The 72,089-nt window shown below is 39.0% G+C and overlaps 2 protein-coding genes across 2 annotated transcripts; one reads left to right on the forward strand and one right to left on the reverse strand.

The window, feature by feature from the left end:
• The first annotated feature begins 16,020 nt into the window (after positions 1-16,020).
• On the forward strand, positions 16,021-58,087 carry LOC106928731 (synaptic vesicle glycoprotein 2C-like). Its single transcript, XM_015005184.2, has 13 exons — positions 16,021-16,316; positions 26,598-27,421; positions 34,579-34,759; positions 38,410-38,561; positions 45,745-45,878; positions 46,162-46,251; positions 46,332-46,442; positions 46,556-46,644; positions 47,157-47,321; positions 52,396-52,529; positions 54,455-54,658; positions 54,795-54,954; positions 56,045-58,087. The coding sequence occupies exons 2-13, from the start codon at positions 26,830-26,832 to the stop codon at positions 56,226-56,228; spliced, it is 2,196 nt and encodes a 731-aa protein (XP_014860670.1). The 5' UTR covers positions 16,021-16,316; positions 26,598-26,829; the 3' UTR covers positions 56,229-58,087.
• Positions 58,088-63,162: 5,075 nt separating this feature from the next.
• On the reverse strand, positions 63,163-67,886 carry LOC106928734 (proteinase-activated receptor 3). The gene is made up of 2 exons (XM_015005188.2): positions 67,239-67,886; positions 63,163-66,196 (listed from the first exon to the last, which is right to left on the reverse strand). The coding sequence occupies exons 1-2, from the start codon at positions 67,303-67,305 to the stop codon at positions 65,154-65,156; spliced, it is 1,110 nt and encodes a 369-aa protein (XP_014860674.2). The 5' UTR covers positions 67,306-67,886; the 3' UTR covers positions 63,163-65,153.
• Between the last annotated feature and the right edge of the window lie 4,203 nt (positions 67,887-72,089).

Raw genomic sequence — 72,089 nt, forward strand, 5'->3', positions numbered from 1 at the left:
ACATATAAAAAGCCTGAGGATGAGCACTGAAGTGTTCTGCTGATGTACAGTAATTATGAAAAACAAGACACATCTCTTTTGATGTCGATAGCAGGAGGACTAATGCTAATGTGTTTTTGTGGAAAGCTCAAGATGGCCTTTCTGTGCAGCAAAATGTAATGAATGGTGGAATCTCATTAACCCTTCTGGTACGATTTAATGCAGAAACTACTGAGACTCATTTCAATTTTTAGCTTGTTTTTAATCTGAAAATCATTACTTCTATATTTTATAAAACTATGACTTCCTCCTAATTTTTAATCTTTGATTATTAAACTCAAATGCAATGAAATACAACACATGTTAAGGTAAAACAAAAACAAAAAAACAACACCTTTTTGTCAGTTTTTCTGGATTTATTTTATAATCCAATCTTACTGTGTTTAATCTTAAAACATGGACTCAATAAATACTTTCTATGAAATTCCCCAATTATGTAGCAGAACTTAAAGGTTACTTTTTATTACTTTTTTGTAACTTTTTTTGTAACTTTTTTGTGACTTTAAAGGCACTTAAAATATACCTTTTCCGACCAACTAGAACTTGGTACAATGGACGCCGTCATTCGCACGGGAATACAGCAGCCTGCGAAACGCTAAAGTATGTAAATACTTGAGACCCTTTCTAACTGTTAGATATTTTTTGGTATTATCATTTTGTTATTACTTTAGTACATATTCAGTCTAATGTTAATCGGTATTATTGTGATTTTTAGTTTTAAGTGTTCTCTTCCCTATGTGTGTATAAACTGACCTGGAGGTTACAACTGTCTGTTTATCTTCATGTGAGACAGTTAACTCTGTGTTTCCCAGACCTTAAATTCTTCTTGTGTTAGTTTGACCTAGAGCTGAACTGGGCTCAGACCGTAGATCAGATATCACACCTGGCTGGTTTGTTTAGGTTAGAATTTTTACGGCCTTTGTTGTTCTTCCTGACTGCCCCTTTTGGCTGTTCTGCTTTGACAATAAAACAGGGGCTCACGCGGAAGCAGATCAGAATTCTCTGTGAACGGCCTGGAGAGGCCGTGGCGGAGAGTTCTCCTTTTGCAAAAGCTTTGTCTATAAAATTCATATACGTTGTCTGTGGTCTTTTATATAGGTTCGAGAAAAATACCTATCACTAACACTTATAGCTGCCTATTTTAATAGTTTTAAAACCAATTGTACCTTAACTTGTATTAATACACACCGTGGAATCATTTTAGCACTATCTCAGTAACGAATAACAACAGTCTTTCTTATTTCCATGGTTGAGGGAAGAGCTAGCCTGGTAAAAACCAGCTTCTCGTTCTACACTTCACTTCATACAGAGGGTCCAGACCCTCTGATATTGAAAACCGATTGTTTTCTGGAGGCGTGCTAAAGTTTTATCCAATCGCTAACGTTTGGTTGTGAAGTATGTAACGTACCAGATTGACTCTATAAATCTTACTGGAAATTGCCTGTGCTGTAAACAACCGTCCTCCACTGCGAGGAGAGAAGTGTTGAGCTCAATGAGGAAGATGTTAATGTTAAATCAATATCTGAAGCGTGGCCAACGTATATATACATATATATATAAAATCCACGACTATTTGGTTGGAGATCCACAGAAAATCAGCGAATAGGTGAGTCTGTGAACTGTGAATCGATCGGCAGGGGTCCACCGTGTATTCAATGGCATTTTCTGGAAAGACACCGCTGAACTCTGAAAAGTAAAGCGATAAATTTCAATGTGACTCGAACTGTCACTTCCATAAAGCGTATCTCTGACAACAAATACAATGCTGGTATCACACCTTTGTGTTTGTGTACTTCTGGTTTTCGCTCTGTCACTGTCCAGTTAAAGTCAGATAAAGCTGAACGTCATTCACACTCTCCAGGGAATGAGTCACTGACACCGATTCTCTCCTGCTCCTCTAAGCTGCTGCTGCATCACTGTGACTGCGACGGTGTTAAAGAATGTCACGAATATTGTTATAATAGGATTATCCCCTGTTTCTAAAAGGGATCTTCTCTGTAAAACTTGTCATGCTGATTGAATTTAATGTATGCACAAATTCACACTCCCGCATCTCTTAACACGTTCACACACCACCACCATGTTCCCTTTAACAGGGCAGCACCAGACAGGAAACTCTGTAGCAGATTGACAAATGCCTTCCATTTTCACTGACCGTCTTCAGTTTGTTTTCCAATGAGCAATGCTTGTAGAGTTTCTTCTTTAACTCTCTTTCATGTTTCTTTTATAACACCTCGGGATTGTCTTGGACAATAAATCAAAGGTGAATTTTTCCGATGGGAAGTCAATATTTCATAGTTCTGCTGTCTCTCTGTGCTGAATAATTCACCCATAGGTGTGCAGATCTGTTGAGTAAGTTTAGCTGAATATCGCCTAACTGTGAAATTGGTTTTATTCAGTTGTTGGCAGGTGATTCTATTAAAATGACATTTCACCATCACAGTGGTTAAACCTATTGAATTTTAAAATTCACAGACTTAGGTGTGATAAATGTGAGAAGAAGTAAATCTTTGGAGAGAAGGAAGTCAAGCTTGATGCAAAGCATTTTACAAATGTCTCCAATTAAAATAATTAACAATACTTTTTAAGTACTGTTGAAAAATTTTCCTGTTAAATCATTTTTATACTTTATAATCATACGAAAGCTCAAAATAATGCTCTATTGGTAAGCTAGCTTACTTATTGATAAGCTAGCTTACAAGTAATTTTGCTAACTTATTGGTAGGCTAGCTTGCCAAGTTTATTGGTATGCTATCTTACTCATAAACTAGTTTACTAATAAGCCTATTGGTTAACAAGCTTATTGGTAAACTAGCTTATCAATGATTTTACTAACTTAACAATTTATTGTTTTGCTAGCTTACCAATAAGATAGTTTATTAGTAAACCTATTTTTAAACTAGTTAACTAGCTTATTGGTAAGCTACACAGCAAATTCGGAAGTGTCAGATTTCCAGTGCAAGTGTTGTATGTTAAAAATACAGTGTTAATTCAACAACATGAGTGTTAGTGAGTGTTAGTTTCCCTAACACTCACTAAAGAGTTCTAAAGAGTTAAACACAAAGCAATCCAGCCCAGTGTTGATTTCTAAATTAACTCCAACAGTCTAACTCAACACTGGTGTTGATTTAGAAATCAACATCAGACAGTTCCTCCCACAATTGTAACATATTTGTGACATCACATCAGGGAAGGAGCAACAGATAGGATAGGGTAGGGGTTGCAGCAGGCATATTCTGCCTACCTCATGGGAGGCAGAATATGCCTTCAGGGATCCAAATTTTCTTTATAACATCTGATGAGAACTGTAAAGGAGAGCCCTCTCCTGTTGAAAACTGTGTACGATACCCCAGTAGGTTATATAGTAGGGTGCCCCATTGTTGACTCATGGTCAGTCCACCTCTGAGCTAGAGCATTTCTACGGACTACGTTAACATGTTTTGAATTTGTGTTGTTTCACCAGTAGCCTGATGTTTCTGTTCTTTTGGTTTGTTGTACTTCATATCAGATAGACTTCAAAATGACTTAGTCGCTCTCTGTGGTGATGAAACTTGTTAGCTTCACTGTTGTGGGCATGTCCATGTTGTAAAGTTAAATTATCATGAGCTTTATTATTTGGGTCTGGTCATTAGCCCCGCCCCCGGGCCGACGCCGTCTTGTTCCACTACTGCATCACATGTTTGCCTGAGGAGCGGAGGCAGCAGTACGGTGTCTTGTGTGGAGCTTATTATAACAAGGTAAGTTTCATGTTAAATTGATCATGTTTTTGACTATTTTTTATGGAGGCATTATTTTTCCGTTTACACAAGAGTATCGATTCATATACATAGTTCGCTTAACGTATGTTTATTTGTTTGGATATCACGGTATATACGACTGTTTATTGTCTTAACTAAACATAAAAACTGTCAGGAAAATCTGGAGGCCATTTGAGTTAACATTATTTAGCTGCGGGGTTGTTTTCTTTAAGTTTTTCGCTGTAGACTGCAAAATGGGTCTACAGCCAATGGTCCGGCTGTGCTGGACCATTGGCTTGATCTAAGCCACAGGTGTCAAATTCCAGTCCTGGAGGACCACTGTCCTGCAACATTTACATGTGCCGCTGCTGCACCACACCTGAATACAATAATTAGGTGATTAGCAGGACTCTGGAGAACATATCTACACAGTGAGGAGGCAATTGAGCCATTTGACTCTGGTGTTTTGTACCTGTGGCACATCTAAAACTGCCAAAATGTTTTTTTTTTTGTTAGTGTGCCATGTTGGTGACTGAAAACTGTTATGACTCCAACACATTTCTTCAGACAGGTTGGCACGACTTTATTGCTGTCCAAAAGTGTTTCTATTAGCTGACTAATTTCTTTAGTAATAATTTCTGACTTTTTTATGCTTTATCTTGTAAACCAGGTGGGCAGAGTAATTTGAATGAATATGACGGTGACACACACACAAGTGAGTCTGATTAGTTTTGTTCACACTTCTTTTTAAAATATTTATTTAATATCCTAATGTTTCTGCTATATTTTCTGTTTTTCCTTCCAGACTGGAAGTCTTCCTCCTTCATGTTGGCGAAAACAAGAGCAGCACCAAAGACACTTCACCATCAGTGATCACAAGACCATCCATGGCCGCTTCCAATGAACTTTCAAAGCACACTTCACCTTCAGTGCAAAGTACCATGAATGTATGACCTTTGTTGTATATTGCTGTCAGTGCTGTTTGATGTTTTGAAATAAAAGTAAATTATATTCTGCGAATGGTGCTGGTGTTTTTGTAGCATCTAATGTGGCATCTAATGTCTTAAAATTAATTTGGAGATTATTGATGGCCAGTAGTTTCTGGGGGGAAAAAAGTTTTAATTGCTCTAGTGGCTTTTATTTGGTAGTAAATTGACCAAAAAAAGTGGGTAATGAGAGAAGGGGAAGACCGGGAAGCGAACCCACGACAGCCGCATTGAAAACTAGAGCCTCCATATGTGGGTTGTGCTTAACCCCTGCACCACCACAGCACACTCTGCCAGTACTATTTTAAAACTCAGATTTGTATTTTAATATATACTTTACACTACTCTGTTACATTAACACATTCATAGTGTTAACTTTTGACAATATACACTAGTTGTTGGGTAGATTAACACACTGAAGTATATTTGATTTCAACTACTGTGTGTTGATTCAACTCTATCACAAATAACACTTTCAAAAGTGTAACTTCTACACCATCCAGAGTGGACCAATATAGACACTTTAAAAGTGTTGAATTTAACTCTGTAGGAGTTGATGGAACACTTCCAAATTTGCTGTGTACCTTACCAATTCCTGCTAGCTTACCAATAAGTTGTTTACTAGTAAGCCTATTAGTTAACTAGCTTATTGGTAAGTTAACTTACTGGTAAGACATTATTTTGAGCATTCATATAATTGCAAAGTATAAACATGATTTAGTAGGAACATTTTTCAACAGTCATTAAAAAGACTCCTTCAGTATTTTAATTTGTGACATTTGTACAAGTTTAACATACGTTTCTCCAAAGGTTTACTTATTCTCACAAGCTTATTGATAAGCTAGTATAGCTGATGCTTTGTAAGTGTTAGCAATATGTCCAACTTGACTACTTCCAATGAATAATTAACGGCTCTTTTGGGTGAGTTTTTCGTCCAAACTAGAGGTAGCTGAAGATAATGCCTGATCTTACATGTTTTAAAGCAATTCAGCTCAGAGTTAAAGCTTGACACATAATTCAGCTCTCCAGAAAAGCAAAAGGTAAAAATCAACAGATAGGCCCACTGCATCTTTTTAAGATGCTGAATGCACAGTGAACAGCTCCAGGCACCAATTCACAGCATCATTTTGTACCTACATAGCACAAAATAAATAAATAAATAAAATAAAGCCTGATTCTCAGAGTTTTTTAATGTGCTAATTTTGTGTCTCCTGTCTTCCAGATACACTAACTTAAGAGTTTCCTCGAGCCTTTCATAGAGTCTCTCTTAGGTTTCTCAGCAGCACATTCAACACCCAGTAGACTCCAATGCCTTCCTCTATGGATCTGCTGGTTTTACTGGTACTTTCTGCAGCACAGTAAAAGGAGAAGCACAACACATCTCAACACTAGCCTATCTCAGTCTGTTATAGTCTCCACTAATTCTCTAGCCATTGCTTTGACTCAGTCCACCTGGAAAGCAAGTATATAAAGTACAAAATACCTATCAATATTTAAAGGGGCAGGCAGTTTTATGTAAAATCAACTTTTTTGAGCTTTATAATGTTATTCCATCATCAGAACCAAAGCAACAGTCAAAGGGTTGATTTGATTGTTTAATGCATGTTTGAGAAATCCTTTTAATCTCCTGTGGCAGCCATTCAACTGTAAAACACCTGGGTGGACCTAGCCCCGCCTTCCAGGACAAAGTCCCTCCCCCTTTCTGCTCCTTCAGACTATCCAGCAGAAAAGGGCAAACACTGTACTTCCCAATTACTCTTTTTATTTTTTTTTATTAAATATGTTTCTTGAATTGCCATTATTTAGTAGAAATTGATTTGCACTTTGATATTAAAGGGAGTATATATATACATATATATATATATATATATATATATATATATATATATATATATATATATAAATTCCCTTCTCACCCTTCGCGGGTGGTCTCTTTCATCCTCTGAGCTCGGGTCCTCTACCAGAGGCCTGGGAGCATGAGGGTTCTGCGCAGTATCTTGGCTGTGCCTAGAACTGCACATTTCTGGACTGAGATGTCTGATGTTGTTCCTGGGATCTGTTTGAGCCACTGCTCCAGTTTGGGGGTGACTGCCCCGAGGGCCCCGATGACCACAGGCACCACTGTGGTCTTCACCTTCCAGGCCTTCTCCAGTTCCTCTCTGAGGCCCTGGTATTTCTCCAGTTTCTCATGCTCCTTTTTCCTGATGTTGTAGTCACTTGGTATTGCTACATCCACCACAACGGCTTTCCTATGTTCTTTATCCACCACCACAATGTCCGGTGGGTTCGCCATTACCATCTTGCCTGTCTGGATCTGGAAGTCCCACAGGATCTTAGCTCGGTCATTCTCCACCACCTTTGGGGGTGTTCCCCACTTCGATCTCGGGGCTTCCAGTCCATATTCTGCACAGATGTTCCTGTACACTATGCCCGCCACTTGGTTATGTTGTTCCATGTACGCTTTCCCTGCCAGCATCTTGCATATATACAGGTGCTGGTCATAAAATTAGAATATTGTGATAAAGTTCATTATTTTCCATAATGTCATGATAAAAATTAAATTGTCATATATTTTAGATTCATTGCACACCAACTGAAATATTTCAGGTCTTTTATTGTTTTAATTTTGATGATTTTGGCAAACAGCTCATGAAAACCCAAAATCCCTGTCTCAAAAAATTAGAATATTATGAAAAGGTTCTCTGAACGAGCAATAAAAATAATCATCTGAATCAACAAAGTAACTCTAAACACCTGAAAAAGATTCCTGAGGCCTTTAAAAACTCCCAACCTGGTTCATTACTCAAAACCGCAATCATGGGTCAGATTGCTGACCTGACTGCTGTCCAGAAGGCCATCACTGACATCCTCAAGCAAGAGGGTGAGAAACAGAAAGAAATTTCTGAACGAATCGGCTGTTTGCAGAGTGTTATATCAAGGCACCTCAGTGGGAAGTCAGTAGGAAGGAAAAAGTGTGGCAGAAAACGCTGCACAACGAGAAGAGGTGACCGGACCCTGAGGAAGATTGTGGAGAAGGGCCGATTCCAGACCAAATTAAATTTTCATCTCCATAAAACTTTTCAGCAGATGGAAGCATGAAGTGCTCCAAAATCTTCTGATAGCTGCTGCATTGATCCTGCCCTTGATAAAACCCAGTGGACCAACACCAGCAGCTGACATGGCACCCAGACCATCACTGACTGTGGGTACTTGACACTGGACTTCTGGCATTTTGGCATTTCCTTCTCCCCAGTCTTCCTCCAGAGTCTGGCACTTTGATTTCCGAATGACATGCAAAGTTTGCTTTCATCCGAAAAAAGTACTTTGGACCACTGAACAACAGTGGTCCAAAGTGCTGCTTCTCTGTAGCCCAGGTCAGGCGCTTCTGCCGCTGTTTCTGGTTCAAAAGTGGCTTGACCTTTGACCTGGGGAATGCGGCACCTGTAGCCCATTTCCTGCACACGCCTGTGCACAGTGGCTCTGGATGTTTCTACTCCAGACTCAGTCCACTGCTTCCCCCAAGGTCTGGAATCGGCCCTTCTCCACAATCTTCCTCAGGGTCCGGTCACCTCTTCTCGTTGTGCAGCGTTTTCTGCCACACTTTTTCCTTCCTACTGACTTCCCACTGAGGTGCCTTGATATAACACTCTGCAAACAGCCGATTCGTTCAGAAATTTCTTTCTGTTTCTCACCCTCTTGCTTGAGGATGTCAGTGATGGCCTTCTGGACAGCAGTCAGGTCAGCAATCTGACCCATGATTGCGGTTTTGAGTAATGAACCAGGTTGGGAGTTTTTAAAGGCCTCAGGAATCTTTTTCAGGTGTTTAGAGTTACTTTGTTGATTCAGATGATTATTTTTATTGCTCGTTCAGAGAACCTTTTCATAATATTCTAATTTTTTGAGACAGGGATTTTGGGTTTTCATGAGCTGTTTGCCAAAATCATCAAAATTAAAACAATAAAAGACCTGAAATATTTCAGTTGGTGTGCAATGAATCTAAAATATATGACAATTTAATTTTTATCATGACATTATGGAAAATAATGAACTTTATCACAATATTCTAATTTTATGACCAGCACCTGTATATATATAGAGAGAGAGACATTTTTTGTTTTGTCCAAAAAAAAGCCGAATTATGTTGATCATGATTGATTTGTAAAAGCAACAAAAAGGATAAAACATGCAAGGGGCTGATTGCCTTTTAAAGGCACTGCATCTTAATAGTAATTCTGCTAACATTAGTGTAATTAATGAGATATTTTACACTCGTCCAGAAACTAGGGGAGTCATTACTGGGACCTGCAGCGTAGCGTAAAACACTCATTTAAAAACAGAAAATATGGGCAAAAGACGATGTAAAGAAGGCATTACTCATAGCGGCATAGTTTTGAATCGCCATGGAGAAGCTCAGGTGTGGTTAAACTTTCTCTCTCCTTTACTTGTTTCCCTGCCTTCTACTTTTTCTGCCGTCTCTTCCTCCAACCTCTGGCTGACAAAGCGGGAAAAAGCAATTAGCATCACTGTCACTATCCATCTATTATCCACCGTCCTAATAGAAGATGACAAATTATAGCATGCAATATGGGATGCTATGCCCACCTCCTGCATGTGTGTGTGTGCGTGTGTGTGCGTGTGTGTGTGAGGGAGGGAGGATGGAGTAGAGTTGCTTCCGACTATGACTTGGATACTGTTCCCTAAAAAAGCAGGCCTGTGCAATTTATGCGACTGTTGTTGAAGATATCAGAGGGAATTACAAGGCGTGGAGGGCAACATCACCTGACATACAGAACATCAGCATTCTTCAAACTTGACATGAAGCTGAATGAGAATAAATGTCATAAATGATGTGCGGAGTGATGCTGCCATGACATGTCTGTGAGGCTACAGTATATCCAGTTGAATCCACCTCAAAAACGTCACCTGATCACCAATTGACAAGAATCTGGAGGTTTTAGTAGGATTTAGTTAGTAAATCTGTGTTTTTTCTGTGACCATGGCAGCATTTTAATAAATAATGTTAACCTGCTGATGTTAAAGAAAGTGTCTAATTAAAAACTGAACCCAATCGTGTTGATTTTTCTGAAACTTGACTCAAACAGCAAAAGTGTTGAGTGACAGAATATGATATGTATTGAATATACAAACAAAAATAAAAGTGTAGATTTTTAGCTCTGTGTGGATTTTGGGGATCTGAAGAACCCTATATTGATATATTTCAATAGAAATGCATTTCTATTGAAATATATTCAACACAAATACCAGGTAGCTGTACAAAATAAAATGCTAGGAAAGTAGCATTATAAAATAAAATGAGCCATGACTTCAAAATAAGGCAGTGACTAGTAGGACTTTTTATTATTCATTTACTGTTTTTAAGATAAAGGATGAGCTTGCTAATTTTCAGTGTCAGTGTTGCCAATATTGAGAACAATAATAACAAAAAAGTGCAACATTGATATCCCATGAGGCTGGATATTTCTAGCAGGGGTAATCATAAAAACTGTGAAACACATAATATGAACAAATCTCATGTAAACTTTTTTTTTTTTTGCATTGTAAATGATGCATTGGCTCAATATGTTCCTGCAGGAAACATGAGTCTGCAGAAATTGTGTTCCTCCAAAGTTTAACTTTTCTCTATTTTATCTTGAGTCAGACTTCTTTGTATCCTTGCACAAACATTTTACATCTGGATAGTTCAGTACCTACAGGATAAACTGAGTCAGTGTTCATTTTTCATTTCTCAGGAAGCTCCTTTACCTTATAGGCACATCATGGCTGTTTGCATTGGCCACAGCGTTCTCACCAGAGGGACCATGAACCTGAGAAACCTGCCCTCTCTTCTTCTTTTCACTACATTCTCCTTATTATTAAGGTATGAAGCATCTTCATAGAGTTGAATCTTCCTCCAACCATTTCTCAGAACTTATTTCATTATTTTTTTTCCATTTACGCCAGTACAGTTTCACATGTGTGCACACTTTTGATAAACACCTCTCACTAACCGTTCTGATTTATGTTTGTCCTGAGATCTAAACGAATAGCTGGAGAAAGGTTATTACTGCAATGCAACACCAGGAAGCAGAATAATCAATCAATCTTCTGGAATCAGACTAATTGGTATTTGGATATACTATCCAAATACCATATGGAAAATAAAATGACTGGAAACTGTTGTGGTTAGTTACATTTTTCAGTGCACGTGTTTTTGTAGTCGTGATTTTTTTTTTGTTTTGGCATGACCTAGTTTATTAATTGTTCATCCTTCTACCTTGTTTCCTGTAGGGTAGCCTTTGTCTGTTGCGCTGCCATGTGCAATAATCTGTAAGTACCTGTTATTTATATCCATTATATTTTAAGAGCCTAACCCTAAAATTGGATTCTTTCAATGCCAGAAAAAAAGAAAAGAAAATCTAACATACTTTCTTCTGTTTTGCATTCGTACCAATATGACTTGAGTCTTTGGCGTTTGCGGAAGATTGAGATCACATGGCAATGGGAAATGTTCTCCAGTACCTTACCAAACAAAATAACAAGGTCCAAGGGTGTCGCTTTTCACAGGTCAGTAAAAAGTTTGAATTAAGAAATATAGCGAGGGAGATGGAAGTAGGTTAGCTATGCTAGCTTGACTATGAAAATCACATGTAGATGTGCTGTGGAATTCGGTTTGGTTAGGTTCAGTTAAAAAAAATTAGGTGACCCACACACCAACTCTCTGACAGATCATCTATAGAGCAGGTGTTTAAATTAGCTAATCGACCAGCGCTGTGTTCAGACAGTCACTGGTTAATAATCACAAAGTAAACATCAAGTCTGAAAACATAAAACTATTACAGACTGAATGTTCTGTTGTCTGTGTAGGAAATATTTGCGTGTTTTTTGTTTTTAGTATTGAACTCTGATACACCCGCAGAGCTGTTGTTGGTCAGTTGCTATGGCAACAGGTCTATATGTAGCATAGCCAACAGAGAGCGAGAAAAAAAGAATACATGTGGTTTTAAATTGTTCTTCAATGTTTTTCTGCATTATTTTCCCTCTGCTGTGGCGCACTGCACTAAATTAATGACACCTACATCTCCAGGTTTCATTTTGTTAATGGAGTTGTTCTATAGATGGATGGCAAGTGAAATAAAAGTCTTCTTGCCCTCCAGTGTTGTGTGCAGGCGTGAAATTTCTGGATGTAAACAACAACATGCAACGTGTCTATAGCGCGTCTGCACATTTGTTGACTGTATTCATGCCAGATTTGACAAGTAGATAAAGAGAAAAAAGTTCATATTAGTGAATTAAAAATCTCTGAAGTGGTGACTGACAAAACTCATGATACAAACTTTTGCTTCTTAAGTTCTCCTCAAATGCTAACACCCATTGATGCCTCTTCTCTTCCTCTTGTGCTAAGAAATATAATTAACCTTGCAGTACGCAGATAGGCTCATCCGGAGGACATTTATCTTGCTCCTTAACGACACCCAGGTTATCTCAATGCCTGCCCGCATTATCACACTCTTTTCTGAAAGGCTGGTTATGCTGTAGGAGCCGAGAACGTGGCTACGCAATAGTGTCAAACTGAGGCTAAACAGCTTTGTTTTTATGACTGTCTCTGAGATTTATGTAACTGGAATTTTACAGTGTTCTTTTGTACTTGGGGACATCTATCCATTATGTGGCTTTTATTTAAAGACACCCACACATCCCTGTCTTGGAGTATAAAAAAGCAGCAACTACTGTTCCGATATCAATTTGTTAGAAGAGTAACATTTTTCTTAGAAGCAAATCATAGCAATTGTCTGCATACAATGTTGCGAATGAGTTCATGTTAGTATTTGACCCTCATCCGGCAGAACGTTCATGGAGTCAGGCACTGATGTTGGACAAGAAGGCTGATAATACACACCCATTCAGCAATTTATTGATGAAATCCCCATTTTGTTTCAGGAACTTCATCACTTAGTGAAGAAAATTATAGAAGTACACATAGACGGATGTTTGAAAGACTTTATTTCCTTAAATGATTATCTGTCAGATTTTCCTCTGACGGATAATAAAAACATGACATTTGAAAATAGAATATTACATCACGCCAAAAAATAATTAATACAGAAATGCAGCCTTAATGAAAAGTATGCTTAATATCTAATTAAAGGTTGTCAATTTTCTAAAGGATAATTAATTGAATATGGCAGCAATAATAACACAAATAATAACATTACTTGATCTTAGTCAATGTTGTGCCCTATGCACAGAAATAAAGATGCCAGATTCTTGAAACTGAAAGTGAGACTGCAGGTATGACCTACTTTCTGATTAATCTGACTAAAAATTATCAGACTACTAAGTTCACACTCAGAACATTGAAATCTATTCCCCAAGGGTTGAGCAGATACTTGGATACACACTTTACACATCCCATCCTGATGCTTTGTAGCACAGCTTTGCTCCCAATAGACAGGCACTATTCAAACTGTTGATGAAAAAGAATGACCAAGAAAAGACACAAATTCTTTGAAGGCAAGACAGAAAATTATCTGTTTCATTTTGTCTCATCGGGAAATGCATAACGAGTGTTTTTCCATGCAGTAGCATTTATTGTAAAGTGGGAAACTGTGTCAGTAACCTAACTTCTGAACGTTTCATTTAAAATGCAACATACACCAAGAGTTTTTTTTCTCTCTTTCTTTCTTAAAAACAAAAAAGATGTCAGTGAGTAGGAGTTCAGCATTATGCCCAGGTACGCTGCACACACAGAGGTACCAGGGTAAATATAGCGTCTCTCTGATTTCAAAACAATGGCAAAGAAATAATTATTAAACAAACAAGCAACAATGTACTTTTCAAACTTGCATTAGTGTGGGAGGTATGAGCTGGAGGATGGCCGTGCTGCATAATTAGAAGAAAAAACAAAGCACCCCACAAGTAGACCTCTCCAACAACCCCTCTTTGTTTTAATGCACTGAATTATGTGCTCTCTGGAGCACAGAAATAGAAATCAATTAAACTCTACATACCTCATCCAACTAAACAACTCAGAACCAGCGGGTTTTTGTTTTTTTTATTCCAGAATAACTCATCTAATTAGAAGTTTTTGCAGAAGACTGCGTAGTCGTACAACAATTAAGAAAGAAAAGTTTCAGCATTTTTCACAGTCTTTCCCCACCAAGCAGCAGCTCTAGCTTACTCATCCCAACAACATGCTAACAAAAGCTGATTCGATTTTCCTACTTATGTTTGGATTTAGGAAGCTGTTACAGAGGGAAACATCTGCAACCAAAGCAACATTAGGCCAGAACACTGCTGCCGCTGGCAATGGCCAAACAGCTACAACAGGACGAAGCGGCTCAGTATCGTACTGGATGCACCATGGACAGACGTTGACTCGTGACAAACTGAAAGCGAAATAAGCCAACATCGTCCGGTGATTGGACTGCTGTGTTTCAAACACTTATATTTTTGTGTTTGAAGGAAACAGTGGGTTCTGCTTCAGGAAACAGTGGGTGGCATAGAAGATTAAGAGGAACTCACCAGAATAGGTTAAAATCCCAGTTCATAGCTTTTCTCTATGAAGCAGTCATTCATATCCATATCCGTGGAAGTATTTTTTTTAAAAATTTTTTTGTCATGTTTTGACCACAAAACGCTATGTATTTATTAACGGGGTGGTATTATGTAAAATCATCATTTTGGAGATTAACGTCACTTTATAATGTTATTCCCTCATCAAAAACATACCTGGAGTGTCGCTGTGATTATTTTATATTTGGGAAATCCTTTAATCTCTGAGCTGCGATTTCCAATCTCCCACCTCACAGAGCAGCCATTAGCAAACGCCTCCTGGATCCTGCTGAGTTTATTATACAAACTATTCCTCAGTGAAACGCTGGTAAAAGTGTTGCTAAAGGGTTAATAGAGGAGCAATGCAGTCATGACTTCCTGAAGGTGGAGTTTCGGAAAGTGCAAGAGTTTCTTAAAGAGACAGAGGTCCAATTTCAAGGCGCTAAATTACAAGCGAATTTCTTTTAGGTAATATTTTATATTTATAGCATTTTAATAATAATTGAAGGTAACAGTTAATTATTTGTGTTACAAAATGGTACAGTGTGTGAGGAAAATACATAATACTGCCCCTTTAAATTAGGGCCAGGTTATGAAAAATTAAGTTTTGAACAACTCACCAAGCACTGGTCAAACCATCATCTTTAAATGTTACAAATTGGTACAACTGAACCTACCAATGGCTGTTCAGCTAATTATGCTGACCTGTCACACAGATACCCCCCTGAAGTCCAAAGAAGAAATAAAGAAAAAATAAAGCAGATTCTTTTTTTATCAGCTTGGTCCATAGATTTTCAGGTGAAGTTACAGGAAACTTCTTGCCAAGATCCGCACTCCAGTCCCGCAGGTTTCTCTCCTCCGCCAGCTTGTAATCCAAATCATCTCACGGCTTTTGTCAGCGGGTATCAAAGTGCATTAAAGGGATGCAGACCTCCTGATACTGATCTCAGTCTGTCCACTACAAACTACAGCTCCCTTCCTCCCTCTCTCCTCTCCTCTTCCCTTCTCTCCCTCCCATCGCACTCACGCTTCCCCCGCAGCCTCTCTCTGTTTTCTTGGACTGCAGCAGAAAAATCCGCTGCATCGCACAAGAACAGAAAGCAGAGATCTGGCTGCGATGTCTGCTCCCTCTGTATCGGTGTAAGTGAGGAGGAAATCCGGGAACGGAGCTGTTGGACTCATCGGGCTCGCTGCGATGCTTTCTGGTTCCCCTGGAAATTGTAAGTAAAAACGCTTCATCTTTTTAAAATCATTATTATTAATAATATCCGCATCTATGAACTCATCTCGTCCGCTGCATAGTTTTTATTTCCCTCAAAACTGTATTTTTTTTGTTACATATTTCTTATCCATAAACATATCCATCTGCATGTAGCCTCTCATAATTTGAAGCTAACTTGGAATTTGAACGCGGCTGTAAAATTAGGAGGTATAGTGGTTTGGGATGATTGACGGGAAAGTTGGTTAGAACTTTTCTCGCTCGTGCTTTCGTGTTTCCCCCCCACACACAGTGTTTATTATTATGTGCCACGCATTTCATCTGTCGGTTATCGAACCCGTCAAAGTTTTGACGAATATGCGGCTGAAGGAGGGGGTTCATGTTCGGTGTTGAATTAGGGGTAAAAAAATAAATAAATAAGTAACGCAGAACCGATCCACGCACGAGCTTCTCCGTCCTGTACATTAATCACTGCAGGAAATCAGTTCCGTATGGTCGTAGTGTGGCGTCCTCGGCGGATTGATTCCCAGGAAAGCAGGACAGCAAACCCCGAAATCTAATTATGGGACGCGCGCGACTCCCGCCGCGGTGATTGATGCTGCTTCGTGTAAGTGATGTGTTCCGCTCGCGCCCCGTGGCGCCGCTCTGCGAAGCCCGCAGTGGAAACGCTGGAAGTGGAACAAAAGAGGTTGGGTTGGAGTGGGGGGGAGGAAAGTGACAGATGAGTTCAGCATTAAGCCTCCACCAAACTTCTCTGTCAGCTGACCAGGTGTGTGTTTCCAGGTAGGTTTTTGTTGTTGTTGTTGTCGTTGTTGTTGTTAACCATTTGAACAGGTGTTTGTCCAGTAATAAATTTTATGTTTGCTCAGGGAGAGCAGTATGAGTGTCCAGTCCACCCTCTTTGTTGTGGCAGTTTAATATCGGAGGAAAACAAAAGGGTGCAGTGGCAAAGAGAAAAAAGCGTCGAGAACGTTTGAACCTTTCCGTGTTTTGTCGCATTATAACGTCAAACTTCGTTGTGTCTTTCTGCGATTTTATGTGACAGGTCGCCAAAAGGTTGTGCATAACTGTGAAGTTTACGAGTAAAACCTGAAAATTGTGCAATTTTAGTCAATACTCCAACATCAGATGAAGAACGTTTCTAGGATTAAAAGACTAATGTCTAAAGAAACTCATCCATACGTTTATCTTTGGTTACTGCAACAGAGGCTGGGTTTTCATTACAAATATTTACAAAAACCAGGAAGATAGAGTATTGAGTATTTCATCCCAGTTATAAAGCTTCTGGCTTCCTGTAGCTCAGAGAAGAGACTTTAAAATACTTCTACTAGTTAATAAATCACCAAACGACTTAGCACAGTAATACATTAAAGACTTGCTGTTGTATCAGTCTTCCAGACCTCTCAAGTCTTCTGGTTCTGGTCTTTTGTACAACCAGAACCAAACATGGAGAAGCAGCTTTCAGCATCTATGCACCACAAATCTGGAACAAACTTCCAGAAAACTGAAATTGCCAAAATACTGAATTCCCTTAAATCAAGGCTAAAACCCCAGTGTATGATAAGCCTGGCGGGCCACCAGGCTTTAGTTGACCCCCCACCAGGCTAAACGTTATTTATTTATTTAAATCCATCAGTAACAGTGACAGCAAAGACGGGTTTAGCTAGGTTTATGTATAATAAAACATTCTATCTCTTTAAAAAAGCATTTGATTATACATACAAAACCAACAGGAAGACTAGTTTTATTTAGTGCACTGCAATATTTTCTTTATTCTTGTTGTTTTATTTCTCACATTTCCTGTTGGTTTTTAGCCTTTTTTTTTTCAACACAAAAAACACAGTGGAGTGACTTTGTTAGCAAAACTGGGCTTAGCTAGTTTTCTGGAGGAAACCTTGTATATTGCTTCCTTCTTAATTGGTTAATGTACTTCGTTTCTATGAGGTAAGGCACTTTTAATTGCCTTGTTGCTGAAATGTTCTATACAAATAAATTTGATGTAGCCAGTTCTTTATAGAACCATTACAGGAACTCCAGGATATTTGAAATATACTGCTTTCTCACTCAGACAGGATGAATTTTTCAATAATTTTTTAAGCACTCCCACAGATTACCAACTGAATTTAGGTCTACACTTTGACTGGGTCATTCTAAAAATAAATAAATAAATAAATAATATCTTAACGATGCCGTTTGTTCTCAATCTTCTCTAATAAACCTCTGAGGCCAGAAACAAAACAGTTTTACGCTGACAGTAAATTATACACAAGTGGACTCTCTTTACTAATTGCATGACTTCTAGAGAAAATTGGTTGCACTGGATTTTAATCAGGCGCACCGTAGTATCTGGGTGAATACAAAAATGCAACCGACTCTTCTCATTATTTTGTAAACCATTTTAAACACTGCGTGTCACTTCCACTTCAGAATTATGCGTTGCTTCATGTTGGTCTGAAATCTCTACTGTTGTTCCGTTTTTGCCTTTTGAATGAATGGATGAGCAATTTAAGCAAATGGTTGTGTGTTACTTTTATTTGCATTCATCCTCATTTACCTCAAAGTAAAAATATCACAGTTCATTTGAAATAAGACAAAACTAACTTGCATGTTACTTTTCAGCAAGATATAGGATTTTGTTTTAAGGCAATAATTATCAAATATTAGTAGGGAGGTTTTTTTGTTTTACATCGGAAAACCATTTTGTTTTCTATGTTTTCTAACTTGTTTTGAGAAGGTTATTTTTTGCAGTGTATAAGACACAGGAAGAGATTTTGGTTATAAAATAAGTTTTCTAATTTGTTATCTCTAGGAGACAAAAGAAAATCTTGATTTTCTAAATCATGATTAAATTAAACTATTATTTTAACAGAAGTACAAGCAAAACCTGTGAAGTTTGAGTCAAGAAAAATAAAAATAGAAGTGAAACATTCACACAGAAACCCCAGAGCAGCTGGACATTCTCCTGTAGTGTGTAAACCCTCACAGCCACTATGACATACATGCAATCAAGCAGCTCACTATGTGTTGGGGCGCGCGCGAGTGTGTGTGTGAGCATAGACAGGGGCGATCCCACACTAAGCATTGGGTTGTTTAGCAGCTCTCTGCGTCAGAGCAGCTGTTAATATATGAAATGTTGCGCTGCTGCCCTTCATTTGTACTCAGTGGATCTCCAGACCTGGAAGGCATGAAGCCCGTGGTTAACGTAGTGTGCATTCATCGCTTTTAATCTAAACTGCTGCGCCGCTGGCACTCTGCTTCTCTTAAGGATGTTTGAGTATCAGATGCTCTGGGAGATTTCAAAACCTGAAAATGTTCAACTCACGTTTTGATTTCGTCTAAAGAATCAACCTGCGTTCACATCAGACGTCCTGAGGTGTACGTTAATCAGTAGTTTTCTTTCAAATCCAGAGAGAACAACTCATTTTCCAAAGAGCGTAGCAAAATGAGGATGTTGTATGAGATAATTTAGTTGTAATGTTGGTTCCACATGCTTTGTGTCTTTATTTTGTTGATATGTTTTGCTTTTTCATGTGCAGAAGTTTTTTTGAAATCCCACACTATGATTTTTTTTTTTTACCTTCATCATCCCTAATTTTATTATTTTCTTCTCTAATGAATGGGCAGCTGTACCTCTCTGCCCATGTGTTATGTTGTTTGTTTTTGTCCTTTTGTGTTGTTTGGATAGGCTACACTGAAAAAAATTTCATTGTGGCAGTTTTTTCATCCACTGTATTTTACAGCTCATGAATAAAATTGACAAAATTGTTTGAGATTAGTCAAATAAAAAAAAAAATGCAAACACCCATTACCTGTCCACCAAGCTGGATTCTACATGTAGATCTTTCACTCTGCTTTTCGTACGCTCATTTTCAAAATCAGCTTCACCTGCTAATGTCAAGAAAGTGAGAATTATGGCTCTTATCTCTTTCATTCTTTTGAATCTAATGTAAAGATTTGCTCTTACAGACTGTAGTAAACTCACTCTGCATTAAAAAAAAAGTCTTACTGTTGTGTTACTTTAGAGCAAGTTGTGTAGCATCTGCAGAGCTGGTTGTGTAGCTTTATTCACATGATGTGCATGAGTAGATGTTCACCGCAGCCATCTGGAGGACCCGACCTGAGAAAGCCTGCAGGTCTCTGTACATGCAACTGCACTTACATATTTTCATATAATGTAGCACGACCATGTGGAGGATTTCATCTGGGTTAAAATGACATATATAAAATCACAAGTTTCTTTTGATTGAGATAATTTGAAAAAAAGGAATAATGTAATACAGATTAAAAGATTAATCGGTTGTCCAATTAACTGGTTGATCTTTGCTCAATAATTGGCATCAGAAACACAGAAATATACTAATATCATCAAAATGGTGCAACTTCTGAGAGTGCATTGCTGTTATGATGAAATAAATTGTGCTGAGAGACTACTGTACCAAGCATGGCGGTGGCAGTGTCATGGTGTGGACCCGTTCAATAAATGAGAACATCATTTATTTCTGTTCATTAGGATGATTTTCCACTTACAGTTAATGGAAAATTTAAAATAAGAATATTACATCAGTAAAAAAAAAAAAAAAACCTTTTTAAAAACATAAATGTGTCGGTATAAAACAGAAGTTTTATACCGGCTTTATGGTTGTGAGTTTCTAAAGATACTTAGACTCTGAAAAAAGAGACTCATTGGTTTGTAATTTATTGATTATGACTATAAATGAACATGGCTGGAGTGAAGAGGCAGAACAACTTCCTTTAAAATGTTCAACTTTACCTTCAACCAACACAATTAGGTGTTATTTTGGGCCCACTGACTTTAAAGCAACAGTATGTGACTTTTATAAAAAAAATTATATTTTTCACATATTTGTTAAAATTATTACTATGTTGTGACAGTAAACAATTAATCTGTGAAAAAACTGAACTACTTCCCAGAAATACACCGCTTGGTCAGAAACAACCAATCAGAGCTAGGAGGAGGGTCTTATCACTGTCAATCACTCTTGTTTTCTGCTATGCTACAGATAGTTCTGCACACTGGAGCCTGCCAAGAATGCTAAGAACAGTTAATGTGACGGCTAAAAAGTAGGTTTCCACTAGCCATTAGCACATTGAGCACTGTGTACACAAGGTTGATTGACAGCACCAAGACCCTCCTCCTGGCTCTGATTGGTTGTTTTTGACCTGGAGTGTTGCATTTCTTAAGATGGCAATAGGAGGAGGAGAAGTTTGATTTTTTATTTTTTATTTTTTATTTTTTACAGATTATCTGTAAAAAGTTTGTCATGAACATAGTCACAGTTTGAACAAATTGGTAAAATATATATATATATATTTTAGCAAAAGTTACATACTGCAGGTTTAAGTGCTGAATAATTGGCAATTAAGCTTTTTAAGCACAACATTGATTTCTACACATGACTATGAAACATATATACTCATGGGGCAAAGGAAAAAGAAGAAAAAAGTGGATTCATAAATCTAACACTGGCTTCTCGATAATCTAGATTTCAGAATAACGAACCCAAATCGATGCACCAGGCGACTCAGTGAGTGTATATGTTGCTGCATCTGCTGCATTTCTCTGTGTTATGGAAGTGATTTATGAACGTACATCCAGATAGTGTCAGCAGGCCACGACTGCTGGAAAATCGTTTCTCCGCAGCATATAGACTGCTGATTCAAGAGAGTTCTGCTGATTGCTAAAATCCCATCAGAAGGGGGTTATTATAAGGTTAGCATTCGCTCATAATAACCCCAATCACAACAACACGACGGGTTGTAAAGGGAATTGCCATCACAATGAAGTGAAGTGGCCATAAACAATATTAGCTTGACTTTTTATGGGAAAAGACCAAGGAGTTGGGATGGAGTGGGGTTGCTTCTCACGGGAAAGTGCTGCTTAAGTTGGCATAAAAAAAAAAAAGAATAAATAAATATAAAAAAGATTGGAGACTTGGTCTGCACTTGCAGCTGTATCTCAAAATGCAGTGAAAGACTTGAAAATGTCATCATTAGCAGGCATTTCCATAAGAAGAAGAAGAATGTCTAGCCAATCGTGAATAGTGAAATGTCAAGAGAAGAGGTGAATCTTTCATATTCTGAGCCTCTATCAAGACTCACACTTTGAAACTCTCGGCACAGTTGGATAAGAATGTCAAAAGACGAGCAAAGGGGAGGAAAAAAAAACTGAAAAAAAGAGAGACTGCGAGACTGACAGTCGCAGAGAAGGGATAGGATGGGGGGAATTATACACAGACCTGTCTGCCTGTTATGCACCATTATGCATTTTCGCTTCATCATTAAAAGTTTTCTTAGAACTGCAGAGCAGCAAGTTGATTTCCTATTTTCTTCGTGGCCATATGCTGCAGAAACTCGTAAAGCATATCGTGATGCACGTCTCGGAGACAATCCTTTGATTAGAGACCTGAAGCGTTCAGGTGAAAGAACTGCGCTGGTCAATATGAGTTTACATAAGATTGCAGACAGGAGAATATGTATGTGACTTGAATAATAAAAAAATTCAATCATCCTTCTTATAGAATGCTTATTCTACTTTACCTTTTTTTAAAAGAAAAGTTAAGTAGAATAAACAGAACTGAGAGAAAATGACCAAATTTAATCATATAATCAGCATTTAAATAAAACTTTAGTTGATAGACTGTTCACCTCCATTTGCAGATGCAATTCTTAAATCTCACATGATAAAACTATGGAAATGCCTCTGATTTTTGTCACCTGTTTGCAGGTTGGTGTGTGTTAAACCTGAGTCTATCCTTCAAATGCATGCCGCTGTGCACAAAACAAAGCTTATTTTCGCAAGATTTGCTTGTCATCTCGAGAAAAATGCGTAAAACGTCCACTGTGGGCTTCCGTAGTTTTCTGGCTCTTGCTCTTACATACTGGTTGTGATTCAGCAGCGTAAAATGTGATTACGTGTAACTTTGTTCCTGGTCTCAAGATTTTGATTCGGCCTGCATGTAATACAGTGTTTGAATGTGCAGAAATTAGAGGAAACAGTTATTGTTATTGCTAGCACAAGTTAGCACAACAGTTAGCAAACCCCATTGGATTCCTGAATGGTGTAGAACTCCATGTAGTCGGGTGTGAAATTTTCCAGATACGGTACAAGTTCAGACTTCTGGGTAAATGTGGCTTTATACTGAAGATGAATCATTGGTTTCCAACAGCAACAGAGTTGATGTTGAACTGGAGTTTAGGGCCGGTCCCATGACAAATAAAAAGAAAAGCACATTTACCCAGCAGCTGATGAGAAAGGACTGTAACTCAGATAGAAGAGCAGTGAGTATTTACTACACACTTATTCAGGAAATTAGAATATTATTTTAAAAAATTCATTAATTTTAGCAACTCGCCTCACTAAGAAACATAAAAATAAATTACAAGCAGACTCATTTTGCTGTTTTAAAGTGTTTATTTCTGTTAATTGTGATGATTTTTTATCACAATTAAAGCTAATGAAAACATGACATGAAAGGTAACAACAAAAACCAATAGAAAGATCTTTATCAATATAGAGATGTGGGCTTGTTGAGATGTTTGCTTAATACCTGCTGAAAGGTTGTCATTTCCAATAAAAGTCTTTTTTTATATATATATATATATATAATTGTAATGGATGTTGCCGTAGAGTGAAAACAACGACTTGGCCAGAAAAAAAGTGTAAACTCTAAACAGTCTTTCCCACAAACAGAAAACACACTTCAAGTTCTCATCCTTGGACAGTATTACTGATACAAATGAAAAAGTATCAAACAACGTAGACCTAATTACTCCTGCACACCAATAAAACCTCGCTAAACGTCTCCCGTCTCACTTTCCATTCAAATTCATTTGCTTGCCTTGATATACGCGTATAAAAAGTACATTTAAAACCGCTGTTGTCTAAAATGTGCTGAGCACTGAGGATTCTCTCTTTGGCTTCACGCACAGATGCATTCACAGCCTCAAGCGGTTTGTGTCCCATCATCTGGCAACACACAAAGTTAGTTAGGACACTTTTCATTTGGCTGCTGCATTGCGCCAAGCCATCTCGGGGCAGCTTTATGCCGAGCCACTGGTGCTTGGATGTTCAATGACAGATCCCAGGCGATGTCTTATCTAATCCTGCCGAGCAACAAAGGTGACCAGAAACGCCATTTATCAACCTGCCAAGCCCCAACTGGAAGCTAAACCCACGCTTAGCTCCTGTTAAAGACTTAAGATTCTTCTGGAAACATTGAATTGATCCTGAAGGATTCAGCATTTGGTAAAATACTAATCCATTTTTTTTTTTGCACTGGACCTATTCCTAAGAAGGGGAATTACCTGATTGGTTTACCTGCCTTCCACCAGTAACAAAGTAATGCTGATGTTCCAGATTGCATTACGAGGGCCTAAAGCTTGATTATTTTCTTCCAGCAGCAGTGGGATCTAGGAGACGCACTGATGTGTTGACTTGGCAGGTTTTCTAAGAGGCCATGCCACTGTCATGGTACAGAAGTCCCAGAGGAAAACCACTCTTACAGGCTGACATGCATTTCCAGCTGTGACGTAACCCAGAACAGAATTTAACAGATTGGCATGCTTCTAATAATTTCAAAATTATATTACTTATGGCTTAAAATAGGTTCTCATATATGCCAACTTGGCAACCTGCAAAACAGAACATACACATTTTGTTCTGGTCTTCACTTTAGATCATGTTAAGAATTTTCTTAATTGTAATTGGTCTGATGAGAAATCAGTCATAAATCATAGTTCAAGTCTGTCTTAGTTTTTGTGATACCTTTGCATTTTTCTACAAAAGTTACAAAAATGTTGGTATTAAAAGATAAAGGTTTCTTTACTGTTGTTCCCCAGGCAAATGTTTTCTTGAACAGATGTAGAAAAGATTCTATCCAAACAACTTAAAGGGTTTCCTCCAGTACACTATGAGTCTGGCGGGCTGCCAGGCTGAAGCTTGAACTACAGGCGGCGACGTCACTCTTTCAAATTTACTTTCTTATGCAACTTGCTCAGTGAGGTGACAATCATCCTCCTGCCAGCCAAGCAACCAGCGAAATTCGTGCATGTGAAGTTTTGGGCATGTAGACTTATACAGCAAGGTGACGCAAGAAAATTGAAAAATGTTCAACTTGTATTGGTGCCGTCACAATAGTTTATTTGGTTTCACCCTGGGTGGCTAAAACCGTAACCTGTCATGTGTCAAGCACATTAAAGTTGATGCATTAAACTAAGCAAGAGCAATCACAGCGTCTGGGATGGCTAATAATTACCTTGTCATATTTTAAAATTTCCTGCCAACTTTTAACAATTTTTTAAAACACAAAAACATATTGTGCCTCTGGTCGGCTCCCCATGCACTCCTCCCACTACGATTAGCAACTTTTTAGGGGGAAGCCCTGAAACTTGAAAAATAAAAAAGTAAGAAAGGCGTTAGTCTCTCCCCGCCTCTTTGGATGTTCTCATCCCATCCAAACATAGGCTCTTAATTTAGAGAGTGAGTTTGATGCGGATCTTTGTCTGATATGCATCATCGTGTGAGGAATGCCAACTTTGGACAATTTTTGGATCTGGTTGGATAGAGATGAATTTCTCTGCTGATGCTCGTCCCACACTTAAAGGCGTCTAATCCCAAAGTGATAGTTCATTACAGTCTGTGATTAGACCCTCTCCCGTCACGCCATCAGCAAACTAATAATGTGTGAACGGAGCTCATCAGCGAGCCGAGCACAAAGTGCAGCTTATGAGTAATTTTCTGAGTGCTGCAGTCCTGGAGACGTTCCAGACGTACTTGCAACACACGAGGTGTAATTAGATCCAATTCAGTTCTTGGACCGCGAGTTTTACCGATGTGAAAGAAACTCATCATTAATCACAGAGGTGCATAGCTTATCGGTTGTCAGTCACATTTTTGTTTGAAATTGCTTCTCGTTTTGATTTGATTCTAATTGTAATAGGACATTGTTACAACTTGTGTGATTTTTTTTGACTCTGTCATTCAAAACTTGCCTGGATTCACATTATTTATCCACCATGCATTTGTATACGGAATTATAAAAATGTCAATGTAAGACCTTTACAATGCTGCCAATGAATGTGATGTTAGACATTTTTGAGCCTTGTTCATCTTGAAATGCATTTTTATTAGTCTTATTTGAATTTTTTCTCAGTAAATTAGTAATATACCATCCATCCATTCATCCCCACTTGATAATATAAGGTGCTCACAGAACAACAGAAAGATACACATGACAGACAACCATATCTTCTCACACTCAGACATAAGGGCAAATTAGAAAGACAAATTAAGCTAAAAATATGCAGATCTTAGAGTGAAGAAAGAACCTAGAGTACAGAGAGAAACAACCTTGGATCCACCTAAGCTCAATTGTTTTATGATTTGTAACCCTGTACCTACTGCCAAGCATGGTGAAGGCAGCTTCATATAAGGATCTGTTTTTGCTAGTTCATTGCACAAAACAGGTGAAATAATAAACACGGAGGAGGATCTCCAAATTCTTCAACTTTGGATCAGCACTCCTAATATTAAATAACAAGATCTGGGTATTTCATACCATTACCATACAGTTACCATATAAATAACCATATCATACCATTACTATACCATTATCATAATTCCTAACTCTACCCATTAAAAATGCATGGACTTTGCTTAAAAGTTCATAAAAGGAAGTTAAATTTACCAATTTAAATGAGCTCCTCTGCTCTTAAGAGCAGAAGTGGGAAATATTCATTTCCGATCCATAAAGTTGTTCTCACACGACCTAAAAAAATATATTGTCAATGTATTTTTTAAATTTTCACCAAAAAGTCAATGACTCCACACATTGTGTTCTCAGTGACTCATTTCCTTTGCTTTTTTTCGTGTCTCAGCACAACATGAATTGCTGTTAGACGTCTCTTTCTATAGATTTTAAGGTTTGGCTTTCTGAGTGTAAAAATGCCCCTGCAGCTATTATAAGAAAGAAAGGCTGCAGTTACTGATTAGATAAACATTTTAGTGAAGCTAAAATGTTTGTTTCTTTCTTTCTCTCCCCACAGATTCCCTCTGCTGAGTTCTGAGTGGACAGAATTCGGATAGGGTCTCCGTCTGAACTCTGTCTGGCAACGCCCATCCAATGGAAGTAGATATGATTGTTTAACCATTAGTTACCTGGCTGCTGGTTACTTTCTCAAAGCTTATACAGCATCTCACCCTACCTTGAGATAAATCATCAGTAATAAGTAAAGAGACACTTTAAATTTAGTTAGTGCCAACTCTCCTTGTGCCAAGATGGATGAAGCACCTAACAACAGAACTTCCTTGGTCAAAGGTGCCAAGGACATCGCAAAGGAAGCCAAGAGGCATGCTTCCAAAAATTTCAACAAAGCTGTTGATCGTGCCTCTGACGAATACTCTGCCCAACGCAGCTACAACCGCTTCCACAACGAGGATGAGGACAACTACAACGCGTACAATCAGCCGGATGGCCAATACGGCGACAACGCAGCCAACGACGAGGACGGGGCGTCCAGCGACGCAACTGAGGGCCACGACGACGAAGATGAGATCTACGAAGGCGAGTACCAAGGCGTGCCGGCCTCCAACAATGAAAAGCCACGGGATGGGCAGGTGGCTCTGGGCCTAAAGAGCCTCAAGAGCCAGAAGGAGTTGGAAAACGAGAGGCAGGCCGACGAGGAGGAGCTGGCTCAGCAGTATGAGCTGATCATGCAGGAGTGTGGCCACGGGAGGTTCCAGTGGCAGCTTTTCTTCGTGCTCGGACTGGCGCTCATGTCTGACGGCGTGGAAGTGTTTGTGGTGGGGTTCGTCCTGCCCAGCGCTGAGACGGACATGTGCGTCCCCAACTCTGGCGCGGGATGGCTCGGTAAGTGGTCTCTTCACATGATACCGTATGAATGTGTGAAACCACCGCAAGCCATTCTTCTTTATGTTACTCAGTGGGTTTTTAAACGTCCAGTGTTTTGTAAAATTGACTTTTGCATATTATGCATACCTGGAGTGAAATCCTTTAATCTCCCATGGCAACCATTCAGTTGTGCAAAACACTTGGGTAAAATCCACACAACTCCAGAAGGATGTCACATTCAACATATTCTAGAGATAACATAAGTGCAATAACAAGGCATTTTATTAACATTTTGTGCTTTTCTGCCCCACAGACACTTATTTCTAAATGATTTTCCTCTGAAACTTTTCTGAAACCCACCAAATGTTGTGAAAAGTAGCCCAAATTTTAACAATCTTTTTCTTTTGTTCAACCAAGCATTTTCAAAAGTCAGTGTTGCTGATATGGAAACACTGACTTTAGCCCTCTAAGAAAAACACGTAAAACGCTAGACTGAAGTTTGTCAAAAACAAAGAAAACAAAGATCATGACTTCAGGAATAAAATCTTGTTTTATACAGATGACATCAAAAATTTACACTTTGAGTCCATAATTTGAATAATGTAGAAGCAGTCATGGAGTTGTCATGGCACCAGGTATTTGAATGCACGAGTAGGAGGTGTCATCACTCTGAATGTGTGCCGCTTGTCTTCCTATTTTCTCACTGATATCAAAAATAACTTCAAGCACAATATTTTTTTTCCTTCAGTTTACACTAATATTGGATTCTTTACACAGACAACAAGACAAACAGTACCGTTTCTGCCGGCGCAGTGTTACGATTTTGAGATTGTTCTGACCGGAGACGGAGGCGAACGCTTCCCTTTGAAGAGCGGGACGGTTTGCTGTTCACCCGGACTGATCCCGTGTTGTGACTCATCTCTCAGTGGGAGCCAGGAGGGAAAGAATAGAAAGAATGAGTCATTTTACCAGCTGGCTTACACACAGCATAAATAATGGATGTGTGTACACGCTCACTTGTGAAGGATAAACCGTACACAATGGACTCAATTGGCGCTTTTATCACCGATCCTGTGAGAAGGTCAGCGACTCGAGAAGCGCTTGATAAGAGCGTCTTCTGTCTGAAAGGAGGAAACAGCAGAACTGATAGATTACAGGGAAAGCTGGAGTTTATCTGCAGGAATGTTAGCTTAGAGTCAATGTTTAGCTGGTGTCTAATGTTAGCCTGCAGTTCATCACAGGAAGCACTTTTAAACAATAAGTTGTTCTTGTCCTTTCACAGATCCTGAGGAATTGATGCCAAATTAGTCAATCTTTGTTTCATCAGATCAAAGGATCTTTGCTGATTGTGCTGTAAACTTGACAGTCTTTATTTTTCACTATAAAGACGATAGCGTCTAGTCTAATAGTTCAGATCTAATTATTTCCTCCAACAGTTTTTCCATTTCATTCAAACTTCATTTACATCATTTTAACTGAGCTTTACTGCTCCAAACGCTGCCAAAACGCCACTGTGTTCCTCTTTAGAGGTCTGTGTTTAGACAACTGCTAGCACACTTTTTATGTGTAAATAAATCAAAGAGAAAAAAATTATCTAAAACATTTTTTGACCCGTATAAACATTCATCTTGAATTATTGTAAGGGATTATTAGCATTCATTTATAATAATTTTAAGATATGAATAAAATGCCTCTTCCTCATGTTATAATCTAAGCTGAGATACCATCAAATAGCAGATTGTCGTCTTCTTCTTCTCTTGTGTTTCCCCTCCATCACCCTCACAGTATAATCCATTTAATGCTCTCTCAGAGCTTCTCCGTCTCTCATAGCCATGCTGGTGATCTGACGATACGGGCTTGGGTTAATCTCTGCAGCATTGTGCTTTACTGCAGTTTAGCCATGGTAGACTGGCTCACGTACCTCCCTGGAGAAAAAGGGGAGGGAGAGCGAGAGCGCTGCTTTCACTCCCCTCCTCCCCCCCCTTTGATTTGGTGCTCCACGACATATGGCTCGGATGTGGGTGTTTTCCTGCATTGCTATAGTCTGAACAAAGAGCCAACTTTGTTTGTTTGTTTGTTTGTTTTTTTACAGAACTACATGTAATACGGTATTGATTTAAGTGTGCTCTTAACCATAATAGAATATAATAATTTATCTCTGCCTGCCCCCAACAAAAAAATTAATCAGTGGTGCACCAATATGAACATTCGGACCAGTCTCAACAACTGATATTTATTGACATCTATAAAATATGTTGCATGTTTATGTCCGCTGGAATTATTTCCCCCACTTTTATTATCTACTCTCAATAATTAGTACATTTGTTTAGCATGAGTCCCGCTTCACACCTTTTGATTTTAGTTGGCCATGCTACGCTAGCTTGAGACGCAAAGCAGCTCGACAAATTTGACTGGCAGCCAATCAGAAAGATAAAACAATAATGTTCGATAAAGCCATAATTTTTCAATAGTGACTGAAAAAGAGATTTGATTTTTTTAAAAAATGTGTTGGATTAACTCTTTATATTTTTGCATTTTTTCTTCAGGTTTTCTGAGGTCGCTCCTCCAGCGCCCTCCGGTGGCGCCCCCTGCTTAGGAAATTAATCTGTAGCCATAATCGCTCACTTTTTAAGTAAACCTGGATAAAAGTTACACAACAATCTGAAATCATATTCAATGTATTGCATATGTGTGGATCAGTACTGCTGTACATGCTATCAATAGTCAAACAGTGCATTGACAGAACTTAGAGGGAGAGAAAACAGTAACTAAACCCCAATGAGGGGAAAAACAAATCAGCAGGTGTTAAAGTAATTAATATCTGAGGACCGTGATTTGCACCTGAGGGGTTTCTCCTCTCTCTCTCACCGCCACTCCTCATCTGTCTCACCGCCTGCATCAGCCCACCCATCAGTCACACGTGGTCCTCTGGGGTTCCCCTCAGCGCTCGCTTAATGTCTCGAGCGTTCCAGCTGAGAAAGTAAGCGCTCGACTCGCCTGTGACGCAGGCCGTCTGTTTTTCTGTCTGTCTCTCCTCTCATCCATGTCAGGATGCTGCGTGGCTGCGAGGAGAGAAAAACAGAGCAGAAACTGAGGCGCCGGGAGAGACTCGCGCTTACACATAAGAGCTAATTAAAGTGGAAAAAAGCAGCGCAGGGAGACCACTGAAGTCAGCTTAAGAACCGGAAACAAAAACAGAGCTGTTTAGTGTTAATAAAGTTAACAAATGCACCCCTCCTCTTGCTTTATGAAAAATATTAATGCCATCTTTACTCTTTTTACTTGAATAGTAATGCTTTCATGAAGTCCTAGCTATGTGGAAATAAACGGCATCTTTTCGTCTTATTTCTGCTGTTCTTACTCTCACTGGCCTCAGTTAGATTTTTAAAGGGGCAGTATTATGTGTTTTCCATGTGCAATGAAGTAACTACGTTAACTTCACTTGTTGTATATTAAATATGATTTAAAAGAAATTTGACTTTGTAATTTAACACTTTGAAATTGAGCCTCTGTCTCTTTAAAAAACTCCAGCTCTTTCTGAAACTTCAGGAAGTCATCATAACCCTCTATTAACCCTTTAACAGCATTTTTACCAGCATTTCACTGAGAAGTAGCTCCCATAATGAGCTCAGCCGATATGCAGTTTCACCAGGTGTTTGCTAATTGCTGCTGGCTAGTCTGAAGGAGCTGAGTGGAGGAGTAGGAAGGGAAAGGCTCCTCTGTGAGGAAGAAGCTAGTAATCTGCAGCTCTGAGGAGGAACCTCATCCTCGAAGGCGGAGCTAGGTCCAACCAGGCGTCTTGCACAGCTGAATGGTTGTCATGGGAGATTAAAAGATTTCTCAAAAATGCATGAAAGAATCAAAGCAACACTCCATGTGTGCTTTTGATGAGGAAGTAATATATAGCAAGATGTAAAGCTCAAAAAGTTGATTTTACTTAAAACTGTCCCTTTAAAGTGCTGAGGTCACCTGTTTTAATCTACATGATTTACTTAAACTCTACATTTATGAACGGACTATTGCTTATCCAAATTATCTGGGAAGGTAAACTGCTTTATAGATGTGATGTACTTTATAAAACAGACACGGTGAAAGTGTTTGCTTAACTACGTCAAACACGTGATACTGCCACCGCTACGCTCTGGTGCTCGAAACTGACCCTCGCAAATATACATAAAAGCTTTCAAGGTCTGACCCCAGTTTGAACCCTAACAGAAAATCACAAATCCAATCTCAGAAGCCTTTTATGCTGCGTCTCAGATGCCCCATCGCTATAACCACCCTGCCGCCCTCCCCCCAACTGCTCCACACACACACACACACCCATCCTCCACCCTTTATTACACGTACCAACGCAGCATGAGAGCGGCCATAAAACAAACGAGGTGGCGCTCCGCAGATACCATCTCTTCCCGAACACGCACCCGCGTGTATCTACACAAATCAGAAGGCGCCAGCCGTTTTTTATTTTTTATTTTTTTTTTGTGCAAAATGCAGCATTTTCAGACGCTCCGTTTGATACCGTATCACACGGCCTCCTCCTCATATCCTGAAGGAGGCTCCTCTGCCGCTGCAGTGCATAGATTCTGTGACTGTCACCTGTAATGAATCACTCCCTCTTGGCGTGCCTGCGCAGCGTGATAAGGCCCCCCTGCTCTCAGTGAATCTGTCCCATCACCAGAGACGCAGCGAGCGCAAAAAGAACAGAAGACCTCCTCTCCCTCGCCAGCTTATTTTCTTTGCTGCCTCATCAAACAATCGCATCTCCACTTCCACTAGCATTAGCATTTTTATTAGCACACAACAGAATAAAGTGGACCATTTACAGCCCTGGCAGCTCTCGCCCCTGTCCACGACCACCCTGTGTGGAAAAAAAAAAAAGGCTCCAAACTCCTGTAGAGGAGTTACCGAAAAGAGAAACTACTAATTTATGAACACTTCAGTAGCTGTGTTTCCTTTACAAATGTGCTCAAAACTTTGTCAATGTTCCGCTAATGTCAAAAGAAAACACAAGTTTGCAATTTCGACATTTCTGTTAAATAAGAAACGCAATTAAAATCACACTTGAATAAGTTTGTTCATGCAATAAGTTGTTAGAAAACAGTCCATGCCATCATAATCCATTCACTTCCTGTCATCTTCTTTGTCTTTTCCACCAATAGCAACATCCGGTTGTTGATGACATGACTCATGAGATGCAAAAAGTGTTTCCATTGCAGTTTTTCATATCAACTTTAAGCGTTTCAGTAACAAATATATGATAGAAATGATGGACATCAGTCAAGTTACACATCAACACATTTCAGCAACAAAGCACTTAAGTGATTTACTCCATAAAAGCCATTTATGAAACAAGCAATAAACACCACATTTTGTCAAATATCATCAAAATAATCAAATACATGTCAAATATGTTGATCAGTGTTCCAGTTATTACGACTCAAAGCCAAATGGAAACATGGGTTTTTAGTCTAGATTTATAGGAACTCAGTGTTTCAGCTGTTTTGAGTTTTCTGGAAGTTTGTTCTAGATTTGTGGTGCATAGAAGCTGAAAGCTGGTTCTCCATGTTTGGTTTTGGTGTAGAGAAGACCAGAACCAGAAGACCGGAGTGGTTTGGAAAGTCCTTAATGAAAAGAGTCCTTTAAACCTTTCAAAGTGTAATAAAAGCATAATAAAGTTTTAAAAAAGAATTGCCTATTTTTTGTACATTTCTATACTCCAAACATTAGAGTGACAGAAAAGCAAAGAAGGTAAAGAATCTTGATGGGGGTTAAAATTTTTCTCACAGCCTTTATTGTAATCTAACAAAACGGCAGAATAATTAAAACCTGGCCAATAAAAATTGAACAGCTGAGTCATAAACTAACGCATCGTCACCGTGCCGTACAGAAGTTACTGTAACATATTCCTGTGTACTTATAATGTGGTTGTAAAGGCTAGTTAAATGAAACCTGATCGTACCATCCTCACACTGCAGAGTTGATCCAAACCCAGACATATCGACTGTCATTAGACTCTGGCAGTGTAATCGCAAAACCCCCAGTGCAGTTAAAACACTGTCTGGGTGATCTACAGCATCGTGGACTGGAGTCACAATGTGGTTCATTTTAGTTCTATGAGCCGAGCTCAACTAATCGATCCTCTGTGTGCCATCAGTGTAGTCTGCTCGGTGTGTGGCTGGGAGCAACTCAGTTTAGTTTTGCTTTAAAAAGATACCAACATCTCAAATGTTGTAGAGATGACTTCCCACAAGAGGTGGGCGATACGGACTTAAATTTTTATCTCAGTATTTTGGAGTTCTGTTATGATAGCGATAAAAGTGACGATAAGAACTATTTATTACTGCTTTTTTAGGTAACTGTATGGTTGTGCCACACCAAGTACCTTAAAGAATGACTGATTTGTGTCACTACGCTGCACACAGTAACTACATTTAACAGTGTTTTCAAATGTATTGCTGCTTATCGATGGTTTCATTGAACAAACAGTGGAGAAAAACAGTAAAACTACCAATGCGGACAGTTTTAGGTGGCTTTAAACATATTTTATTGGAATTTATCGTGACAGAAATAAATCAGAATTCCTATTGTGATAAGAAATTTATCACGAAAAACGATACGATTCCCACCTGCTTTGCTTCTTTGAGTCTTTGCTTCAGCATTCCCGGTTGTACTGCTCCTGATCAGCTTTATTGTTCGGATTAGTTACCAACTTCACTGCAAAGACACAAAGTCTCACCAATCATTTTTTTATATCTAATATCTAATGCAAATATCTGACAAATAAGTTTTCAGCAAGACAGGAGCTTCTTTTAAGACAACAATTCATTAATTTTGATGAAAAAATACTAGTTCTACTGTCAGATTATTTCACTTATTACATGGGAATCATTTATTGTTATAAGTGAAATAATTTGCCAGTAGAACCAATACTTTCTTGAGTAAACATTTACTTAAAACAAGCTCTTATATCTTCCTGGAAAGGTTACTTGTAAGTTAGTTTTGTTTTATTTCAATTGTACTGAGATATTAGAAACTAGAACATAGATTCTTGGTAAGATTTTGTGTTTTTGCAGTGTTAACGTTTCTAAAAGCTGAATATGTTGAGGCTTTAGTAATTTAGTAATTAAAAATATGCCTCTTTGCTCTCTATCTGCCTCCTTCCCTCTCTGCAGGCAGCATTGTGTATCTGGGCATGATGTTCGGAGCGTTTTTCTGGGGCGGCCTGTCGGACAAGGTGGGCCGCAAACAGTGCCTGCTCATATCCATGTCCGTCAACGGCTTCTTTGCCTTCCTCTCCTCCTTTGTTCAAGGCTACAGTATGTTCCTCCTCTGCCGCATGGTGTCTGGCTTTGGGTGAGTGCACTTAACCTTTACCTTTCATTACTTTCCCTGCTCTTCTTCCCTTCATCCTCAGTGGAAATGAGATTCTGAAGGCCCCTGTGAGGATTGTCCCCCTATATGCAGCCTGATCCTTCCTTCCGCTGCTCGTTGCTCTGCCGTCTCGTCTTCTTCTTTAAAGAAATCGCACAAAACCGACACGTTTGCAGAAACAAACCACAGACAATAAGTGAACATCTGCAAACTGTTGTCAGCTCGGCTGCCAGCTTCCTTGATAAATGGTTTGCCGTCCCTTTGCAGTTATCCTTCAGCATATTCATACAGTAGATGAGTCTTTGGTGGCGTTGATGTGAGCTGATAAGCTGCCGAAGAAACAAATAGATTTGGTTTTAGCGGACTTGAATGGGTTTGCCAGATTGGTTTGGAAACGTTCTGTTCAGTTTATCTATTTATGGACAACAAATGTCATCATATGGCACTTCAAAAGTTATACAGGCCATCTTCGTATAGCGTTAGGTTCTTAGCATAATTGCCGAAGTCATATTTTAAAGGGTCAGTATTATGTAAAATCAACTTTTTTGAGATTTACAGCGTATAATGTTATTCCCTGATCGAAAACATACAACATGGAGTGTTGCTTTGATTCTTTCATGCATGTTTGAGAAATCCTTTAATCTCAGCTATGCAAAATGCCTGGGTTGGACCCAGAACCGCCTTTGAGGACGAAACTCCTCCTCTGAGCTTCAGTTTCCAAGTTGCCCCACTCAGCTCCTTCAGACTAGCCAGCAGCAATTAGCAAACACCTGATGGAACTTTTGAGCTCATTATACGCGCTAATTTTCAGTGAAACACTGGTAAAAATGTTGCTAAAGGTTTAATAGAGGAGCCATGTTGTGACTTCCTGAAGGCGAAGTTTCAGAAAGAGCAGGAGTTTTTAAAGAGACAGACGCCCAGTTTCAACGTGTTAGATTGCAAAGTTTTAAGTCATTGCAAATTTCTTTTAAGTCATGTTTTTATGACAGCTGAATGTAACATATTTACTTGCTTGTTCCATAAAATCACACCATGGGGCTGGAAAATAGACAATACTGCCCCTTTAAAGTTTACATGCATAAAATATGGAGAAAATCCAATCATATTTTACAAAACATGATATTTAGACTGTTAAGAAGTATCCTGATAGGTTGAGGACATAGACAATTAGACGGGGGAATGCAGCTGTATAAGGAGATCAATATTACACAGACATCTCAATGAGGCCAAATTATGACTGAGGCAAATATGCTATGAAGCTAACGGTTTAATAATATGACAACAAGCTAACTCCAAATGTAATCAACACAACACAAGCCATTCATTATTGGTGGATTAAGATCAAGTTAGATAAAATCCAAATCCGTCATAATTACAGCAATGAAGTCAAATTCAACTGTTTACAAAATGCAAAGTGGTAAAAATTTCAAGGAAACCCAGCCGACCGCTTTGCTATTGTCTTATTCTACCGAGTTGGGGGAAATAAGTTTGGCTTGAAAGAAAGAAATACATTTTGCTAACTTCAGTAAGCAACACTTCAGAAGTGGTTTTACAAATCCTGATAAGACTTTAGATTATCTTGTCATGAGACAGTATCTCATTATTATGAGCCATCGCCATGGTAATGAAATCCTAATAAGTAGCGTAGTTAATATGTGACGTTGGAGGCGTTTTGCATCGTTTGGATCTTTGGTGGCCTTTTTCCGGAGCCAGGGACGTGGCTGGAAACGCTGAGGTGTGGCGTTTTGGAGGGTGTTGTCTCCAGTTTAACTGGATGCAGCTTGTTTCATTAAGCTTTTCCGTACCTCATTAACTTCGATTCCATAAACCGCCTCAGCAAAACAGGAGGGAAGACGGGACTTAAACAGCCAGATGGAGGAAAAAAAAAAGGAACCACAGATTATGTCTGTGAAATCTTTGTAATTAGGCTGAAATGAGGGAACAAATTGTCTCTAAAGAATTAACCGACAAATCTGAGTAATAGTCGGAGAAGTCCATGTTTGCCAAAACCTGCTTTGACATCCATCCATCCCTCCTGACCAGGCCCGGCACCTTCAGATGATTCAGCACGTGTAATAATCATATCTATGTCTGGAAGAACGTGAAAAAATGTGACTGTTTCCACTTCCCTCACGTGAATTAACTTTCACTGCAAGGATGCAGTTACAGTAGAAACAACACAGTTGTTTGCTCAAGCGAGCTGAAGTATAACAGCTGGTTGTAAAGCCCAGATCAGGCCATAAAGGTGCAAACTGGCCGCAACACAGTGCACTAACACAAGGTTTAGGCTTTTTTTTTTGTCAAAAAAATAAATGGAACTTAGTTGAGCGGATAGAAGCCGACAAGGGAGACAAATGTCCCCGGCTACAGACTCAACACTTAAAAAAAACAAAAAACAAAACACCACCTTCTTCCACATTTCATCATGTTACAACTACAAACTTCCTTGTACTTCTTGACACGTTAGAAAGTACATGTGAAAATGCACATGTTCTTTTTATGATTAAGGGTCATAATTGACAATTATGACACTTAGTAGTGCATAATCGTGAAGTGAAAGAAGGACGACACAGAACAATGTGTACGAAGGTCTGGAATACGTATTTATTCACCTCCATTCGCTCTTATGTCCCTACATAAAATCCAGTGCAGCCAGTTGCCAGCAGACGCCACCCAGTCAGTACACACAGTCCAGCTGCGTGTAATTTAATCTCGGCGTATGTCCAGCTTTGAAGTCAAAGTCTGAGGTTTGTTGGAGAACAAAAATTATCATGTAAAGAACAGCAGATAAGTCAGAGAAAGTTAAGCAATAAAACATCATCTTAAGTATTGGACAACTAACAGAGCAGTGTTCAGTTTGTTACCTGAGAATGGATAAAACATGTTACATTTGCAGCATGCCAGCTACCCTTTATCTTCACTTTATTCGACTTTATTCTCTCAATACTATGACTTTGTTCTTATAATATTATGACTTTATTCCTGTACTTTTTAATTTGTTAAATTTTTCTTGGTGTGCCCTTAATATTCCACCGTAGGCTGACGTGCAGATGAAAACCAACTAAACTGATCCCAGTTTTTCATTAAGTTGATACTAGCTGTGTTTCCGTTGATAATATAATTGCACAAATTGGCATCACAAAAATAAATTTGCTTAATGGAAACACGGCAATTTTGTAAAAACGGTTTTTGCGCTAGGATTAGGTCGTTTCTCTTCAGTATTGAAATTGGGTTGTTTCTCAAAACTGAGACAGAGACACTTTTTTCGCATCAAATGAGCCACGTGATTAACAGCTGCATTTTACAACTAGTGGAAACGACTGAACAGATGACAGGAAGTAGCAGGAGGAAGATGGTGCAGCATGTTTTAATGACTTATCGCTTGAACAAACCTTTTCGCGTGTGATTTTAATTGTGTTTCTAATTTAATGGAAACACCACGTTTGCAAAATTATGTTTTTTGGCATTAGTGCAACAACAAAGTTTTGCGCAAATTTGTAACAGAAACGCAGCTAGTGTTAGAGACGAACGCTGAGTGAAAGCTCATGATGCACAGTGATCATCATACATCTCGTCTAAGATGAAATAACATATTTGAAACATCTGAAGCATGTGATATGATGACTTTGCAGGATTGGCGGCGCGGTGCCCATCGTATTCTCATACTTTGCGGAGGTCTTGGCCAGGGAGAAGCGAGGCGAGCACCTGAGCTGGCTCTGCATGTTCTGGATGATCGGAGGGATTTACGCCTCAGCCATGGCCTGGGCCATCATCCCACACTACGGTGAGTGTCAGCTCTCTGTAACCTGATGTGCCAGGACTATTGAAGATGCGTACATTGAATGTTGAGCTGGACTACATAGCTGAAAAACGCATCACGATATAAGCGTTTCATATCGGTCAATATAGATAATTAGAGATTAGATTTTTCTTTTAAATATCTGAAATATCTGGTGGTGTGACCTGTATTATGTTTAAGCAGCTTTGAGGCATGGTGACAAAACCAGAAACTTCTGCTGTGCAAGTTATTCAACACTTTGTTGCTAGATAACCAAAGAGCAAGTGAGTTAGTCAGTGTCGCCAACCTGGCTTAGCTAATCGTGAGAGGTTGAGCGGTTAAAGTCTTTTCTCTACCTATATATCTCCCAGAATGCCGTGCGGTTCTGGCTTGGAGTTCAGTGAAATTATACATAGTTTTTTTTATTTTTTTTATTAGGGATGTTTAGACTTTTGAGAGCCGCTGTTTATTAAAATGCTTGTGGTTCCTTCCTCGACTTCAACCGAAGTGAAGAAGCAGAGTGTAAAAGTTTGAGTAAGACGAACACACAAGTCTCTTCTTCTGCAGCGAGCAGCATCATTCTTTGTCTGTTGTGTAGCATCCCCTTGGGTCTCCGTCCTACACTGTAGAGATCTTTTACACCATAATAAAAATCCATTACACTAACCAAGTGTGAGGGGTGGAGGTAAAACTGTGGATGACTTTTTATAGATCTGCAAATGGGTGAAATACCTTGAGCAAAATAAGACTGCATTAGTTAAGAATCAAGAGACAGAGAGAAGCTGGAGTGTTGGATAAGAGAGCCAGCATTGCTCAAGCCTGCAGGAATAATTTAGGACATAATGAAATGTTAATGATATTCCTAATGACTAGGATACACACACACACACACACACACACACACACAAAACAGCTGAATGGGTTTTAATGTCAGTCTGAAGTCCATACATTATTATACGACACATAATATGTGGAGGGCATTGCATATCATTTCTCATTTGCAGGGATTATTTACAAAGCAGGCAGCCTTCAGGGAGCAAACAGATAGCAGGTGGCTGTGTAGGTGGAGCAGCAGTAGACATGAAACGTACACTGACTTGCAAAAATATTCAGACCATGACCTTTTAAAAGGGGCAAAATGATGTAAAATCCAACTTTACATGATGTTATAATGTTGTTCCCTCATCAAAAACATACTTGGAGTGTTACTTTGATTCTTTCATGCATCTGTGAGAAATCCTTTCATCTCCCATGGCGGCCATTCAGGGTGGACCTGGGTGGATCTAGCTCTGCCTCAAGGATGAAGCTCCTCCTCGAAGCTGCAGTTTCTAAGCTTCAAAGTAACCCTCCCCCACTCAGCTCCTTCAGACTAGCCAGCAGCAATTAGCAAACACCTGGTGGAACTGCTGAGCTCATTATAGGAGCTACTTCTGGGTGAAACGCTGGTAAAAATGTTGTTGAAGGGTTAATAGAGGAGCCATGTAGTGATGACTTCCTGAAAGTGGAGCTTCAGAAAGAGCAGGAGTTTCTTAAAGAGACAGAGACCCAATTTCAAGGTGTCAAATTACAAAGTAACATTTCTTTTAAGTCATATTTTACATATACAGCATTTTTTAACAACTGAAGTTAACAGACTTTCTGTGTTTTAAAAAAAGGAAGTATGCCCATGATTTTTTTTAAAGGTTTGGATTTTAATTAGCTGAATCTGAAGGTTTGATCACAGGAAAATGTGAAAAAGTCCTTTTTTCCAAGGGCTTCGACATTTGTTATTGTAAATTAAGTTAAGAAAAAAACATGTGGAACACATAAGTATCATTCAGGTACTGTGAAATCTTCAGTTAGAGGAAAATGTTTAATGTCATTTATGCCTAATCAATATTTGTTACGTTGATTTCACGGAGATTTACGGAGCAGAAGCAAAAAAAAAACAAAAAAACAAAAAACATTTTATTTCTTAGGTGTTTGTTGCTGCAGGGATATGGATGAGGTGTGAGTCGGCTGATCAGAGCCAAACAAGCAAAATAAAATCAATCCGGTGCGGAGGGCTGGAAATCAGGGAAAAGGAGTAAAGAAAAAAAGATTAGGAGGATGAGAGCTGTAGCGTGTTCCTGATTTATGTGGCCTGTGTCAGAGATAATCGAAAGGTGAGGGTATACTGCAGAGGACTGGAGGGACGTAAAGAGAAAACAAAAGAGAGAGAGGGTGTAAAAGGAGAGGAGGGGAAAGTGATGCATGAGGAGGAGTCTTTTCTGGTTTCAGGGCTGCGTTGATAGGATATAATGAACTGTGTTCCTGGATCCTCGCCAGCAGCACGCTGACTCTGCTGGGACTATTATATGGAAGCGTGACTCTATAGGTGTATTGACACCGCCGTGATTAAGCACTTTTAGTGGGAAGTGTTAAGTAAAAAACGTCTCAGGAAGTTTTTTTGGAGAGCTAAAACAATGCCTGAAGACAATGTTACATAAAAATGGCTCAAAGAGTCGATGGCAGGTTCTTTTTGCTGCTAGGTGATCTGTTTTCTACCATAAAGCAAGTTAACGCTAACATCAGCAATACATGGTAAGATCAATGGGAAAACAAAACAGAGCGAATACAGTTTTACCCAACACTCGCATGCATTCGCTTTAACCCACGTTGGGAATGTTTTGTGCCAACAATTTCAAGGAATTTCCTCACATCTACTCAGTTTCCTCTGAAAGGAGTACGATTTCAAATAATCTTTCTAATTTTGTTGAATCAGTGTGATCATTTTCAGCAGTTCTGATCCCTGCTTGAACACACCAGCTAATTCAAACAGGGACCTGAACTGCAACTGGAATAAGAGTTTATTACACTGGTTATAGAATATAAAACTAAACTGAGTCATAATTGAGATTTTTATTTTTCAGTATTTTATTTTTAAAATTTATTAAAAAAAATATTTGCTAAATAATAAATAATAAGAGAAATAAAGTGTTATGCTACTGGTTTCTGATCGCATGTTGCTTTTCTGACTTTTTACTTTTGTGTTTTTATGACGTAAAGCACTTTGAACTCCCTTGTTGCTGAAATGTGATGTACAAATAAATTTGGTTGATTGAGAAGCTCTTGGCTGGTTGTTGTGAAGTAGCCAATACAGGAGCGCTACTTATTTTCCTCGGTGCTGATTAGCTTATACTCCCAGGAGCAGTGATAAGAAAGACTGTAGATATTATGAGAGTTTCAGCAGCTTTGTAAAGGACATAGGAACTCTTTTGGTGAATTAAAAGGTTCTGGTGAGCACATGTAGTAACAAACACGTAGGCTATGTGTCTGTCTTAGCTTACAGATAAAAGCTACATTAGCTATGCTAATTTTGCTAGTTTGGCAAGTTCTACAGTAAATAGCACTGAAATTGAGTAAAGTACTCAAAAATTGTCAGAGCTAGTTAAAGCTTGTGGCTTATTATTGTCATAGAACCTTCATAGCAACTGCCTATCAAGATGGCTGTCAGCTACAAAGCTCCTGAAAGTGTAATGTCACATGAGGCTATATAGCATCATTTTTAACACAAGTGTCATCTCCAGGGTCTTTGTAAGATGTTTTATTTTCTCTTGTCTCTGTCAATATACACACACATACCAACATCTCTACAATCCTCATTTTTGTCAATCTTCAAACGAGAACCAGAACCAAAATAATCTGAACCAGGTTCCCTGGTGTTTTTGGCTGAGTAAATATAAAAAAGGCACAGACGCACGTAAAGATGAAATGTTTACTTTAGCTGTAACTCTGCGCCATTTAACCAAACGTACAGGCTTTGTTTAAAAGCACACTAGCTTTATTTGCGTGAGTGATGGCGGGAATGCCGAGAGCGGCAGCTGATGGAGGTCAATTGATCAGACGCCAGTGTTTTAACACATTCTTTTTTTTTTCTCCAAGATGCAGTGACGTGTGGGTAATAGGTTCCGCCGCAGTGCTCGCTGCATTGACTAGTGGACAAAGGCCAAATAGTATGCGAGTAAGTTCGAGAGAAAAAGAGAGGGAGAGAGAGAGAACCACTTTGTCTTTTTTGTTTTTTTTCTTTTATTATGTTGAAATTCACAGGAAACAAAAAGGACAGGGCGATTTCAAGAAGAAAACATTAAATATTCTGCGTTTAAGGTTGTTTTTTTTCTGCCATTTCTCTGATGAACACCGCAATGATTAGAAATTAATCTCATAACGTGAACAATGACCAAGGACAGTGTGTGTGTGTGTGTGTGTGTGTGTGTGTGTGCGCCTGTGTGCGTGTGTGTGTGTGTGTGTGTGTGTGTGTGTGTGTGTGTATGCGCGCGCATGTGTGCTTTAGCTACGCTCACTTCCTGTAGAAATGGGGACATAAATCTTGCTGAGTTTCGGAATCAGTCAGCCGTTCCCTCCAGTCCATTATAGCTATAATTCCCCTAATGAGGTTTGTACTCTTACAAGCTACAGCAGCCGTCGTGCACACCGATACGTTTCACTTATATCGCCTACATGTTTCTGTGCTGCAGCTATTTTGGTGATGTACAGGTGGATTAAATCCAGACAGAGTTATTTTAAAAGAAAAAAACTCGATGTGGCGTCCAGAGCGTTGGAGGTGGTGGACCCGGAGTCTCCCCGAGTCTGGTTCCATCATCGGAGGTCACTTTAAAAGATGCACTGTAAAACTTAATCTGTTCTCCTTACTTGAAATTGTTGTTAATGTTAAATTAACTTGTGCAATTTTAGTGAGCATAACTTCATAAATCTGAGTATGTTATTACTTAGAAGGCACCTTTTTTATGGAAATAAACTCTGAAGCTTTCTGAAGGCACTTTAAAAAAAAACAAAAAAACAACTGGAAACTATATATATATATATATATATATATATATATATATATATATATATATATATATATATATATAAACAAAATTACTTGATTGAAACAGTTTCTTGCTCCTGCTTTTTGTTTGTGCCTCTACTTAAACTTTAACAGGATATAAAAAGTGTGATATTTTGTTTACTTTTCAGTGAGCAAGGCTACACCCTCAGGCAGAACGGTCATTAAAAATGAAAATACAACTCACTCATGGTGCAGTTTTATGCAACTGTAAATGCTAAAAAAAAAAACTAGTCAATAGGAGCTGCTCTGCTCTGCTGTCAGCATAGATGAAGCTTTGGAGATGACCTTTTTGCCTTAAACATCTTAAAACACATTTTTGTGACATATAAAAAATGGTTTAATTAGTTCTGCTGTTGGCGGCACAATGCCTTGTGGGATACCTTCCTGGCCAATCCTCACTGTCACATAAACTAAAATAAGTACTTCTTTAAAACATTTTTACCCCAAAAGCTTCTCAACTTATTTAAATCAAGTGATTTTTACAGCTACGTTTAAAAAAAAAAAAAAAGTTGAATCCAGTTAATTTATTTGATTAAAGCCAACATTGTAATTCATTGCAACCCAAAAATTCACTGGACTTTGACAAAAGTCAAGTTATACTCACTCATCTTTTTCAATTAAATCCAATGTTTTGATTTACAGTGTACTTGGTCCTTGTGATCTTTTCTCACTCGATGAGCAGTTTAAACATTTATACGCGTTCACATCGGGGTACCCGCCGTCATTTAAGGATAAATATTACAGTGTACTGATTTTTTTTTTCTTTTGATTTTTTTATTTTTCAGTTTTAAAAGTTTATGTCCACGGATCTATAGGTTAGAATAAATAGGACAGAATTGTGATTGTGATGAAATTGACTGAAGCAGATGATTCATTTCTGCATTTATTTCTCTTTGCGAGTCCTGCTAGGAGTACTGGACATACTGAACCACTTTTTTTTTTTTTTTTGTCCCACATGACAATGTGGTGAGTCTGTTTCGAACACAGGCCTTAGTGAACACCTGAGTTAAAAATAAAGCAGTAGAGGAAGTAGCAGAAGCAACTACTGCAGCCCTTGAGTTGGTGCCGCCAACGCAGGTTCAGTTCTGTCGAGATTGAACTGGGCAGATGTTGCTGACCAGAGAGCTGAACTGATTTCCTTGGTGAGTTCGTCTGCTGCTTGGGCGTCAAGAGGAGTGACGTGTGCCGCTTCTCTCCAAACTTCATCCATATTCTCTAGAAAAGAAAAATGCTAAATCATTCTATTGTTTACTGATTTTATTCATGTGTACATGATAAAACAATGAATTACTCGCTAATACCAATGGATATTCTATTAATTTATCAAAGTTTGTTGTGAATTGTGGATCATTAGACGATGGCCTTCGTCTCCTGGGTGCAGCATATGTTTGGGAAAATGACAAACTGAACTTAGAGACATTTTGTTCTGATCTCGTCTTACAAAAATCTACATGGTACATATGGTCAAAATAGAAAATTACACAAACCGTTCTTCATTAAGCTGTTCTTAATACAACTTAGGCTTCTTATTTTAATATTTTTTTTATGCGTGCATGAATTCAGGATGGGTTTTGTGGAGAACTAACATGCGTCTTATGTACAGGACTTGCAGGACATGAAGGCGCTTTTCCCGACTTGCTGAAAAAGTTTCAAATTCCCTAAAGTTCACTGCCTGTTTTCCTAAAATTATGTTTTGAAATGTCTTCTACATGCTTATTTAAAGTTCATTTATTGATTTGCTCGGTACAACGTGGCGTCATGGTAACAAAGTATATCTATTCTTACAAAAAATAACCTTGATAAAGTTAAATTATTCATGTTCATGTGTAATTTATGTTGAATGGATATTTTTATAAGTTACTTTCACTGACGCATATATGCATGAAAAACCAGATTAAAACAGAAAAAATGATTAATATATATTTTTTTTCCCACTGCTTATACATTATGTATTTTGAGGAGTCGCATGCGGCTCCACAGCATCAAAATCACTGGTTTGTGTTAGTTTGTGCAAACAGCTGGAGTAATCACTTCCAAAACTAACAACAACAGATTGATAAAACATCTGCATCAGGCCCGACAGTGTGACCCTAAGGAGAAAAATAAACTCTAAATGTGCTGAATGTCTGCATGGACACAAAGAAAGTTGCTGACTTGAAGGTGAATTCACCTGAGGATGTTTCAGAAAACATCTGTCTGTTTAGGATTCACGTTAAAATTTGCAACATTTAAAAGAAATAAATGCTGTAATGCTTGTTTTTTTCTGATATCAATTTTGCTCTCCAATGACATTCTGCACATGTGTGGCTCTGTGTGCAGGGTGGAGTTTCAGCATGGGGTCAGCCTACCAGTTCCACAGCTGGAGAGTGTTTGTGGTGGTCTGTGCGTTGCCGTGCGTTTCGGCGGTGGTCGCTCTCACTTTCATGCCCGAGAGCCCCCGCTTCTTCCTGGAGGTAAAACTCACCCAATACTGTTCTAATAGCAGCGCTGACATTTTGGCCAAAAACAACCAATCAGAGCCAGAAGGAGGGTCTAAGCGCTGTCAATCAACAGCGCTAATATCTGTTGATTGACAGGTCTTAGCGCTGTCAATGTGCGCTGCTCAGTGTGCCAACAGCAGAGAAACAACTTACCGTTTTACAAAAGCTATTTAACCACCGACATTAGTGGCCACGCTCACTAGCCTTAGCATTCAGAGTATGTGTGCTTCACCTGCTAAATGTGTCCGTCTCCCAGGCGGGGAAACACGACGAGGCCTGGATGGTTCTCAAACACATCCACGACACCAACATGCGGGCCCGAGGAGAGCCTGAGAGAGTCTTCACCGTAAGCATGCTCACCATCCCCGAGTACTTAGTGTCTGCTGCAGCGCTCAGCGGCTGACAGATGGGTGTCGCCCCCTGCAGGTGAACAGGATAAAAATCCCCAAACAGCTGGACGAGCTGGTGGAGATGCAGAACGAGTCGGCCAACCCGGTGCTTAAGGTCCTCTGCAAGATCAAGGCTGAGCTCAGAGGGGTATGAAGCTGTTTTTTTTTGTTGTTTTTTTTTTTGTTTTTTTACTTGATCTGGTTCATTTTGAACCTTTAGGATGTGACTGATGTCAACTTTTTTTTTTTTTGCCCTGGCAGATCTGGCTGACGTTTATGAGATGCTTCAGCTACCCAGTGAAAGAAAACACCATGAAGCTGGCAGCAGTCTGGTTCACTTTGTCATTTGGGTAGGAAACGATCTCCTCCGGTTTTCCTTTCACAGTCTCTGTGTTTTTATTGCTTTGATCATGTTTAATGATGCTATCCACGGCCCTGGGGTTGACACTTAACTGAGCCATCACTCCTTCCTGGCCTGTTAACAGTTTGTGTGAAGAACTTTGCTCTAAGGTAGTGAGTGCATCACTCATACGCTGACCATGGATGCTGATAAGTAATTTTATACAGAATTTGCCTTTTTCTTTTCTGGTCTGTTTACCCACATGCTGTTATTCCCAACACTAAAGAAAGTCATGTAGCTATTCGTTAAGACAATCAACAAATCCATAAAATCAACTTTTAAAAATCTGGAGCCTGTAGGTACGTTGCATGTTGTCGTCTACACAAACTTTTGTGCATGCGCACAACGCTGGAGGGCAAAGAGATGATTCTGTTACTTGCTGCTGCGGTAAAACAATTCTGTTAACAAAACAAAACTCCGGAGATGTAGGTGTGGTTAATTTAGAGCCGTGCGCTGCTGCAGGTTTTACGGGCTGTCGGTGTGGTTCCCGGACGTCATCAAACACCTTCAGGCTGACGAGTACGCCTCCAGAGTGAAGATCCATCACAACGAGCGCATTGAAGACTTCACCTTCAACTTCACACTGGAGAACCAGATCCACAGGAACGGAGTCTTTATGAACGACAGGTACAGCTAAGACACGGCCTCGTGCACAGACACCGGACTGCCCACAGCTTCTGGCCTTTGGTGGAATTACATCAGTGGTGTCCAAACCTTCTGCACCATGGGACAAAATCAACAAATTTAAAGCCCTCAGGGGTCAAAATGTATATATTTATTTATGTTCAGTTAAAAATGCAAATTAATTTCTGTTGTAACTTCTTTTGGGGGTTTTTTCAACCTGCTCAGCAACAAATTAATTAATTTTTAACTGAAAAGGCCAGAAAAAGAATCTGTGTTGTACAGTTTCCTAACTTGTTGGTCAAAATATACATTTTTAGTTTATTCCCTGCAACAGCAATGAAAACCCTTAACAGTATGTAGTTCATTTTAGATACTGGGTGTGATTCAGTCTGTTTCTTCATTAAAAAAAAAGGCAAAGCAAAAAGAAAAAAAAAATACTTGGCTAATAAAACAAAAACACCTCTTCTGTGCCTACAGTTTTCTGTTTAAGATATACATTTGTCATTTTAAAGCATTAATATGTGCCATTTGATTAAAATTAATTTGCTATAGAAAATGTGGGTAATGTTAATTCCTTCATGGAGCAAAGTGTCAATCACTAAACAGCTCCAATCTTACCTAACCGAGTGCAATGTCACACTTTGGATGCATTAGAGTAAAGCATGCTGCTCCTTTACTCTAGAATCTGTAGATCTATAGATGAACCCAATAGAACCACGAGCGACGGATAATATCTTCTGTTTCTTGCCGTATTTCCATGTGAGATATCCGCAGCATTGACTGAAAGTCCTGAGTTTACAGTCCAACTTTGGTGAATTCCTGGTTTTCCAGACAGAAAAATAAAAGCAGCCGCAGCGAAGCGCACTGCGCCGTCGTTAAAGGTGCTCGTCCTGAAGTGGGACAGCAGCGCTATTTGTCATTCCCTCGAACGTCCACAACAGGTAATATTAATCCTGCCTCCTTTATCTTCCCCAAACACCAGGAAATTAAAAGCCTTATCACACACCCGGTCCATTTCTCTGCCCTCTTCCCTCTCTCTTTCTCTCTCTCTCTCACACACACACACACACGCACACACACACACACACACCTGAACACAAGGTTCATTTACACAAAGGCCAGAGAGAAGGTGATACTGCAGGGCAGTGTTGTGGTACTCGAAGTTGGTCTTGGTCTTAAGACCGGTCTTAAGACCATTTTCTGATGGTCTCGGTCTCGTCTCGGACTCGACCGCATTTGGTCTCGGTCTTGTCTCGGTCTCGGGCTCTGAGGACTCGGCATTTTATTTCAAGACCAGTCAAGACCGCAACTGTGAAAATATCACTAAACATACAACATACTGTCCAGTTTATTTGTTAACATCTTTGTTTTCAGTGGATGCAAAACGCACAGATTAAAATCCAAGCAACTAAGTGTTTCTGTTACTCCCCCCTCCCCTCCTCACCTTTTACTCTCCCTCCCCCCCCCCTCCCCACCTTTCACTCGCGCAAGGCGCTCCAGGACATGCACAGTGGTTTCCTCTCAGTGGCAGAAAATGTTTGTCTAATCGTCAGTAATCTACTAGCGCTGCATAAATAGTAAGAAATCCGATGGCCACAGCTAACTCAGCAGCGCTTCGCTTTCACAGACGGTGGAGACAATGTAACTTTTTTCGTCACTTAGAAAAGTAGCTCAAAGAAGGTAAGATCCGTTAATGTGATGTTAGCAAAGCTAGCTGTACAGAGACACATAAGAATTTGTGATGAAAAATGTTATCACTCACTGTGCTGAATTATTGTGCGGAGGTGTAGACTGACTTGTCGCATATATGGGACAACGCTATGTCCAAAAGTCTGCAATATAGTGAGGTGACATTCAGAAACAGTTGATTCTTCTCCACGGCTCTTTACTTATTAGATAGGACTGGAGTGTCACTCACTGAGAGCCGTTGTTCTATCAGATAGCCATACGCTGTCAGGTTAGCATACATGCATTAAGCATTAAGAAGTCCGACCGTCAGAGGAGTTGTCAGTTCACCATACGCAGCAAGTTATGATGAACATAAGTCATTAAATTGTTTTCAATTATAACTATATAGATATACATGTGTTGTCATGGTTTCAAAGTGTATTTAAAGCAGGGTCTGGCTGCTGCTGGAGTCAGCTACAACACACGCCCGTGTAAAACTCACTTAACCGCTAAGTCAGGATGCCATACAACTGTTAATAACAAAGTGTATGACGATCTACGTCATGATTCTATGTTGTTGATTAAATGAAATCTTATGGTAATGACGTGTCTGACAGATATAGCCGGTGTTCTATCACATAGCCATACGCTGTCAGAATAGCATACATGCAGTGAGTACCATGCCAGCGCATGCGCCTTAAGAAGTCCAACCGTCAGCGTAGTTGTCAGTATACGCAACAAGTTATGACGAAAATAAGGAATTAAATTGTTTATAATATGACATAATGTGATAACTAGATAGATATACATGCGTTGTCATGGTTTCAAAGTGTGTTTAAAGCAGGTCTGGCTGCAGCTGGATGCCATACAACTGTTAATAACCAAGTGTATGATGATCTACGTCATGATTCTATGTTGCTGATTAAATAAAATCATATGGTAATGACAGCGTATGCATGTCTGAGCTAAGCGTACGACTATCTGACAACGTATGACAGAACACCGTGAGTTTGTGCTAAGTGTATGACGATCTGACCTGACAGAACACCCGTTCTTTGTTCTTGTAATGCTCTGTGTACACTGCATCATTATTTTATTTTATTATGTACGTTAATATTTAAATTAACAAATAACTAAAACACAAAAATGAAAGAGCACGCAGAGCATGCACATTGCTCTTTGATTGTTTTTGTTCAAAGTGGCAGCTGTAATGTCTGCCATGGTGTCAGATTACCTGGCTTCATGTAGCGGGAGAGAGGGTGAGAACAGTCACGATGAGCGCCTTCTGTTTGGTTACTTCTTGCTTGTTGCTCCTTGGTCAGTGTTCATAGTTGAGCGTTATTTACCGTCAGGGCATTGCCTCAATTGCTATGTTTAATGGTGCAACAGTGGTGGTTTCTTACATGAGCAATATGGGCAAATGTCCAGGGCGTTATGTTTTTAGGGATGGCACGAGACCATCACACGTTTTAGCACAGAAATGGAATATTTAATATTGGTAAAATATATTAAGTATTTAATATCTAGGTGTTTTTATGGGAATATGGATCTTTCAGATTATTTTGAGAAGCAATTTCGATCATATTTTACATTTTATTGTGTCATGTAGCGCGGGCCGCTGGTCTTGGTCTTGACTCGGTCTCGACTCCCCTCGGTCTTGGTCTTGACTTGGTCTCGGACCCCAAAAGTCTTGGTCTTGTCTCGGTCTCGATACACTCTGGTCTTGGTCTTGTCTTGGTCTCGGGTTAGGTGGTCTTGAACACAACACTGCTGCAGGGTAAATCCGCACCAACATAACCATGGTGGGGAACGCTGCTTGCAACAGATTGTATTATTAAATAATTAAAAGCTTTTAAATATTGACTTATTTAAAAAGTTCAATGCATATTAACGGGTGTAGAATATTGTAAATATACCAGATTTAGCAAAATGCTAATTTACCTTCGTTATTAGTTAAAAAAAAAACATAAAATACAGACATTTATATGATTTCATACATAAAAATAAGGAAAACAGTTGCAACAAATAAAAGCTGTATATAGACTGGAAAATCTGCTTCAAGAAGAAATGACAAAATGATTTTTAAAAATCCTAATACATCAAATTAAAAAGATTTAAAGACGTACTAAATAAAGAACTAAGATACAATTTATGTTTTAGTAGAAACAATGCCTGAAATATTAGACATACAGTTAAATCACTGAAAACATGAAAGTTACATGTAGTCAAAAAAAATAACTTAGGCGATTTTTTTTTTTAGGAAGTTGAGAACATGGAGTTCATCTCCAGTGTTTTATCAAATTATTCACATCTCTTTGATCTTTATGCATTTTTCAAGCTTTAATTCATTTACATTTTTTTTGTAAAGTTTTTTCTTGATGCATTTGATGTTTTGTGGTTGTTGCTTCACAAAACGTGGGGAAGTTAAAGGAGTAGGAAAAACTCCTGCAGTCCATTGTACTGGAGTTTCTGTTCTCAGTTAGCATCACAACAAGCTATGCTATCTCTGAGTCACGGGCTAAAGTCGATCGATGAGTAGGGAGAAAAACTGTTTCTGTGGAGCGATGGAGGAACATGAAGACAACGTGTTCAATGTGGAGCCTTTAAAGAAATGCTTGTACTGGAGAAATGCTGCTATCTGTTGTTCTGGTTCCACTGACAAGTCATGATGCGGTTTTCTGCACCCGCAGCAGAAGAGGCAGCATTGAGTGAAACACAGATTAAAGGTGAAGTTAAAAGTCCAACTTTCACTGGGAAGCCTCCACGCAGATTGTGTTCTGGAAATGATTGTTTTTATGCAGTTTATCAAAAGGCAGAACACGTTTCTCATCTTCACAAACATGAACTCACCTTTAAGTTTCAGTTCCTTGTCCAACAAAAACGTACAGCAACTGAAATGTCCCTTCAATTTTGGATATTTTAAAACACCTTCCAGTTCCCGGGTTAAGAGTATTAGTCTTTGAGAGGGTGAATTTACATTATTATGCCATTATCAATATATTACTTGAAAATGGTCTCAAAATAATATTATAATTGCCGGGGCAATATATCGTCCAGCAAAATTTGTTATAACTTTCAATTTCAAATTCAAAAATACTTTATTGATCCCAAAGGGAAATCAAATAGTATCTTTCAGTCTAGATGTCTAAAAAGTAAGCTTTTAGAAATTCAATACTCCAACTACACAGAAGCGATTTATTCAGAACTCCGTGTTTGATGTCTGTGCATTTAGCAAAAAAAGCAACTCTGCATTTCGGTGATACAAGTGAGACACCAACACGCTTCTTTTCAAGGGGAAATAATTCTGTATCAGCACCGGCTGGCATCCGGAGAATGTTAGATACCTCTTTTTTTCTTTTTTTTACTCCTGCTTTAATGGATTTTACTGTTTTTTTCTGTCTCCTCGCAGGTTTCTCAACATGAAGTTCAAGGCGGTGACATTTATAGACTCGTCTTTTATCAATTGCTATTTTGAGGATGTTTCCTCAGTGGGATCCTCCTTCAGAAACTGCACCTTCGTGGACTCTTTCTTTTACAACACGGGTGAGGCTGTAACTCTTTAAAGTGCAGTAACTCAACTGAGATGTTTAACCTTTCTCTTAGGGAAAGCTGTATTTGGCATGTTGGATTTGTTTTTTTTCTCAGGGAGGTCAGATTGGAGTTTAATACTTATTGTCGCAATAAGCAATAAATCTATTTATTGCATGATAAATTAAAGCGAACCCAATAATTTCCATTTGCATGATTCATCGTTTTTTTCTTTTCTCTTTTTCTATCAAAATTGGATGACAAACGTCTTCAGTCTCAATGAGCCCTTTTTTTTTTGAAGGACAATTTTGTTTCCATAGATTTCATAATTAATTTTACTTGTTATTCCTGTTGTTTTGTTTATTTATTTTGGATATCTAAAATGTCTTCCAGTTTCAGTGTTAAATGTTTGTTATAATTTTAAGTTTATTGATCTTTGCAAATGATCAATAATTATTGCATTATTTTGCCATTGCCATTACATTACTTGAAAAAGGTCTCAAATCAGCAATATTGTCATTTATGGCAATAACTCCTTGGACAATTTATCGTCTAGCAAAGGATCGTGACAGGCCCATCAGTATCTTCTCCTTCAGGGAGACATGAAAGCAGCATAAACATAAACTGAAACATTGCAGAGTGAAAACATCATCAAAAGATGGAAAAACAAGAAAGAAACCAAACCATCCCAAATCAAATTCCAGACAATACAGACTAATTTTAGCCTCTTTTGTATAACCTTTGCTTGTTTCATCAAGACACTGCTCATTGTTTACAGACAACAGATGAAAAACAACCTTCTGGCCAATTCTGGCCGTGAATTAATGTGCATTGTCCCTACCAAAATAAATGAAATTAAAACGATGACACCTTTTTGTGTTATAGTTCTAGATTTTGAAATTTTCCTTTATTTTGGGTGTTACTATGCAGTTAGTCAGCGTGGGATGCAGCGTCCTGTCGCACTTAGCACATGGATGTAAACAGTTGTTTACAAAGTTTGACAAAGACTGGCCTTAGAGGTATTAGTTAATCAATTGGAATTCATTGTAATATAAGTCGATTAATCGTTTGCATACCTTGTACTTTTGTCTCAAAGTGGCAACAGAAATTACACATCCCTGTTAATTCATCACTTAAATTGCATGAAAGTAACCAAAATAAAAGTTTCTCCGTTATTTGAGGTTCTGCCTAGTCATTTAGAAGCTCGCGAAACACACACACACACACACACACACACACACAAAAACTCCGGACTTGAAGCAAAAGGAAAGCAGCAGAGGCATGAAATGATCTGAGAGAAGCGGAGCTGAATCAGACCTTGTGGGAGCAGCATGCTGGAAAAACAGTTCCCTCCAGCACTCTGTGAAAGCGCTGAACATGGAAACAGTGAGGCCATGTCAAGTTTGCCGGTAAAGCCCTCTGGGAAATGAAGTCTCATTGCTCCCAGCAATATGTCTGGAAAAATGGTGAAGAAAAAAAAGACGAAATGAGGAGAGACGGGATAAGAACGAACGGGAGGACGGTGTGTGTGCATGTGTGTGTGTTTGGTGAGAACTCGGAATGTTTTCTCAGCACAGCAGCTGCTGAACTATAATGAGCAATTTTGCAGCAGGCAGGTTTGTTTCACTTCTTATTATGAGGAGAGGGAAAACACCAACACATTACGGATGGTCTATAAGGTTCCCTATATTCTGTGTTTTCTATGAAATTGGGGAATCTTTTACTGAGTTTAGTTTTAAAAATGGTTTATTTAAAAAAAAAAAGAAATGGAAGGTCTTAGTTGGCCTTAGTTGCCTCAGAAACTCACACGTATAAAATGTGCGCCTTTAATATACCGTTAAGCTTGGTGGAAATGCATTTTTTCTGGACTCAATGCCAGAAGTTCATGTTGATTTTAATCAATGGACCTTTTAGCCGAACATTTCTGCTGCTTTCTACAGACGTAGATGATGCCAAGCTGACAAATTCAAGAGTGATCAACAGCTCCTTCCACCACAACAAGACCGGCTGCCAGATGACATTTGACGATGATTACAGCGCCTACTGGGTCTACTTCGTCAACTTCCTGGGAACGCTGGCCGTGTTGCCTGGGAACATCGTTTCTGCTCTTCTCATGGACAAGATAGGACGCCTCAGCATGTTAGGTAGGTCCAGGATCTGCTCTGACCTTTGTGCAAAAATGACCCATTGGTCTCTGGACTTCAGCCTAGGCATCTGTAATGGCCCCCAGTGCCACAATGTGGGCCATTTGTAAAGGATGTTCTATATGCGGTCCTCCAGGAGGCTCCATGGTGCTGTCAGGGATCAGCTGCTTTTTCCTTTGGTTCGGCACCTCTGAGTCCATGATGATCTTCATGCTCTGTCTCTATAATGGTCTCAGTATCTCTGCGTGGAACTCCCTGGATGTAGTCACCACTGAGTTGTACCCTACAGACAGGAGGTGAGCTACACGACTCAATTAAATTTGGTAGTACGACTTGATGAATGAGTGTCAGGCCTTGTTTAGTATATTTTAAGTACAAGTGGTTCACTTACTGACAGCAGCATATCAAAATTGACAATATGAAAGACATAAAAAAGAGAAAATGTGAGAAAATTCAACAAATCTGCACACTGACCATTAAACTGGGGCAGCGTTGGGCCATATCTGTTCACCAGCCAGTGTCACAATAGGACAGGAAAACTGAGGAGAATGGGTTGTTGACTGATTGCTGGCTGATTATTGAACAGATTATCTCAGTTATAACACACGATAATCAAAGCACTTGTTTCATAACCTGTGGTTGAAGGAACGTAAAAGGCTGTTCTGGTCCATTACAGTGGAAGATGGAGACTGGCGTAAGCACTGATGTGTCTTTGAGCCACACACTTTCTGTCCCCAACCAAGGCATAGGTGTTAATTGGAAACAAGAATCAAGCTAATGGCTTCAATTCTGGTTTGTAAAACTTTGTCATCACCACCCTGTATTCTGACATGGATTTTTTTTAGTAGAAGTCTAAAATATTTGAAAAAAAAAAACAAAAAAACATTTTAATTCAGCTTTGCAAACTGAAATACCTTGGTGCAATGCTACTTGACGTTTGCAAACAGCCAATTCAAATATTTTCAGATTTCAGATTCTCTTCATAGGTAGTTCTGGTCGCTGGTGACCTTCAACTCTCATGGTATTAAAACAAAGTGTAACCAGTTGAGAACCCATCAGTTCAGCCACAGAGTGTTAGGCTAGCTAATATCACAGAGTAGAGGACAGTCTGTTCTACTCACTGTCCTCACAAATGCTCTTCTGGAGGAATGGCCAGCTGTTCCTAGCAACACAGTGAAACTTAATGCTCAACAGATAATTATTAAATACAGTCACACTGAAGTGATGTTGGAAAAACAAAAGACACTGGCTACCCTTACGTAAGTCCTCAGTAAGTAGCTGGTACTATGTATAAGTGAGTAACTGAACAGCTGATCCTTTTTGATTGTAGCTAACGATACACATTCTGTTCTTGGCTGACTGCTTTGTTTGTCTCTTGATCTTCAGGGGCACAGGATTTGGCTTCTGTAACGCCATATGTAAGCTGGCAGCAGTTCTTGGCAACCTGATTTTTGGCTCCCTGGTTGGCATCACCAAGGCTATCCCTATTCTCCTGGCGTCAGCTGTTTTGGTTGGTGGCGGACTGGTGGGCCTCCGACTACCAGACACACGTTCCAACGTCCTCATGTGAACACCGGCCAAGAAAACGGGTTTACCAGGTTTTTACTCAGCCTACTGAACACTTGGTTTTCAGCTATTGCTTATTTAAATATCACTGAAACAGTTATTGCTGCCATTGCCCAAATGTATTTCATCTAAAAGAAACAATGCTAAGAATCGCAACAACTCAAAATTCATTACAGGTGATGATTGTTCAGTTGATTCTGAGTAAAATACCTGGTTAAGAGTCTAATGCAGTTTTACAGAGCTGTAGATGTACAGAGAAAGCTTGTATGGAAAATTGTCTTACAGATGCACCAGATGCCAGTTTTATGTTTTTCCAGAACTTTTGGTGTTTAAAAAAGTCTCATCTATCATGAGTGGAAATGAAACAGCAGCTCATTAGCTATAAGCTTTTTCACACATGCAAGCCACAAAAGTGTCTACAAAAGCTGCAAAAGGCTTGGAGCTTCAGTAACCTTTCATATCTCCTCCAGTACTGCTCAGAAAGAAAGTATATACAGACACAATTACATGCTCTATGACCTAGTCAATGAGTTTGCACTTTGAGAAACAACACGGCTTTTCAGCTAGTGCTGCAAACGATCACCAAAACAACATAATCATCAAACATTGGGCTTTTTATATTATGTTGATCTGTTAATCTGCTTTGGAGAATAGTACTCTTATTTTATGTCTCTTGAATTATTCATGCATGCGCCCCTTGGAAGGCAGAACCTACTTCTGTTGTGCAGTCGATTTTGAAAAGTCAGCAGAAATAAATGTGGCAGAAATGAACCATTTTTTAAAAAACTAGTTTAATATATTTTGTTACTTTTTAAATAATTATTTTCCACATATTGTTGAATTATATTAAGTTTATTTTTTATATATTACCCTACAATGACATCAGTAGTCACCTTTATATTAATATTGCAAATGTTCATCAACAAACCAAAGAATATTTATTAGAAGTTGGATAGATTAAGAATTACAAGAGATGACTAGTAGTGTCAGTCTTCTTACAAAACCTTTACATTAACAGCTTGTCTGTTTTATTATTAATTTATTATTTATTTGTCATAGCAGGAGCAGATGTTATGGTCAAAATAAAATCAATATAACAAAACTTCTCCAAAGCAGTCCTTTATGAGGAACCTCTAGAGTAAATTCCATTGTGCAGAAATTGAGCTTTCATAATTTTGCACTGATGTAGCATCTCATCATTTGAAAAGACGTGAACGTTACAGTATGGCGAAAAGAGAGTCTTTTCCACATGTCTCCATGTTCTACAGCCTGCTGAAGTGTTTACTGACTGCTGGAGCTCCGTGACTGACTGTTTCTGTAGCAAAGCAGACTGCTGCTCTACTGTGACACCCAGTGGCTGTTTTCTAGGATTGCACATTATGCCCTCAGATTTGAGAAAAAAAATTAAAAATCAAAACTAGACCCTGGAAAATTCAACCTGAAGTTATGATTAAAAGAAAGTACACACCTGAAATTCAAGGGGTTTACTATGTTGTAGACTGTAGATTAAGTTCAGAAATTGTATTTTTTTAAAAAAAAGGAAATTACTGAGTTCGAAAAGTCAAAAATATGCGACTTTTGGAAATTTTCAAAAGTTGCAGATGTTTGACTTTTGAATCTTAGAAATTGTTTCTAGAAAATTTCTAGAAAACTGATTCATCTAAAAATTTCTCAGTTTTTGGGCAGAAATTTTCTTTGCTTTTTCTATTTGTAAAGACCCAAATACGCCATCTTATTTTTACACATTTATGGGGGTGAGGGTTCACAATCATTCCCATTTTTACTTCATTTGCTTTTGTTTTGTTTTATGAGTACTGATGGAATTATTTATGTATTAAAATATTTAATATTTACGCTGAATAACATGGTGTATGTTGTTGTTGAGAATTAAACAATCCTTTCATGTTTTATGCAAATCCAACGGCAAGCTCCAAAACCTCCTAACAACCTGACATAGTTTTTGGCATCGGGCTTCTTGGGCTTCGTGAGTCTAGTCACCAGCTAGAAACTGGAAATATGCTCTACATACATTTTGTGATGAACATATAATGAAAGGTTGATGATCATCAAGCCTTTTGACGCAAATTACAAGACTGACAAGGTCATAAGGTAATAATAATAATAATAATAATAAAGTAGTAGATTAGTCAAAACTGGCAACTTCTGCAGCTACATTTCTAAATAATAATAATTAAAAAAAGTTTACATTTTCTGCTTTTTACTGTGGAGACTTTTGGGAGTAGAGTCCTTTTTGTCTGAATGCTTCCTGTCTCTTCCTCTCTTCGTGTCTCTGTACGTGTCGCGGCGTCAAGCTCGCCATGAAGGGCTTCGCTCTTCTGTAAAGAATCTGCGCCACAGGACATTTCTGTTGGTGTCTGAGCTTGTGCTTCTCTTCCTTTCTATCTTTCTCCTGTCGGTTTGCTCACGGTGTCTCTTGGTCCTCTGTGTCCTGTGTTGACCTCCTCTGCCTTGCTGCTGCTCCCTGTAAAACTCAAAAGCCTTTCTCTGAACTTGTGCCTCTCTCTGTCTAGCCCAGCTCTTCTTCCAAACCTCTGCTGGACGCTTTGCTGCTCTTTCTTGCTTTTTTTTTTTCCTTTGGTCCCTTATTGATGTGTGTGTGTGTGTGTGTGTGTGTGTGTGTGTGTGTGTGTGTGTGTGTGTGTGTGTGTGTGTGCGTGCGTGCATTTGTTTGTAATACCTTGTGGGGACGATTTTCCTGACATATACTATGTTGTGGGGACCAATCGCTCCTCGTGGGGACCGGAGCCTGGTCCCCACGAGGAGAAACCCTGTTTTTGGGACAGGGGTCAGAGTTAGGGCTAAGGTATGAATTGAGTTTTGGTTGGTTAGGGTTAGGTATGTGATGGTTAGGGTTAGGAAAAGGGTAAAGGTAAGGTTTAGGCTGTAGAAATGAATGGAAGTCAATGGAAAGTCCCCACAAAGATAGCAAAACAAACGTGTTTGTGCGTGAGTGTTCTGACGCTATTTATTTATTTACTTATTTATTTTTTTTACCATTCAAGTGTACTGTACAAAAGGTTTAGTTAGCATCCTTTACCAACAATAAAAGCCATGTCTATGGTGTTAGCTCTCAATGCTAAACAGCCGACTGTTTTAGTCTGTTGTGCTAATTTTTTTAGAGCTCAGCGCAATCAGAGCAAATGTCTCAACGCTCTGCGAGTCTCAAGCAAGTAAATCATTTTAGAAATGGTTTTTTGAAGTTTCAGGAGTTTCCTCTAGATAACCGTAACAACTCGATTTGAAACGCTGCTAATGAACTCTTTCTAGAAGGATACCTCCATTTTTATTGTCTGGAGGGCATTTGAGTAAACTAAAATAATCAACAGCATCGTCTGAACGTAATGCTTGCTGCTATGCTAACAGAGCTTCGATTGTGCAATGGGATTTAAGGATAAACAATCATATCTGGAAATGTTCAGTAACGCAATGTATTTCCTAATTTGGTAGTGCTTTCATTCTAAATAGTTTATTTATCATTAATAAATCCTACTACAGCATGTCAGGGTCATGGTAGATAGAAAAAAAGGAGCATATTTCCATCAAAACACTCAGAAATTTGTGAGGTCCACAAGTCAAATGTTGCAAAGAAAAACTCAGAAATGTTTGACTTTTCAAAGTTTTCTCTGAATTTTTTGCCGTAAATGTACTCCTCCGTCTATAATGGCCCTAGTAAATCGGACGGTTTTTCTTCTTTAGATGTTTTATCAGTTTTAAAGACTTCTCTTTACCGCGTTTAGCGCTTTAACCCTTGCAGCTCCAACTTGTGCTGAACAAACGTCTCACAAAAATCCTGCATGTTTGTTACTAAAGTCTCCATGTTGTGTGTGCCCCCTCCCCTCGCTCTCCAGCCATTTTTCTGTATCTTCGTTGTTCCTCTGTGCGGGTTAGGAGACGTATTTTCCCGGGTTAATGAATGTACCGCTCCTGCGTGCCGTCAGATGTGTTGTGGACGGGTGCTCACGAAGGCGTGAAAGCGCATGCTAGCGCTAAAAATGTACGTCCCGCAAAACTGTTCACCCAGCAGAGGTGCTCAAATCTGAGTCCAGAGTGTTTTTAGTTAGATGAATTATAACATTTGGGAGCCGGAAATGTGTTGCCGGAATTGAGCAACAAAGACGGCAAGCGCCAGATTGAAGGACCTTTGCTGTTGAACAATGTGTGGATTTGTGTGTAAAACAATTTACGTGTCCTTGATATGATTTATTTTGATAAGAAAAGAGAATGCGGTGTTAAAGGTGGATAAAACAAACTGAATAAAGAGTTTCATTTGAAGAGTTGTGAGGCTTTTTATTACATTCTTCTAATAAACCACCAGGTGGCACCAATTCCTCTTTCTTTATTTTACCAAGTTGTTTATTGACTATTATGGGCTAGTACAAGGAGACATTGCTAAGGAAGCTAGCTGGCTGTTCTAAGTTAGCTGAATGGAAAGAAAACATTTGGCAGAAAAACTATTTTCTTGTGTTAAGCCACCTCATGAACAAGATGGAACATCATGTCAAATATGGGTAAGAAGAAAAATGACTGAACTGTTGTTGGTCTAAAATTTAATTTAAAGATTTAATGTGAATTTTATATATCATTTGGGAATCCAGAGTCTAAGAAGAGTATGATAAGAATGTGTATATAGTTGCCTCTTGCCAAATTTCTACCATTTTCTCACAGTCTCTACATTTTCTTTCCCTTGTGTGAGATATTCAGGTGTTTCTAAATGTTTTACTTACACTTAAAGAGAAGTCTCTCATGTCTGGTTAGGCCGAGTTTTGGTTCTGCTTCGTACTAGAATAGCTCTATCATATTTAGAATCACACTCACCAAACCAAAACATATTCATGAGCTTAACAGTAATTAATGGTTTTGTGTTTTGAGGTGAAGACATGTACGACAGTTTTAGAGAATACAATAGTCATAAATAGAGAAATGTCTTATTCCTGGCTGGGCTGACCGACTGCAGGCCCTTAACTAAGCCTTGCCCTGTAATGAACCGTACACATATGTAAAGCTGAAGCACATACATGCTGTAACAGTGCAAAAACACATTGTTTCTTATTCTTCTGAGCAGTGCTTTTAGTCCCACTTACATAAGAGCCATTCTCCTCAGACTGACCCGTCGATTGGTCAGAGAAAGGGGAGGCATGTGACAGATGCTCATTCTTTTCCCACAAAGCCAAACTACCAAGGAGACGGGCATTAAAAGAACTTGTTGTGCAAAGTAATGTGTTTGAACAGCACTGCAGTCTATTTTCATGACATCTTTTGCTCTGCGGCACCAAACTGTTTCACATATAGACTTTGGCTGCTTCGTTTAAAATACTATACAACATTAAGCAACAACAGTTTATCTGCAAATTACGATTTAGTAAAACTAATGTGCAGTACAAACCTCAGGAAATAAAAAAATGATGGTAAAGAAAAGAAACTACATGTAGATGAAAGGGTTGAACTATTTGAAGGGGTTCTACAGATTTAAAGCTACTTTCTCATGATTTACTTTATTGTTGCACACTTGGAGAAACATGTTACAGAGATGCAAAGTGGATGTGTCGAGATCAAGAATGTGGATTTCTCAGAGGCAAACTGCATGGATTACTGTCATTTGGGCATTTTAATGGTTTCTTTATAGATTTAAGGATTGAATGACCCAGGAATGGATTTTCAGTGTCACTTCCAGAAAATAACCACTGAGCTTCAAAGTGGTCAGATAATGATTGGCTTCAAACATTTCAATCTTTCAAGCATCTTGGATCCTGAGGTAAGTGAGTTTTCATCAGCACAGACAGAGTGCTTGCACAGTGTTGAATAAGATAATTTACTATGATGATTCTAGTTGTATATATGATAAAGAAGTTCAGCACGTGCAGAAACACAGAGTGAGGAAGCATGCTGAGGAAGTCCAAAAAATTTGTTTTCTTAGTCAGAGATTAAATGATGCAGAGAATACTACCACGTGAAATGCAAAGAAAGGTCAATATCTGACAGTATTTCTATTAAAATCAGAGGAAGATATGTGAGAGACTGATAGCAAAAGTTTACAAATATTACATATCAGCCCACAGGCGAGACAAGAAATGTCTAGCCTGATAGAGCCAAGAAAGAAGTTAGTTTTGAGGAAATAAACACATCACTGTTTACTTTAAGAGTTTGGAGGGGAACTTGAAGAATCATAAACCAAACATCATTGAAAAGGATGTTGCTTTAAGTATTTTGTTGCGATTTCAAAAATTCTTCCTGCTGTGTCAGGAAACAGGCCTAAACTGAACAAGCATTTACAACTCCTGACCGTTTTCACATGTCGCGTTACGACTCTAAAACTCCAGAGTATGTACAGACAAACAGCATGAAAACCAGGTCACAAACGGACATATCCCAAAAGCTTTAGAAAAGTCAGAACACACAGTAAATTCACTTTTTAACACTCTGAAACCACGGCTGCAACTAACAATTATTTTAGTAATTGATTGATTGATTTGATTAAAAAAAAAAACAATGGCATATTTAGCAAATTTTTTCATTTAACCACTTAAAGCTTTTTCATCCAATATTTGAAGCACGATAAAATATGCAAATAAGCAAATAATTAAATTACTTTTGTGAATAAGAAAACAAATAACAGCATTCATTTAAAGAACTGTTGATTATTTGTAGTTTTGACTTAATTACTTCTCTGACTGTGTTGTTCTTTCAGGAAATGGCCGTTCAGTAGAGTCTGTATAGTCCAGTTAACGATTAATCGATTGCTAAATTAGTTGATTATTTCAATAAATGTTTAATCACAATTTGATTAATCGTTTCAGCCCTATCTGGAACATAGATACACCCTTTGACCCAACCAAAAAAGTGGGCTGGGCTGCTGTCTGAGTGAAATGTTACCCAGTATACTTAATAAACCACCAATAACTTCCAGTGAAAACCACACATATTTTAAAACTTATTTATTTAACCATTATCAGTATAAGCTATACAATATGTAAGGTGAAATACAGGATAACATTTAATAAAAGGGACAAAGGAGAGCTTCACAGTAAAAACAATAAAAAATAAATAAATACGTTCGTAAAGAGCAAAGCAGAAGCAAAATAAGAGCTGGTTTTTACTCTGTATTTCATTCTTGCTCATACGATGGAAAAAAAATTTTATACAAGATGCATCTTCACATTAAACTAACACTTCATGTACTCAAAACAAAGATTTGTCTGAGCTGAAGATATTTACAAAAATCAAGATTTAAGTTCAGCTTCTGTCACAAGAAGTTGCAGATTTAAAGTCACAGCAGTTCCAAGTAAATGTGCTTATTTCACAGAGTGGTACCTCCTTTTGTTGCTCTGCTGTGTATCGAGCAGCATCTGCCAAGCTAACTAACAGGGCAATCTGATTTACTAGCTAGCTAGCATCCTGCCACTTTTTTGCTTGCGGCTCTTCAGTCTTGGCATGCTAGCTTTACTTTTAGTAGCAAGGTTGTGCTTCATTTTCCAGATCATGACTTTCCAAACAGAACAGTAGCTACTGGCTGTCCAAGAAGTTGGTGAATGATGGCTTTATTTACCAAATAATCCACCTGCAGGAAACCACATTTTATGCCGTGTAGAGAGGATGAAAATAAATACAGGAGCAGTACTTTGAGATACTTTCTTGTTTAAAGAGATATAAAACTCACTGCATATAGGTTTGTATCTCACTAAAGCCAAACTATGTTCTCATTTAAACAAGAAAAGTAGTAACAGTAAAACAGCAGCACCTTGCGGTAGAAGAAGAAACAGAGTGAGAAGATGGAGGGTCACAGGAAGCCCTCTTATGCCTTCTTAAGAAATGTAATTTTGTGTGTCATTAATGAGAAACTTTCCTGCTTTAGTAAGTCACTTCTCCTGAATTTATTATGTAGCCTTGGCAGTTCAACGCTTACATTCTTTGGAGCATTGTCTGGCTTTAAACTAGTTACAGCATGATGCAACATTTTGTAATCCCATCATTAAACCCATCTGTTTTTTCTCAGGCATTTTTTGACACCATCTGAGATGTTGCAAGTATTATTTACTCATTTATTTGATTCTCCTTTAACTCTTTTTGTTTGTGATTGCATCCGTCTAATGTCTTTTTTTTACTCATCAGCTTGAAAGAAATTACATTTAAGAATGCTTTCAACTATTTTGTAACATTAACATAAAACTGGTAATAAACGTACAGGTTTCATTAAACCAATCTGTCATAAACATTTATTGAAAAGAAAAGTGCTACTTTCAAAACAGCCGTTGCATCAAGGCTAACGTTCCCTTAAACCGAATTGCTTTCTCTTTGGCTTCCAGCCACAGAAAGCATGAAATTTGTCAGTTTTCTTCAAAACATTTAGGGTGCATTCACACCAGGACTATTTAGTTCGCTTTAATTGAACTCTAGTTCATTTGCCCCGAAAGTCCGATTCATTTGGGAAGGTGTGCATGGCGTAATCGAACTCTGATGAGGATGTACGAAGCAAACTCTGGTCCGCCTAAAAAGACCTGAGTCTCAGTTCGGTTGAAGTGAACTCTGGCACGGTTCGAATGCATATGTGAATGCAAGCAGACACGAGACCACTCCAAAAGCAGGAAATACATTATAGTGCAGGGCATTCCTGGTCAATCGAGCCAAAATAAACGCGAGAGTCTAGCAGTAGCGAGAGAAATGCTAAAATACGATGCTGATTCATTTTTGTTTACGTTTTGCAAAGTAGGATGTTGTGTTCATGTAATTCCTCTCAGCGGTTCTTGGTGCAGCGCCCCCGCAGGTAAATAGGTAAACAGGTTTTTCAAAGGGTTTGGATCGTTTGACACAGTACAGTGTGAAAGCAAACTGCACCAGCTGAAAATGAAACAAATCTTACCCCATCAAACCGAGTCTACAGGACTATCAGGTGTGAAAACACCCTTAGTTTCTTTCAGAATGACACACTGAAGTTCTTGCCTTTGAAGGTCAGAAAGTACATTTTGGATCCTGCAGACTTGGACATGAGGATAAAGAAGAAGGGGTCCAGGCAAGCATGGAGGCAGCAGAGACACACTGCCAAGTTGAAATATTTGTACAGACCATCTGCCCCTCCTGCAGACAGCTGCACATAATGGAGAAAGTGCAGGACGCCAGCGGGAAGGAAGCACACTAGAAAGATGGTAAACACCAGAGAGCTGGACTTGATGTACATCGCCCAGTCGTAGTGCGACCGGTTGAGCACGCAGAGGATTTTGATGAAGCACACTGTGGTGACCACCATGGGCACCAGAAGGCACAGAACCGCCAGAGTCAGGGTGCAAAAGAGCAGGAACTTGTGAGAGTCAGACGTCAGGGGCATCACGTCGTGGCAGGTGGTGCGGTTCAGCTGGGAGACCCAAAAAGTCTGCTGGACCAAAAGCTCAGGGACGATGGAGGCGGCGAAGGCCAGCCACAGGGCCAGGACAACCCAGGCCGTGCACCTCTTCTTGGGCAGAGTTTTGTACATGAATGGGTGCACCACCGCCATGTAGCGCTTGACAGCGATGCAAGCCAGAGTCAGGGCCGAGCCGTAGAGGTTACCGTAGAAACAAGCGGTGACCGCTTTACAGGCGGCTTCTCCGAGCACCCAGTCGTTTCCGAGGAGATGGTAGTGAGCCTTGAAGAAGAGGGAGACGAGGAGGAACAGGTCAAAGGTGGCCAGGCTGCAGTAGAGGATGGCGGACGACACCTTTCTAATTTTGGTGGCGAGCAAACACAGGATGATGATGTTGGTCGGGATCCCAACGATCACCGCCAACAAGTAGATGACGGGGATGACTGTGGTGCTCAGGCGTCCGTTGAGGTACCCTACGGCGGTGTCACTTAACTGCTGCAGAGACTGCTGCAGAGACGGAGGACCAGTGGAGTTGGGAGTCTGGGTGCCATGGACGACAGACTCTGTGGCACGGATTCCTAAAAACACCCTGGGCTGAATTATCGCCGCCTTCCTTTTTCCTGCAAGAAATTCAGACATTCTGTCATTTTTTAAAAACTTGTTTTGACATGCATTTGTTCTTAATCTTTGGACTAGTACAAACAAGACGGCATGGCAACTATCTCCTCTACCATCCGATGTTTTAAATGCACAAAGCGCAGTGGAGAACACTGATGTTTTCCAAAAGCAAGCTTTTGGGATTGGCTTTTAGTTGACTTCTATGAATTAAGAAATTTTTATAAACTCATAAGATGACTATGACTGTGTCACGTCTGGCGCAGGGACTGGACCAAAATACAGACAGCAAAGTTGAAGTTCAAAAAGAGGAACATAAACCGAACGGAAAGAAGGGAAAAATAGAAACCAACGTTATCACTAACAGAGAGAAACATTACGTCAATAAATAATAAACCAAAAAACACACACAAAGGAAAGACCAAAGAATATAAAGAAATTATCAGAATCTAGTTCTAACTTAGTGGAATCATAACAATCTAACAAATAAATCTACCATACCTATATTGCTCGACTGCTGTTATTTTCATACAAGCTGCTTGAGTTAAATTATTTTACAATTATTATTTAAATGTATTTATTATTTTTTTCATAATCTTAACTCTTCTTTTTACTCATTTAAATCTTTGCTTTTACACCTTAGTGTCCTCAGTCTTTCAAACTACCATTGTTTCTTTTTAATGCTGAGGCTCCTGTAGTTCCTACATTTTTCTTTTTTTCTTTATCATGTCTTTTATTTCATGTGAAGCACTTTGTGTTGCCTTGATTTTACAGAACTCCACTGTAAATACAGATTGACTCATTAACAACAGAATGATTTCCCTACAGTCAATCCGTGCTCTTTTCAGATCTAGTTTTCTCTGGATTAAAAGACGATCTAAAATCCCAATGATTAGCAGTTTTACTTTAAGTCTCTGTGAAATAGAGAGTTTGACATTAAAGTTCATCTGTGCCATATACATGCCTGAAAACGTATGATGTTTAATGTTACATTTAAAGTGATCTTAATCAAACCTCACTGAAATCTTTTTTTAAAGCATTTCTTACCATTTTTCTGAAGTGTCCCGTGTATAAAAAGGGCAAACAGGGGAAGGAGAATGAAAAGTTTCCTCATGTTGTTTTGCCTCGCAGTAAAGCGATGCCCTTCTCAGAAGTGAATCTCACAGCTTATTGTTTGCTAAGTTTCCCCTCGCTGTCAGCTCCGTGGGAGTGTTCAAGTGAGAAGTCCCACCTCAAACCCACAGACTGACGGGTGAGAAAAGCATCAAACATGTGAACTCTGCAGCGTCGCAGCTTACGCTTGGTTTCACTTCTGCCCATATGAAACACCTCTGCTTCAACTTTTTTTTTTCTTGTTTGCTCCTCCTAAAACCAACATGTTTATGTCTTTAGTTTTAATTTCCCTTCACAATGACCAGCAGCATATTTGAATAGCAGACTGTTAAGCTAAACCCGCACTGCGTGAAACACTTTTGCAAAGGGCAACGCGCATATTTAAATACTCCTCTGTCACACAGGAAACATGACGTAAGGTGAAGCGTAGCAAAGACAGTCGGACGATTATTGAGGAAATGCCTGTCGGGAGATGATAAGCTTGTCTCAAGGCAAGCAGCTTTGTTTAGTCTCAACTCGCAGTGTTGGAGCTTAAACGATGCATTGGGCTGTTTTGAGTTATTCTGGGGTTTGATTTTAGTCTCTTGTTTCTTTCTTTGATTAGATCAGCTTCATTTCTGTTTTACCTTGGTTCAGTTCTTTGGTTTTGTTATATTCCTTACCTCTAGCTTTTTACCACTTTGTGTGCTCTCCCTCGCCCCTTGTGCCATTTTCTCTCTCTCTCCTCACACCTGCAACGGCCACCTGTCCCTTGTTCACCAATCAGGCTCTGCATTATATTCAACTTATTCTCCTAGATAATCCTGCTGCTTGTTCACCCTGATGGCTTTTTGTTCCTGGGTCCTGTGTGTTATTATTATTATTATTATTATTATTATTTTCATGAAATCATCAATATGTCTCTGCCTCGCTGCATTTGTCCTCCATCACCACCACTCAGCATGACACCCTGACCTGTCTGCTGCTTTCCTTGGTGATCACGATGCTGTTTGATCGCTAGCATGATCTCTCCCTGACCACAAATGTATCATTGGATTTTGTAACCTTTTTTTTTCTTTTAAAGTGTTTTATTAATAAAAATTTATGGCCACCATGGCTTCTCCTCCAGCTTTTTAACTGCTTTCTAATCCGTGTTGGTCCATCACGTGTCCATTAGTAATGACGAAACGTGAGAACGTTTTGGATGTGTTTCAGTACTCTCTCTGACCAAAGGGACAGTTTATTATTGGAGCTGTAGCATCCAGCTGATAACAGATGTCTCAGTGTTTTCACTGAGTTTGTTTCTCAGATGTTTGTGTGTTCAGTTTGCATTTGACCTCTCCGCAGACTTTTTTTTTTTCTTAAGACATGAGAGTGCTTCGCGTTAGTGACGTCAAGCTATGAAGACCACAGAGATGTTCAAAGCAAAGTCGGGAGGGAAGTCATTTGATCTATTCCACGGCGGTTTCCAAGTGGTTGGAAGTAAAAAACTAATTGTTGCCTCATAAGAGTGGTAGTGACACAGAAACAATGAAAATCCATAAACAGCTCATCTTAGCACGTCGCTTCGGAGTTCCTTCTCTCCACCGCGTTGCATCCGTTGGCAGCCATCTGTTTCCTGTATTTTTTTACGACCACGTCTGTGGTCTGTTTCTGTTTCCCATAAAGTCAAACAGAATTAATAAATCAGTTTTTTTTTTTTTTTTTAATAAGAACCTTAAGGGCATATCCGCTCCCCACAGGTATGGCTCTCTTAAGAATTTGGAGTTTTGGTCCATTCATTTTCACAGATAAAATGATGACACAGCAAACAATTCCAGTTAATTTGAGAAAGCAAAATTGGGCGAACGAGGTAGAATTTATTGTTGGTTATTCATCATAGCAAACGGCCTCAGTTGGATCATTTAGACATGTAACACACTAGTGTGTAATTTATTTACAGTAGGGTTGAGGGCGTTCCAAAGACTTAATGTTAGCATGTTATTCCGTTCCAAAACCAGTTATGAAGTGTTTTTATGACCGTTTCCCTGTTGGAAAATCCAAGTTTAGCTCCTCGTGCCCCAGAAAGAATGAATTCTTGAGCATGTTTAGAGAAAAAGAACCACAAATGCTGAAGATGTTATCCAGAGTTAAGTGAGTTTATCACCAAGTGTTAAAACAGTGCTTACCATGAAAAAGCTCTTTCTCCAGCTCAGCAACAACTAAAGTGTGCAGCTGCTGACATGAGCAAGCCAAACGCCTCCAGGAGGGAAATATTGTGTGCTAAGAGGACAGTAAGGCTCAGCTGTGTGGCCAGAATGATAAGACGTCTGTCGAGATGAAACTTTTATATTACAAAACACTGAGCCAAGTGTCAAGCATGGCAGTGGCAGCATGATGCCACTGCTGTGGAGAAGATTCAAATTCTTCAACTTCAACAAAGGTTTTACCCGTCGATCCCCAACAATCCCAACACACACGTTTGGATTAAACAAAGTCTGGACTTGCACTGATCTAGATTCAGTCAGTAATTTGTTTTCAATTCTTAAAGAGGCAGTAACATGTTTTTTCCAGGCACATAGGGCCATTTTATGACACAATCCAGTAACTATGTTACCTCCAGGTGTTATAAAAATGCTGTACATGTCAAATTTGATGTAAAAGAAATTTGACTTTGTAATTTAATGCCTTGAAATTGGGTCTCTGTGTCTTTAAGAAGGTTCTGCTCTTTGTGAAACTCACAACATGGCTCCTCTATTAAGCCGTTAAAATTTCTACCAGCATTTCACTGAGAAGTAACTTGTTTGATGAGCTCAGCAGATGCGCAGTTCCACCAGGTGTTTGCTAATTGCTGCTGGCTAGTCTGAAGGAGCTGCGTGGGGGAGATCTGCACTGTGAGGTAGAAGCTTGGAAACTGTCGCTCTGAGGAGGAGCTTCATCCTCGAGGGCGGAGCAAAGGAGTGGTTGAGAAAGGATTTCTCAAACCTTCTTAACGAGAGAATAACATAATATAATACCGCCCCTTTTATTCAATTCAATTAGGTTAATTTACAATAGAGCTAATTCCCAACAAAGGTCGTCTCAAGGTAAACAAGTCAATTCAGTTCAGTCACACATACATTCAACTGATCCTCGCTACCAAACAGGGCAATGAGTTCAGTTTACTCTCCAAATTAGCTTAAGAGGCTGTTTATCTGAAGAAACCCAGCAGAATGTATAGTTATTGATAATCGCTGTGTTGTTCAGTTGAACATCAATCTGTCATACCGAGCACATATGTCATAATAATCTGTCACTATCACTATGACAGATAGCAACAGGGGAAACACTCCCCATTAGCAGAAAGAAAAAAAGAAAGTTAACAGTGTAAATAAAATTAGAAGAAGAAGAATAAAGTTAGTGTGAGGCAAAGTGGTGAATTTATCTGCCATAAGTTCTTTGGGGTGGCAGCATCATAACCAGGGACTTAAAAAGGCTCAACAACCTGCTGACGAAGAATAGAGACGATGATGCAAAGAAGGATTTTGTATAAAGTGACAGACAGTCCTGACCCTCCTCTTCCATAGGAAAACAAAGTCTTCAGTCAGTCCTTCCTGCCCGCCGCCGTCTCCACCTGCAGTAACTGCTTGAAGAATTTTGAAACAATATGAGCTTAATTTCCTTTGGGATTAATAAAGTATTTCTGAATTCAAGTGAAATGAATTTGTCCTCCAGCAGCCGGAGCGTATCCCGTCATAACAACAGAGATTTCTCAGGACAACGAGTAGAACCGTTGTTCTGGACTGCCTGCTCAAAACACTTCTACCGTTTTGTGATAAGAGACGTGGTCAAATTTCCTGCAGGAATCATCCTAAGATTCTGTTTACGGCGACGAAAAATGTGTTACTGCTCTGCACTCTGCTAAGGAGCACGCCGCCATCTTGTAAAGGAGGTTTCAATAAACTTTATTTGTACCATTAGATAGATTTGGTTACAGGAGTGTTTCTCAACCCTGGTCCTCACCGCCCCCCTGTCCTGCATGTTTTCGGTGTTTCCTTTCTGCCACACAGCTGAATTGTATCTCTGGGTGATTAACAGGCCTCTGCAGTACTTGATGGTCATGCAATCATTTGAATCAGCTGTTCTGGTACAGAGGCACATCTAAAACATGCAGAGCAGGGGGTCGGTGAGGACCAGGGTTGAGAAACACTGGGTTATAGTAAGGTGAGTCAGCTTTTTTGCCAGACAGGAAACTTGACACAGACACACTATCTATCTATCTATCTATCTATCTATCTATCTATCTATCTATCTATCTATCTATCTATCTATCTATCTATCTATCTATCTATCTATCTGTGTGTGTGTGTAAATATAACAATTAAAAGAAAAAGTTTTAGATATTAAGCAACATAAAAACAACAAAATACAAACACTGACTTAAATACGGCATCCTCATTAGGACAAGATTAAAAATAAAACTATTCAGCTAAGTTGAATTTTGGAAACTTGTGACAACAGGAGCAAAACTGGTTTAATGCTCTGCTGAGGTTTCTGTATTCACATGCAGGATTCATAAACTTACAGTAATTACAAACATTCATTTATAATGAATTCCACACTGAATAAAAAAAACATTTAAGCCTTTTTTTAACTGTTTACTTATTTGTATCATTTATTTCGTTTTTGTTTTGTTTTAATATCTGTAGTTTTCTTGTAATGTTGTTTTCTGGGAAGGTATAAATAAAAAAATAAGTCATTTGTGTAAACCTCTGACTGGTGCTGTATTGAAAATTAACTGTTCACTTTGTGTCTATATTTTTGAAATGATTAGACTTTTTCAGGCAG

This window comes from Poecilia mexicana, unplaced genomic scaffold (genome assembly GCF_051168715.1).
Source record: "Poecilia mexicana isolate PSO_F unplaced genomic scaffold, ASM5116871v1 scaffold_12, whole genome shotgun sequence".
NCBI lineage: Eukaryota > Metazoa > Chordata > Actinopteri > Cyprinodontiformes > Poeciliidae > Poecilia > Poecilia mexicana.

What these genes read in the sequence shown, in the direction of transcription:
- LOC106928731 (XM_015005184.2), top strand. Translation starts at nt 26,830, where the DNA reads ATGGATGAAGCACCTAACAACAGAACTTCCTTGGTCAAAGGTGCCAAG. An exon ending in CGCATGGTGTCTGGCTTTGG is followed by an intron (nt 34,760 to 38,409) that starts GTGAGTGCACTT and finishes ATGACTTTGCAG; the next exon opens with GATTGGCGGCGCGGTGCCCA. An exon ending in AGGACGCCTCAGCATGTTAG is followed by an intron (nt 54,659 to 54,794) that starts GTAGGTCCAGGA and finishes GCGGTCCTCCAG; the next exon opens with GAGGCTCCATGGTGCTGTCA.
- LOC106928734 (XM_015005188.2), bottom strand. Translation starts at nt 67,305, where the DNA reads ATGAGGAAACTTTTCATTCTCCTTCCCCTGTTTGCCCTTTTTATACAC. An exon ending in CGGGACACTTCAGAAAAATG is followed by an intron (nt 66,197 to 67,238) that starts GTAAGAAATGCT and finishes AATTTCTTGCAG; the next exon opens with GAAAAAGGAAGGCGGCGATA.